Here is a 70,217-nt window from a genome sequence, read left to right as displayed (position 1 = left end):
AGAAGGCATCCTTGTTAGGAGATTAGGTGGTAGGGCTACTGCTGTATATGGGTCACTAGTGAAACATTTGAACATGTAATTGAAATAAAGGAACATTTACTCTTGGTAACAACCAGGACATTGTGATAACTGAACTGGCCAACTATCTTGTCTGTCATTACGGATGTAATGGCATCTCCTCTGGAAGTGTTGTGAAATTGCCCTCCAAGAGATTTCAAGATGGCACTGTATTGTATTGTATTAAGCTACAATTATTTAGCATCGTCCACGCTTGGCTTTTTGCGGCCCAGGGCCTTCCTTGAAAACCGAGCCCTGGCACAAATCGAGAGTAGGATTTTTCAGCTGACCTGCTCCAACGAAATGTAAGACGGGAGAAATGCACCCTCCCAGACAACATTCACAGACTGTGTTTGCGGACCCCTTAACTTTAACGGCCCATGACATTCAGTAGTGGTGTTGGTGGCAGATTGCAGATACCCAGTCAGTTGCTGGTATGTCCTGGCTTTTCAACCCTCGTGGCTGGGATTCAACCCATAGAGCAGCCAAGAGTGTTGAACAAAGCCCATTGAGTTGCCCAGAGAAATGCCTCAAAAAATGGGACAGCACGGCTGAAAACAAATACTGCACGGCCACTTTGAATGCGGTCAGGTCGCATAAAATTGCTCGGAAATATGTGAGCATTTACCCGTACATCAGACCGGGTTTTCTAGATTAAGGAACCGGAATCCTCTCTCAGATCGACTTGCTGCCTTCCTTCATTACACACCCCCCCCTTCCCCTCAGCGCCACCAGGCGCTCCCATTATTACAGCATTAGCTGTATCTAAAGGCATCAGTCAAAGAATTCCCTCCATCCAACGTGGGGGGCCAACTTCCTCCGCTGCTTAACCACACGGACAAACGGCCAGCTTGTTTATCCTGAACACTATTACTAGGTTATTTGGGTGGGAGGGCTGCAGAGTGGAGAGGAGAGGAGTGGAGTGGGGTGGAGGGGGGGCTGTTGAAGAGTTAATAAATGGGACTGACAGGCGGACTTTTGACAGGCTGGCTCTACATGGGAGTGGAGCCAAGGCATGCTGCCCTCTGAGGCAAGGTAACTGCCGAGCTGAGGGAGACTGGTGCAGCACGGGGGAGAGCAGCATTAGTCCATGTCAAGGGGATGAACCTGCAGAACGAAGCGCTCGCCTTATCAACAAACAAAGTGTAGCGCCGATAGCTCCTCCGGCTGACCAGATGGGCTTCCTGGAATATCTGTGGAGACGGTATCCTTGTTTTGGGATGCTCTGGAATTTTATCTTATACTAGTGTGAGACAGATACACTGTGTATCCTTGGAATGAGTACTCGTTTTCATCTACCTTTATTAACAGAGAGGTTTCAAAATCCTTAATAATATGTTTGACTGATTGCCGGTTTGTCCAATACTCCCTACTGCCCAGTTGATTACACACCTTATTCTGAATGGTGTCGGTCCAGAAGATGCGCTGGGTCTGGTAGTGGAAGTCCACTCCGACTGCCACCCCTCTGTTCTGGGAGGTGACCAGAGTCCTCAGGTTGTTGCCGTGGGTGTCCCCAATGAGCAGGTCTCGGCCGTTGGAGAAGACCAGATAAGGAGCTCCAGCTGCACAACAGCACCCAGCAGTCAGTCACCACAACAGAAAACCATGTCCAGCATTCAAACATTCAACAAATACTTTAGTACAAAAAGAAAATGAAGTGAATCTTGATATCACGTTGTACAGAGAGAAAATATATCTGAAATCGTAATGCATATTTCACATGAAAAACACATTTCTTTAACCTTCAAAGATAAAAATGTAACGAAAAAAGAATATCTGTTAGCATATAGATATTCTCTGGTACACCAATTGAAGAGCAGAATTCAACCCGCAGAAGAAAATAATTGAGAGATCACAGATGACACAGATGACTAATTCCATATGAGCGACTGTCGTAATTAGGGCTTTGGGGGCACCACTGACTTGGCCAGAGGGGCACAGGCGGGGGACCCGTCTCTTGGGCCTGGGCCATACTCTGCTCTGCATAAGCAAACGACTGGCTGACACAACATTCAGCCCGCAACAATGCACCAGTGGGCAGGGAGAGGAGGGGGCTGGAGCGGAGGAGGAGGAGGAGGAGTGTTTGTGTAAGCAAGGGGGTGGAGGAGGAGGTGGTGGTGGTGCGGGGGAGTGGGAGTGTTGGCTGGTGCTAATGATGAGGTGAGGGGTCTGGCAGAGCGGGCAGGCCGCTGAGTGACAGAGTGACAGGCGGGCGGGCGGGCGGGCGTTGGGCGGGCGGGCGGCTGGACTCACAGGAGGAGCTGGCTCGGCAGTGGCGGTGCTGCTCCAGCACGTAGCCCTCCTGGCAGCTGCAGCGGTGGGTGCCCGTCCTGTCCTCACACAGCTGGTCACACACACCCCACATCTTACAGTCGTCAAAGTCTGACACCCAGGAGATGGATGGAGGGACAGAGAGAGAGAGAGAGAGAGAGAGAGAGAGAAAGTGAGAGAGACTCAAAGACAAAGAGAGGCAGTGAGGGACAGAAATTTGGCCAATATGTTAAAACACATTCGTAAAAAAAACCCAGAAAGGCTTGTGATTGTTACTGCATGCACACACACACACACACACACACACACACACACACACACACACACACACACACACACACACACACACACACACACACACACACACACACACACACACACACACACACACACACACACACACACACACACACACACACACACACACACACAGTGGGCATATAATTAAACAGATAATTCTCCCAGTGTTGTGTATGTAGGTGAAATGGCCGGTGATTGATAAGGGAGCGTTACCGATGCAGGAGCGGCTGTTGTTGCTGCTGACCACGTATCCGGCGGGGCAGGAGCAGGTGCCTCCCTCAGGGGACTTGTGACAGCGGTGCTCACAGCTCAGAGAGGCGCAGCGCCAGATACCTGCAACACACTCACCAGTCAGGGCCGTCCAGCACTGCCACTCCACTCACAGGGCACAGCTCTGGCATTATGGCCGCTTTATTTTCCTAGAAGGAGCATACTGGGCTCCATGGTGATGCCACAGTAATAGCCTGCACAATATTACCATAACAAATTGCATTCCGGTTTGTATTCCTTGAATTCCGGTTTGACGTGCATTAGCAATTTAGCTGAAAGGACGACTAGACAAGTTAGAGGAAATTCCTTAAAAAGCCACACTGCGATATCACCCTGTGTGCCATGTCAAGATACACTTAAAGATACACCTGAGAAAAGGCAGGCAAGCCACTATGAGCTGCTAAACATCCTTTCATGTGGTCCACAGTGACTCCACTCCTCATTGACCTCTGGGAGAGAGACAGTTACTGGCAAGAGTACATCCCAGAAACTGCAGTCAGAGCGAGGCTTTAGTTGAATAAGGGTTACAACCCTAGGAGCTGTAACACTAACTCCCTCTAACATGTCTATTCAGGTTTTGGACTGTGAAGGAGTTTCGTCCAAAATGGTCTCTGTGTACTAAGCAAACAGCTTCAGGCAGGAGCGGACATTGAGCTACTGCGATCTACAGTACACAAATCATAAATTAGGCTTCTCCGTTCCCATCCACCATATCACACCATCCCTTTGCCAAGCCGCCTAAACACATAACCCGATCCACCGAAACTCTGAGAAAATACAATAGCTTTAATGAAGTTTAAACACCAGGACTTTCTGAGGTGATTTTGGTTTACCACCATGTGGTAATTTTATCTGCTCTTCCTGGTCAGTTGCTGCCAACACCCTTCGCTGTTCAACCCTACTGAACACGATTTTTCAGACATATTGCCATACAAATGTTTTACAGGAGACATGGCAACCATAACAATCACAATAATGAGAACAACAAAGTATTTCAGAGCTACTACTCTTCATGTCTGTTTCTCACTCACTTGAATGGTGTGTGGTTATCCCCTGGAGACAATACAGAATCTGTCTCTCTTGACTGTTAATATGTGCACTTCTAAATCTATATCAATAGTTGATGAAGAAAGCGAGAGAGAGAGAGAGAGAGAGAGAGAGAGAGAGAGCGAGAGAGAGAGAGAGAGAGAGAGAGAGAGAGAGAGCAAGAGAGATGTGAAGTGGTACTGACTGCAGTTGCGTCCGACGGTGCTGTTGGTCTCGTCCTCTCCCCCGGGGCAGTGGGGGGTGCCGTCACAGAGCTGCTGGAGGGGGATGCACACCCCTGAGGAGGGGCAGGCCCACTCGCCCGGGTAGCACTCCCGAGGGACCGCATCTGCACAGGGAGCAGAGAGCACAGCAGCAGAGCCATCAGAGGCCACAGCCACAGGGGCCATTTCTCTCACCACGTGTAGATTCTGGGGCCTTGAGCTTCACCCCCACAGCCTTCGGGCAGCATAGTGCCAGTCAGTCATTAAAATACTTCAAGTCATTTGTAAGTATGCTAAATTGAATCAGAATAACTGAAATGCACATTTCTGCAATAAATTCAATGGAGATTTCCACTGAAAAGAAAAGTCATGAACAGGAAACGGTCCGTTAAGGAATAAGCAGTAAGTAAGTGAATTTAGGCATTTGCTGATTAATCAATTGACCGTAGAAAGAGTAGAAATTTTGGATTACTAACAAATCTTATGTTTTAGAAGTGAATACTAATTAACATTTATTACATAGAGGTGATTTAACATTACATTTTTCATATATTATTTGTATGCTTTTCTATACATTCAATACTGTGCATCAACTTTTCTTTGTCTGTCGTTTGCTCTCTCCATGTCATGACTTTCTAATAAAGGTCATGCGACCCCCTTTTGTCACGAGCTAAGGGTATTCTGCTAGAGGCAGTAATATTAGGAAGACCCTGACAGAGAACATGCTACGAACAGAGAATGCTGAGGGATGTATATGTATTGTATTGACCTATTATCTTACTTACTTGGAGTGCCCACATGACTTGCGTATGGTGTGTGGATCACATGCTATGTCCAAGAAGTGTTCATGTATTGTTGTATTTTTGCATGTATGAGGAGTTTTGGGAAAGACCATTGTACCCATGTGATTTCTATTACCACAATGTAACTAACCATGTATAAGATGGGCCTTGCCCTAGAGATCTTCAAACAGTGTTATCAGAGCTATGATGTGGCTAGTGACCTGTTCCCGGTATCGTCAATAAACCTGCAGTGTTTTCTCACACCTGAGTGTGCCTGGAATTTTTGACCACAGTATCGGGTGAGTACTGGGATTGACTGTCATCCTGTAAGTACAAAAGCTTTGCCTTTCAAAATCCCCCAACAGAGCTAATAATGAAGCAGTGAAGCAGTCAATTATTGTAATCTGTTGTTGATGACTAATCCACTGTCCAGGAAAAAGGCTGGCGAACCCCCAGTGAAAGGTACCGGGAATTCTGATGAAACATTAGCATTCAGGCTTATCATCACTCCAATGTCACATCTCAGCCTTCAGCTCTTTGAGAAGAATAGAGAACCCTTGTCGCCGAAAGTTCCCGTGAAATCAAAGGTTTCATTTCAGATACTCACATCAATGCCAGTGGGTGTGATGAAGAAAAGGGAAGGCTGTGTGTGTGTGTGTGTGTGTGTGTGTGTGTGTGTGGAGGGGGGGCAGGGGGTTAGTTGGGTAATAGAATTCACTAAACTATTGTAATCTTGTTTGTAACCAGAAACAATGTGTGACGCCTTCGCATGGAAAAGGCACACACTGTTACCTAGTGCTGGAATGCAGGATGTGACAGTGAAGAGGGCTATGGGCTCCAGTTGTGGCATTGTCTGAGGGGGAAAACAACCCCACTGCACTGTCGCTTTAAATCATCGGAGGAAGCCGCTCTGAAAGGGACTCACACAGGGGGTTGAGAGGGTCTTACGGACCCGTCCTATGAAAACACACACCCTCTCCAGAGCAGCATGAGGGAATTCTAAAGCTCTCCGGAGGCCGGAGTGATCCTCTCTCAAAGAGCCGCTTGAATAGCGCACTTAAGAGGAGCACAGGCACACACTCACGCTGGAGACCAGAGCCCATGTCCATGGCTGGTGGAGGTGTGTGTGTGTGTGTACTGTATGTGTGTGTGTGTGTGTGTGGAGGGGGGTGACAGGTCAACACCACACAGATCCTCTTATTATTTTATCTCTGAGTTGGCTACATTTTATCCCTCTAGATCTCTCATCGAAATGCTTGAGACCATATCTGTGTGAAGCAGTGTGGGTATTTGCTCTGAGATGTTTGTATGAGGGATTGTATCTGAGATGTGTGTGTGAGAGATTGTACCTGAGATACATGTGTGAGGGATTGTATCTGAGATGTGTGTGTGAGGGGTTGTATCTGAGATGTGTGTGTGAGGGATTGTATCTGAGATGTGTGTGTGAGGGATTGTATCTGAGATGTGTGTGTGAGAGGGATTGTATCTGAGATGTGTGTGTGAGGGGTTGTATCTGAGGTGTGTGTGTGAGGGATTGTATGTGAGATGTGTGTGTGAGGGATTGTATGTGAGATGTGTGTGTGAAACGAGGGATCCGTACCACAGCCCACTTCATCTGCATTGTCCTCACAGTCGTCCTCGCCGTCGCACAGCCACACCTGGTGAATGCAGCGACCACTGGGGCAGGTGAAGAAGGACCCTCTACAGGTGGGGTACGCTAAACACAGAGGGACGACCATGAGAGAGACATATTACAAACAGCTCATTAGTAGGAAAACACCAGTGGTCATCACACACCATCAGACACTTCACACAACTAAGAATAGCAGAAACTGTCACTGTTTGTAGCAGTGGAGATTTCTCATGTAGGTCACCACAGACTACAGTGTTTCCAGTGAAGGACAGTGAAGGACTGTGGCTACAGCGGGTAAGGTCAGAAGCAGCTGCACGTGGAGAGCCACTTAAGCAGTCTTGCAAAGCTGGTGAGGGAGAGAGCTGGGCACGTACTGCAGTTCTGCTCGTCGCTCCGATCCCCGCAGTCGTCGTCATGGTCGCAGACATATCGCCGCGGGATACACGCTCCGTTGGCGCACTCCAACATGCCGCTGCTGCACCGTTGCGCTGCGGACAAGGAGAGAGAGAGAGCACAGAGTGCAGGGTGAGTGGGGGCTGCTGACGTGGCCCTGGCTCTCGGCCCCAGCAGACTGCACCGGTGAGTGGCGCAGGGCTCTGGGGGAGGATGGACAGAAGGACACTCACTGCAGTTGTTCTCGTCTGACCCGTCCCGGCAGTCCAGCGACTGGTCGCAGTGCTGGCTCCGATTGTAGCAGGCACCGTTGGCACATCGCAGCTCTGTACACTCAGGGTAGTCTACAAGCAACAAGCACCACAGAGTCGGTACAGTAAATTCAGAACTTTATGAATGAATTTTGTGAGACTGATCATATGGTTTTAAAAAAGTCTCATAAACACATTTCATGTTCTTCATCACATGCACATCAAACATCACAATAAAGTTTGTAAGCGGTCAACAAGTGCGTATGCAGGCAGTGTGGAGGGTGGTAGGTAGTGGTAGTGGCCCTAATATCCAGCCTCAATAATGAAGCGTCCGGCCGAACTCTGGCTAGCCCTAATCCACTAAAGAATCCGCTGCAATCAACCTCTGACAACGAGAAGCATTATGGTGGCCATTTCTGTCCGTCAGCGAGCCTCTTAATCTTACAAATTTATTAAAATGCCACAGGGGGTGGAGTTCAGGAGGGGAGGGGGGCTACGAGGGTCAGGTGGATGGATGGCGGAGGGCAGGGGAACATGGTGTAGGTGTAGGTGTAGGTGTGTGTGTGTGTGTGTGTGTGTGTGTATGTGTGTGTGTGTGTGTGGGTGGTGTGTGGTGGGTGGGTTACTCACGGCAGTCGCGCTCATCCTCGCCGTCGTGGCAGTCTAAGACGTGGTCACACCTGTACACCTCGGGCATGCACACCCCACTGGAGCACCTGATGTGGCCGCTGGGGCATGTCCGTGTAGCTGAGGAGATAGCAACAAGGCCAGCATCTTTCATTTGTACGGTGTGGGTGTTCCTCCCAACTACAAAGAGGAGCCATTCAGCTTCCACTAGCAGGGCGGGTGGGCCGTGTATGACAGGGTCTTTATATCGCCTACCCATCTCCACTTATACTGTGTAACTATCACATTTCAAATAGTTGAAGGGTAGCATAGCTCTGCAGATAACTGGGGGTTAATGGAGCGAGATGGGGGTATTAATTTATGACGAGTGGGGTGGGGTGGTGTGTGTGGGGGGGGGGGGTACATACGGCAGTTCTGTCGCTCATCTGATCCGTCCTCACAATCCTCCTCATCGTCGCACAGCCACAGGCTGGGAATACACTCTTGGTCACTCAAACACCGAAACTGACCCTGCTCACACGTCGCTTCAGCTAAGACATGCAAACAAGAAAACATATTAGACAATTACAATCCGACTACTTTGAAATGCTACATAAAATTCCAACCAGTTATGAGTATTCGAAATAACAAAGTATGGAAATAAAAGTTTGTGACAGCAATTACTAGGATAAGTTGTGTACATTGTCTTAGTTATTGCTGTCATAAGCAGTTTTTCAACATCTAAACAGTTTTTCAACAATTTGTTACACAATTATCTGAAGTTGGCTAAAATGTCTCCAAGTAGGGGAGAACTAAATTCAGTTACAATTAGCCAAAACCACACATAAATAAATATAAGGTCCAACACAATATGATTCTTAACACAGTATCAACATAAATATACATATGTCAGAATACTGTTCACCACCTACTGTTACTGTTAACAGCTTTCAAAAGTAACATGTAGCCTAGCAGAACAGTAGAGACTTGTGTGAATGATCTGTGACTGCTTTGATAACCATGTAGAGATGAACTCACGGCAGCCAGCCTCGTCCGAGTCATCTGTGCAGTCTGACGTCCCGTCACATCGCCAGTCCTGTGGTATGCAGCGTCCTATCCCACAGCGGAACTGTCCCGTCGCACATTCTGCCACAGAGCACAGTCACACACATCAGACAAAAGTCAGAGTGGGACAAGGCAACTCACATGTGGAAGGTGAAGTCACAAGACATGAACAGCAGTAACCACTTCCACTTCACTTTTTTATCCCTTGTTGATTGACATTAATCTTTTAATTGATCTTCATTCTTTCGTTATTAGGAACACAGAAGTAGGCTAAATAGCGTCTGTGAGTGACGTGGGATAAATACTGCTGCTCTCCGTCTCTATTCTCTTATCAGTCATCCCTACACATTCTCTGTGCTCTGAGGCTGAGGGGCTGGGGGATCACTGCCATTGATGGAGCACATCGTTAAGTGGATTGACAGGCCCAGGCCGGAGCTGAGCGTGCCAGCCGTCCACCGGCGGTTACGCAACCCCACCGCGCTCTCATCCCCGGCCCTGCGTTTGATGTTCCCCGCCTGAGTGGCAACCCAACCCCCCGGAGATAAGGCACCAAGCGCTCTACCTCTCCGGACGCTCCCCTGGAGATAGACGGGGGCAGCAGGGTTCAGTGGCGGAGCGCTCCGTCAGAACAGCAACACCGCCCCCCCCCCCCCCCCCCGACAACACCCCCAACCACCCACCCCCCACCCTCACCTAAATCCCAACCCCAACCCCCCCTCGGAATCGGAATGTGTGATTCTGATTGTCTCTCGCTGACACCCTGATTTATGGAGCATGCTGCTCCTTGTCAGAAATGTAATTGGGATAAATAGTGGTACCGGCTGGTACCGCAGCCAAATTCTTTGCAGTAGGGAGATGCAAGGTGGTGGTTGGTGGTGCATGTCTGGGGTTGGTGGTGGTCTAGTAGTGTCTCTCCCTTATCGGCTACCTTTAAACACACACACTAAACTAATCAACGCCCCCAGCCCAACACACACACACACCATCAGCACATGAGTTATAAATTGTAGAGCAATTATATGTGTGTGTTCCTATTTATTTCTCAATGTAAGGACACAACAAACATGATGGACAGCTTGTCATATATTGCCATAAACAAAAAGCACAAATGTGTATAGAGTTTTTAATTAAATGAGCATACTCAGCAGACAAACAAAATGAAACAGATTAGACAGATATGAACCAGCTATGACAATCTCAGATTGAAAACAAACCGTAGAATGAGCAAGATACAAAAAATACCAAAAATAGTTTTGTCACTGGATTACTGTATGTATCCCGGTGCCCTACCCGTTCCAAAGTTTCACTTCATGTAGGCTTTTTGACCATGAAACCAAAAGACTGATAAATGGAACCACACATTGTTAAACATTGATGTTGCAACCGGATCTACCTCCTGTACCAGGGCTGTTGTAAATCCCTGTTGTATGGGGACCTCATTTCCCGTTTCCTATCTAAGCATTAGGCTGCACTGCTGCTCTACTGATTCGATTAGCCTTTTTAGCCTAAAATATTCTGAAATACAAAAAACATTCAGCAAAACTCAGAAATTCTGCTATTGGACACCAGCAATGTTGAATAATCTAAAAACAATATCCCATCTGTGCATGTTTTGGAGCATGCTCATGTGTATTCCTGTCGTACATTTAAAAACAAGTGTTCAACTAGGCAGGCCTGTCGTATCTTAAAAGGAGTTAAGGGACCAGCTCTGAATATCAGGGCGGTATGATGTCAGTCTTTGATCTTGAGCTGCTTAAAAAGCAGTCCACAAAAAAGCCCTTCCAGCATACCCACGGCCGCTGAATGGACCAAATTTAAGGTACTCTAATTAAACAGCCCAATCTCGGATTCCCGGTGCTGCATTGTTTCCACTTGTTTTATTGACATGGCAACCTTTTTTTTTCGCCATGGAGAAAAGGCCAGACATCTTAAGAGCCAGCACCACGGCCGAGCCAAGAGCGCAAGCAAGCAGGCACACTGCTCTTTGCTTTAGAAAGACAAGCCTGGCTGAGACCAGACAGGAACAAAACGGCCTATCAATGGCCAAAACCTTCACGAGGTCAGAGATGTGGCCAGGCACTGAACTTAACAGACAAGCCGCGGACCGCAGCCAAACATCCCCTCACCCCGCGCGAGAGTTTATCATTTTGCGATGTCAGTAATTTATCATTAGCTTTATGTAATGGGCTCCTTTAAGATGGATCATTCCCACTTGAGAGAGTGAGTTGTGGGGTCACTGCCTGCGCTACCGCGCTAAAAGCCTGGTGTGAGGGGGGGCTTCTCATATCATAAGGTCCTGACTCAGATTAATTAGCCCACACCGAGCAGCCACTTTCAAACAACGCTGGCCAAATGCACTCCATATTTAACTCCTTCGGCGGCCAATTGGGAAGTGAGCCTCTTTCCTGCTCAGTTTACTAATGATAAAATTGCTCCTCGTGTGGCTCAAAGGCAGCCTTTGTTGGGAGGACATGATCCCGGAGGTTTCAGCATCGTCTGTAAACGCCGAGGTAAGACAAACTGCCCTGTACAGTGCTGGAAAAGCAGGGCACACTCACTGACACGACGGACAAATGAGTGGACTTACCTCTGGACCCTCCGGGGCAACACAAAGATCTCTATGAACCTGGGTGCACCTCTACACTAGAATTAGGACAGAGGTGAACTCCAGTGCAGAGAATAATATAAGGACTTATTTGTGTCTTCTAATGTGCCATTTATAGGGGCTAAATGTGAATTCCTTTTTGATCGCATCCCTTAAAGAGTGGAAACAAACACTATTGTAGTGGTGCTACTACACCAGTGATGTGGTGATTTTTACTTTGGCTCAACAGGTGGGAAATAGCAGGAGGTGCCAACACACACAAGTAGGCTATACCCAATGCACGGCAAAAGGCTTTCATGTAATGCGGACCATATTCATAATCGCTGTCAGCCTATACATTAGGTTAACAGCTTTAACCAACCTTTGCCAAATGGAAACTAATCTGCTGAGACCTTCAAATAAAGCCACTGTTTCCTGACAGTATCGGTTCTGGGAAAGGTGACAGGAGCTCTGAAGTGAGCTTTTTAAACAGTACTATCTTGTGTTAAGCTACTCCTGCACAGCACTGTGCAAACTTAACCATTTACTCAGTCATCTGAGAAGTGTAAGATTGCTTCCCAGGGTTTTTTTTTTTTATTGTCCGCTGCTTGTTTGCTTTGATCATTATTTTTATCCACTGATTTCCTTGTTTTTCCATACCTTTAGGTTCTCTGTACAACAACACATCGCCAGTCTTTGTTTTTAATCTAACCATGTTTTTTACCTGCTCTTGGAAAAGACTCAAGACCTTTCAGCATAGGCAAAATTACTATTAAGGTATGCTATGAAGTGGATCTGTTTCAGCCGCATGGCATTGCTTTGAACAATTCAAACAGGTGCCAGTCTAAAGGATGACCTTGGCAGAAACCAAGAAAAACAGCATTAAGAACACAACTTTAGGATGGAGACACCATCAAAGGGGATTTAGTGTTTTTTGGTTTGACTGTTGTGGATATGAGATATTAAGCTTGACAGCTGATCAAATCATGTTGATGTGGTGTGAGTGAAAATCATGATGATAGCTGCCAATGGACATTTTTCTTTTGACATCTCGCCTAAGGAATTCCTGATTTAGTTTTAATTCATTCTTGCAAAACTTTATTTTAGCATTCAGTTATCAGGTGCTCATTGTAGGCCTACAAAGCAGAGCCATGGCCCAAGTTTTAAAACATTTGATGGAATCCTGCTTGGTTTAAAACTGAATAACAACAATGCTAGCTACGGAGATTGTTTCATTAGCCATTGTGTGGCGAGTGGCCTGTATCATGCAAATAAAGGCTATTCCTCCTGTCCCCCCAGAGAAGGAGTTTGTACCTCTTATTTAGTTAGACCCTTTGTCTGGTCATGTTTAGTCTAATTTTAGTGCTTTTTTCCCTCTCTTCTCCTCTGCTCTCCGAGCATGTCTTTTCTAATTAGCCAACTTAAACCCTCAGCAGGCAAGAGCCCCCAGAAAAAAAACTGTCTGTGAAGAAAGATAAGGACGCCCTACCACTGCCACACAAAGAGGAGTGGTGGTGGAATTTTCATTAGAATGAAGTCTCCCAAAGCCTCGGTCCCCACTGTGAAACCACAATAGCACAATGGACAAGCCACTGGGGCAGCAGCCTCATAACTGGAGGTGTCAGCGCACCAAAAGCCCTATGGAGATGGATGGCAAAATGCAGAATACAGTACAGCTTCCTCCAACAAACAAAAGTGCAGCATAAATCCCCCACACTTCTTCATTCCACTTCTGAAACAAGACATACACACACACCTAAGTGTGTATAAACACACACACACACACACACACACACACACACACACGCACACACAAGTGCACACACACACTAAGCGCACACACAAGACACACACCCTGCAACATCTCTTTTCAAATCACGTGGAGGCCCAGGGAGAGGTACTCCCCGCTTTCATCAATACCGCCTTGTTGTGGTGCGCCCCTTGCACAGAAGAAGAAGAGGAAAAAAACGTCTGGCAACGTGGAGCGCTGGACCCGTCCACGCTGTCATTGAAAAGTGCTGTGGGGCCATTTCATATGGAAATCAAATGCAACAGAATGCAGTCAATTGCTGAACAACTGACTTTGGCTCTTCCAGCTCACAGACAAAACAGAGAAAGGGCTGCAGGCAGACTGAAGAGTTTGGCATTGGTGGGGAAACAGTAGAATGGAGGGAAATATAGAATGATGTACACCCAGGCCTCTCCGATTAAAGCCATTCTCCTCGCTCAGAATGCTCCTATTGTTTTTCTCCTCTAGCAGTCTGGGTAAGAGTCTTTTACAAAAGTATTTTATTTCATTAATTTCACAGATGTAGCAAAGTAAAAAACACCACACCTATAGAATGGTAATTATAGACCATTGGTAGGCTACAATGTGGTTGTCCAGCCACTCTGCAGGTCTTCACTCCTGCAGTCTGCATACCGAGGACAACACAGCTGAGGCGTTTTATGCCTTTGTCTGCATCACAGAGCAGGCTAATACCAATGCTAAGGGCGCTGTTTACAGTGAGAGGATTAGGAGACCTCATTTCTGCCAACTGTGTTAACTTCTGTTCCTATTTCTAATACTGCGCTACTGTTGCTCAAGGATTTACACCGGAAGGGATGGTGTGAGGTTTTAGAAGCACGTGCAGAACAGGAAAGCAAGTCCCCCCCATAACTTATGGGAAACCTTTGCGATGCTGCCTTGACTGAGATTTACTTAAAACAAGTAATCAATACCATTTCATGAGACCCTGTTTCATACATTTTAGCTAGATGTATAGGCCTAGTATAGGCCACTTTTCCATTCCATTCCTGTTCTTTCCTCGCTAACGAAGAGGTCAACAGTCAATGATTTTCAACAATTCTGCAGAAGTGACACCTTAACTACAAGATGCTTAGTCACTACAACTGTACTCTTAATAAGAAGTCCACTGCTATCTGCTCAATGTGTAGGATACATCAGATATCTGCTTCTCCTGAGTCCTGAAAAGATGAATGGGAACTAAGCCTAGCCTAAATGCTTGAAGTATCCTCTCTGGGGTCACTGAATTAAGGTATTAACCTGACAGTCCAGGTTCAGTTTCGGCAATATGTTTTCTGGCTATGATGTATCACTGGATGCCCTAAATAACAAAGGGCTCGGTTTAGGGCAAGTTACTCATATGTAGTGTTAGGAGCTAATGATTGTCAATAATTTGTCTATTTGTCATAATCTTAGTCCAAAAACATGCTCCAAACGCCTCAAATCAGCAAATTTGGTTGGGATTGTCAGCAAACCATGACAGAGATTACAGATCATTTCAGGACAGTTTAGCAGCGTAAGCAGTTCCATGGCTTGTAAGTTATTACATATTAACCACCAGTGACACAGTGTCAAATTTACAATCATAAAATAGTGCCAACACAGGCATTCTCAAGGCCTAGAGTGTGTTTTCAGACACGGTGTGTGTGGTATTTGATCACACATTAAAAATCAACAAGTTGAGGTTCAATGGCTCCCTTAAACCCGGTGTGGGGTAGTGGAAGGGAGTCCAGTCTCCTCTCTCAATACTGTGGAGGATCCTGAGGAAATGAGGCTCAGTGGATTAGAGAAAGTAACCTGTCCTCCTGCATCAAGGCTCTTTTGGTCATTTCCTCTCAAACACATGCTGAATAAATCTGGATTAAATCAACCATTCCAACTGGCTCACATTTCTGAGGAGATCAACAAGTACCACTTCGCTCAGGTCCGACACACACACACACACACACACACAGCCAAACATATAGACTCCAGTCCGTTCCAGGGGCGGCAGTCTGAAACTAGGCCTACACATTCATGCATACAAGCCCTCAGAAAATGCATCTAGGCCTAAGCCCTCGGCTACTTTCATTATGTGACCACTTCTTGAAAATATGGCATTTTACACATCAAGTCAAGTCACATTCACGTAAAAAAGTCCATCAAAATACACTTATCATGATAAGAGGAGGCTATCATTTACTCTGAGATGCAATACACTCCTTGTATTTGTGTTATTGGTGGGGTTTCTGTGATGACATGATTCTTTACTCTGTATAGGACAGACAGTTTATCAGAATCAGCCTAAAATGCCAAAAACCCTTAGTAAGATGCATGCAAGCGGTTGAAAAAGTGTTGAAACCTTCTCGTTAGAAACATTTGTTCCTAGGGCAGTAATAGTGGCTTTCAGCGGCAGCTGCAGCGTAATTAGTTGCTTGATTCACACTAAGGAGCTTACATACTAAGGGTTGAGCAAAAAGAAAGCAGATTACAATTTGAGAAGCTCGCTAGGTCTAGCTACACAACCTCTATTTGCACCCACAGAGTAGCTTGAAAATGACGAATATACAAGTTTGTTATGTATCTAACTCGAAATGATGACCACAAGCAATAGAATATCATAATTTCAGTAGGCTTGGGCATGGAAGCGCAGTTGTACAGACCGAGATTTGTACCAGTAGCTCAGAGTCCGGAGATTGTCTGCTGGTCACATGCTCGCCTCTGTTACCTAGCAACGGCAAAGCTCAGGCAAAAGTTCCTCAAGAGAACTTCAAATCTGTCTGAGGGGAGGCTTTGTGTTCAAGATTAAATAACATTTCTCAATTGTATCTGGTGATACAATGTTACGCTAAATAATATTCGCAATATTTAAGCATGCGATATTTCTGTTTATAGCTGCCTCAACTAGATGTGTTTTTCCGTTTGCGACACCAATTAAGTGAAGCCCGACTAAATTAGCCGGATCCATTCTGACGCTGTGGCTGGACCTAGCCATGTTAAGTGTTATGTTAGCTAATTGACTACGCAGGTCAACATAAACTGCCCAAACGGGCTAAAGACACGTAGAGAAATATTTATAAACAATTACAACCTCATAATTGTGCAGCAATTCCACAATGATTTTTTTGAAAATTAGCAAAATTAGTCCGCTTGCTGGTTGACATTACCACATAGAAAACCTGAAGTTATAAAATCAGATTTGCTAACCGGTTCAGTGTGCTTGCCCTAATTTCACGCGGTAGCTGCTAAGACAGACTCAAAGTGAAAATTTCGCATTTCCATTGTTAATGGCACAATGGTCTGTTTGTCTGTGGAGCAGTCATTTACAAGCAATCAAAATTAAAAGGAACGAAATCAATTTAAGACTTACCTTGTGCGTGACTTGAAAGTGAACATAAAAAAAGTAAAACTACAAGTTTGGCGAGCAGTGCTCTCCACATTCTGATGCACGGTCCCCGCTGGTCTGGCCAGCTCCTCGTGAAGCCGGACAGATGGAGGTGCACTTGGGACTGGGATGCTGTTGCTTGCCTCTCTCTCACTTGTCCCTAGCTGATGAAAAAGGGCGGATTCAGCTTAGACATGACGCTCCCCCACTCCGGCCCACTGGATCAAATCCTTTAACCGTGGCGCCCAGGAATCTGCATAAATCCACTGACCAAGAGCAAGTCAGCGACCAGCACCAGCAGTGGGCTGTCCCGTCAGAGTTATGTTTTCCTAAACTGAGTGTGTGTATTTAGCCACCAGCTAGGCCTGGGTATTTTTTTCTTCTTCTTTTCTTTTTTCAACTTGAATTTAAATTGAACTGAGCAAATGTGTCTGTTAAATGTCTCATAGAGGTGAAAAAGTTTTAGGCCTATCACTTCTTACTGGTGGGCATGTTATGAATAGTCTATTCATTTGTTGAATAAAGTATGCCTTACTATACAGTTGCGTGAGCCATAGGAATTAGAAGGAAAAAGATGAGATCGCGTTTAAAAAATATTCTTTATTTTGTTATATATTTATATATTATATATATATTTATATATAAAGACAGAATTCATTTAATGAGAATTAAAATGGCAACTTTAGGAATTCCCTGTAATATAATGGGCAACTACAGATTTCAACTACGATCCAAAATCGGCCGTCCCTGCATTCGCAGAATGTTCCAGGATTAAACCATAAATCAGTGTTATCATATCTTATTTTATACCTGGTGGTCATGCTAATTCAAATCATTTTATGTTGTTATTGACAAGCAAAATACTGTGCCACACCAAAAAGCATGTCTAATATGCTGCGTGAAGAATGCCCTTGTATGCGCACCATGTCCCATTAAAATGGTCAAGTGTTTAATGCGATGTTAATTGAAGCACAACAGCGCTATCTTGTGGCCATATAAGTGTGAGACCAAATCGATATGAAGTAAAACAATGGCCCCGGCCTACTGTAATAGATTTGGGGCTCAATTTATTACGCACAATGCACAAACAATTTGCCTCAAATCTGATTAAGGCCAGAATTCTTAGACAAAAAACAGCAAACACTGAAATGACTCCTCCAAGCGCATTATTAATCGGTTTGCAAAAAAGGTAACGATATGATGATATTTCCTAAAACAAGACACACATACTAATATGCATTCAAGCTTCGACGGTCTTTGAAAGGAAAATATGTAGCAGACATAAGGGCGGGGTATCGCTCGTGTGCAGTTCTACAATGCTAGTCTATGCCATGCCATGCTTGTTACCAATGGCAACCAGGGAAACTTTGTGACAGCTCCCACTTGGATAATATCAGTGCTGCACAGTGATTTCCCCCTCATTTCCCCCTCCTTGCAAAGACGATACGTGCAATGGCATCGCCCCAGAAACACTCAAAAGACCTCAAGATAATGATCACGGACACCAAGCAGGTAAGTTAGATATAGCGTTACCAAATAATCTTGCAAGACACCCGCGTCAACATCACCCTGAATGTCTATAGGCTCGGTAACTATCATGGCTATCATGGCTAATGTTCAAGCCGCCAGGTGGCAAACAGGCTAACCATCTGGCTAATTATTTCAGTGAATGTGATTCTAAGTGACAACAACGGCAATAGTTGGCTGAGCTATCAATATCATATGAATTAGACATGATGATTTAATATGACATGGTTGTTACATCAGCTGTTGGTTTATTACTTGGGCCAAGTTATCATAATGTTAGCGGTTATAAATGCAGTGTTGATCGAATTCTAACCACTGATCTCTTTTTTAAACGTTACTGAAAGAGTGACTTAGTTCAAATAAACATTATGTCTCAAAATATTTATAGGACATGGATGATGTGTACAAGGCACTGGAAAAACTCCGCAGTTTGTCCCAAGAGGATCGAGCAGAAACAGGCATGCTGCGATCAAGAATAGACGAGCAATCCAATTTGATTTGCATCCTGAAACAAAGAGCTGATGAGATGCTTCTCCGGTGTCAAGCTTTAGACAAAATCAATGCTGAACTTGAGACCTTACGTGATGCCGTACAAGCTGAACTTGACAATGAAAAGAAGCGGTCCTCGCTGCTAGAGCAGCGGTTCATGCACCTGGCCGCAAACCATCAAGAGCTGATCAAATTTAAAGACGAGTACAAACAACAGAATGCTGTGTTGACTGAAGAAAACAAACGTCTTCGGGAGGAAAACGAAACTCTGTTTTGTAAAGAATTGCAAGAGAAAGAGTTAATCATTTTGTCATTAACCAAGGAATTAAAGGAGCTTGCTCAGCAACACATGCGATTAGAGGCCGAGTACCAGTGAGTAGACTTAATTTAGAGTATTTATAGCACTAATGATATGACAATTGTTCTTTTTCAAGTGCTGTTCTTTGTGTAAACAGGGAAAAAACAGCTGTGTTCCAAGGGAAGTTAAAGGAGCTTATGAACCAACATCAGACCAAGGAGGCAGTTTTGCAACATGAATTACAAGACACTCAAGAGCAACTGAAGAATGCAGTTGACATGTGTGCAGGTGACTTTTTTTTGTCAATATAGCATTTAAGATCCATATAGGCTGCCCTAATATGTTCAAGTTATGAGTTCATGTTCAGGATTGTTTTTGTCTATTTTCAGAACTGGACCTTAGATTGAAACTGTCACAAGACAGAGACAACTTACATGAGGTTAAAGTGCAGGAGAAAATTGAAGCTTTAACTAAGGAGAAAGAAGAACTATTGGATTTGTCTATGCAGAGAGGAAAAATTATACAGGTAATCCGCTTTGAGCAAAATCTTTGACAGGGGCAAACTGATATGCAATCCACTTTATCAATTTATGATGCCTTTGTTGATTGCAGGACAGACAAGTTGAGATACTGGAGCTGGAAAATAAATGTTTGCAAGCAGAAAATGCCAGGATTGCGGCAGAAGACCGGTATGAAGTAGATTCATAAGGTGTATTTTGTGCAACGCTAGGCTACTGTTACCGTTACTGGACATACATGTGGATTGTCCTGTGACTCTGTAGGTTTGCGACAGAGGTGTCGTCAGTAAATGCCAATCTGAAAGTGAAGGAACTTCAGCTTGCCCTTGACGCTGCTGAGAAGGCATATGGCGATATCAAGAAGGTCTGTTGATGGAAAAACAAAAAAATGAATGGCGACTTTAACACTGTATTCTTTTCATATTTTACCACAATTTCTGAGCATTGTGTCTTTACCCATTCAAACATCTGAAATCCTCTTCCCAGGATTTTGAAGCGTATAAAAAGCACAGCTTTGATCTACTTGCAAAGGAGAGGGAGCTAAATGCCAAGCTACGCCATGTGACTGGTTGAGGGCTCCATACCATAATTCATCAACATCACACATCAGTATGTGGTTGGTTCATTTGTTTTCTCATTAAAATCAGCGTTGTATCATCTTCTTTCTTTTATTGGCTAAGGTTTTTCAAACCAGGGTTTAGTCACTTCATCGCTTTTATTCTTGCAGACAAGTTGTAATTGGGAACCTCCAAAAACCGTAATCAATTTCACAATGTAATAAAGGGCTTAGGAATGTTTTAAAACAAAGCAGGTAAAGACTAAGGCATCATATGATTTTAACAGGGGACTATAACAGTGCTTGTAATGTCACAGAGCTGTCACAGGTCAACCGTTTTCACCGTCTTAAATAGTTTTCCAGCCCTATTGACAAGAGTTATGGCACAGGCAGTAAACATACACAGACAAAGCATATTTGAAAGTGAATGAAAAACTGTATACTTAAGTCATTCCCAGACCAAATGAATCATTGATCTTGTAACAGAGTAATTTTGTTGAAACAAACTTCTGTTTGTATAAATGCAGTTGTGCTAATCTCTCTATTTTCAGGTCTAATAATGTTTGTGTTTGTAGTAAGTTGTCCTTTTGAAGTCTTACTGTGTTTTCCCTGGCTAAAGAACTAATATAAGTATATTTAAAAAAAAAAAAAAAAAAATCATGATGACTACATTTTGCCATATGCATCACAATGACTGAAGACTGTTGATTCTTCAACCCAACCAAAGTTTCTGGTTACAATGCATACATTTGCATCTCATAAGATCTTAGACTGTTAATCATTTACTAACTTTGCTTTACTTTGTCCAGTAAAAGTACATTTTATTGTGTAAATCCTAAATGTATTAGTAGACGTATATTGTTTTATATTATCTTTTATTCTTTGTGAGAAAGATTGATATGATGTTTTCTTTGGCCTAAAGTAGTGTTAGTTTATTTGTTTGTTTATTAGTACGCTATTCCTAAAATAAAAATGAATCAGTGTGACATCCTGGTTATTTGAAGAGCCTAATGGTATTTGTCCACAGGAGGGCGCTGCAATATAGACCAAATAAGATAACTGGCTCTGATGCTGACACATTCTACTAAAACTATTATGTTAACTTTTATATTAATGCCTTATATTAAGACCAGTAACACTGGCTATTAAAACATGTGGTATTCATTTCTGAACAGAGTCGGTATGAATTATTATACCTTGAATGAATTTAATATAATCGTTAAAGGAACCATTTCCTCTGTTCATGTTAAGGATATGCTACTGAAATGCTACTGGCACAACAAACTTTCAGATGATTTCTGAAGCAGTTGTTAAAGATAACTTATCAAACAATTTATTTGAACACACTTTGGACCAGATCTGTCATGAATCAACAAATGTACATTTTATTACTGACGGCCAGTCAGTCAAAATAATTTTATAGCCTTTCATTACAAATTGTGTCATAAACCCAACTATGTTATTTGACACAATGAGGCCAGTCTTGTTTATTGAAGCCAACCTGTGTCAGAGCATGCATGCAAACGCATTGGGTAGTTAACATTCCACTAGCCACGTGTGTTAACCAGATACCCCACTGAAGAGGTGCCTCAAACTGCTTGAGGTGTTCTTGCAGAAATGCATTACTAGAAAATTATCGTTTTGGTCGCTGTACCCAAGGAAGTCGATCTTTTGATCTAGGCAGACAACAATCTTGAATTTCCCCTTGGGGATCAATAAAGTATCTATCTATTTATCTATCCTTTAGCCTTTGGGACAGACACAGACATCATAATATGATGCTGACAAAGGATTGAAATGCCACATATTTCGAAAATGTTTAATGTGTTTTGGAAAGGTCCAAATCCATCTTGAGGTGACCGGAAAGCTTATACATCACAGAGAATTCACTCACTGTATTGCATTGGATGACGTTAATTTGACATGTTACTTCTGGAGGAGCCTTCACTTTCTTTTTTCTTTGTATTCTGAACCCAAGTCATTCTCCAATCCTCCTGATGAATCCAGTGTAACAACATTTTATCAGAGGATCGCTGGGTAGACCTCTACAATAGAATGTTGTACCCTCAAGGACTCAAACTCTGGAAAATATGGAGTTCAGAACTTTCAAGACTTTTCTGTGTATGACTCAACTCTGATGCTGGGACTTTGAGTTTTGTTCATCTTAATGAACAGCGGCAGAGAACTCTTATACCTTATAGTCTTATACCTAACCAAGTTTAGAAGGTTTTTACAGAGAGGTTTGTTAATATAGGCCTATTATTCTTAGCCTGATTTACATGACATTTTATTCCAAAAAACATGGCGAAAATGGATGCTTTTAAAGAGACCCTACCCTTTTTCATAGTCATAAAATCGCTTAGAAATCGTTGTTTTGCTTGACTGACCAGTTTTATCGAAAACAGTAATATTTCCTCCCCCCCCACCCCCCCAGTGTCCCTATCCGCTATTGCAACCTTGCTTGTTCAGGAGGCGATCGCTCCTTGTCTACATCTGGAAGGCTGAGACGCTAAGGAACAAGAACAACCATAATTCCCTCTCTAAAATATTTTCATCTCTTATTTCAAAACAAAAAAAAAAATTGAAACTGGCTTTATCCAATGTTCAGATTTTATCTTTTTAAGTTTATGCAAATTAGTGCATATTTAATTACATCGTACCTAATTTGCATATTTAAACATTACATTTCAGAAAACTTGTAATACATTTATTTTTCATATTGATCTAAGTAATCAACTGGTGAAGTTTCATAGTGATATCTGCTTGTTAATGTTTTTACCTGTACCATGTTTCACCTGTAGTATAATATCCGCCTTTTATACCACTGCTTGGTCAAATTTCCGATTGTGATGCGCTATTTGGAACGTGCATTATTTTTCTTTATACCGCACGGCTATGAAGTAGTTCCTTTTTTTGGGCTTATTACACTTGAATATCAATTCGCCAATGTGAATGTAACGGTATCTAAGACAGCGGCAATATAAACGAAAATGATAGTAGCAGTGGTATAAGCGGGATAATCAACTCCGCGCCATGCGTTTCTAGGAAAATAATGCACTTATCGAAGTGTAAAGTCCCCTCCGCCTGCGGCGTCGGGTCCTTATTACCACTTCGAACGTGCATTATTTTCCTAGAAACGCACGGCGCGTCATTGATTATCCCTTACATATTCATCACATTGGACAAGAAGGCTTAATATACGAAATTGTCCAAGGGATATCACCGGACACCCTCTTAAATCTTAAAGAGGTACCCCTTGTCAACTAGATTATGCAACAAAAAAAAAACTTTAACCGACAAAACCAGGTCTGGCTGACTACTGTTCTTATTGAGCAGAATGCTTTCTACAGCCCTCTCCAGTAGAGGCAGTAGAGAGCCATTGATAGTAGAGTGCTATTACTTAGAGTTAACGTTACAGAAACGTTAAAACGTTAACGTTGATGTTAAAAGTTGTGCAGAACACTGGGTGGCACTTATCTCTAGGGTGCTGAACTATTCATACTCTCGCATTCAGCATAATCCTCTCTGTGCCCCTCTCTAATTGGCGAAAGTGTAGCAGAGTGCCATTACTTATGGGAGCATTCCAGGGTGTCAGCTTGGCCCCTGATTGCTTTGTGCCTCCAGGTTGGGGCTAAAATGCCCTGTCACCCCTCACACAGCTGGAGCGCCGCTCTGTGATGCCTCAGCCAGCGTACACCGGGCCTGTCCCAGCCTGCAGCGCACTGACAGCCAGGGTCCAGGTCAGGGCTGCTCACTGACACGGGATTCAGATGGTCATCGCTCAGGTGTAGACGAAATGCCTCGGCGGTGACCCCTGACCCCGCCGGCCGGAGAAAGTGGGCATGTTGAGCGAGCTCAGCAGGGAAATCAAGACGTTTCGGGTCATCTGCATCAGCGTCGTGCACTACGTCTTGAAGACAAAGGAGAGCCTTGCGTTACAGAAGCGTTACAGAAACATGTCGCCCTCAAGGCTTTTATCGAAAGGAACTCTGAGAGCCATGACTGACCCTGACCTTTGACCTCAGTACTGGGACTGGTCTTTGTTAAGGAGATGAAATAATGATCATGGACAAAATGTCCTAGTAGATTTCTTAGTGACAGAACTTTTTCTTGAAGGAAGTTGCTTCAGCTTCGGGGGACAAATGTTTACAACAGGCAACTAGTTGACATGCAGATGGGCAAGTACTATATTCATTCACATAAAACATGTCCTCTAACAGCAAATAAATGATATATGACCAGATATGTGATATACGACCAAGAGTAAGGTGTCCCTCTCTCCACCCCCTAATTAATTTTACTGTGGTCAGTGTGACCGAACGATGACTTCACTGGTTGCCATTGTCCACATTTTCTCCTGCCTCAATGCACCCACGGCTAAAAGAGCTATCAGACTCTAGAACTAACACTAGTTTACTATAGAGCAGAAAAGAACACCTCTTGTATGAGTTGGTATAGATCATAGATCATAGACAATATGCCTAGATGCCTGTAGGGAATAGTCTTGCAATCCTGCAACTGGGGAACTGGCTTTAACTGAGCATGGGTATTATCACAGAAGTCAGCATGGCAGTACTGATCAGTGATCACATGTTTATGATGACAAAAATATTTAAATTAATCCATAAGACCAAAGTATTATAAAATGGTCAGATAAGGGTATAGCTAAATGGCTCTGAAGTAATGGTACAGATTTTTAGATTAGGTCTTATCTAGTCTTATGTCTCTTTCTAAGGAGCTCTTTGAAAATTCATTCCCTCAAGGCAATGCCATTATAGTAAAAGGATATCAGGCTACCTCTTAACCAATACTCTCCTTGGTATTCCAAGCCAATTTTCCTTCCATTGGAAGGTGTACTTTGTAATTTAAATAATTTTGTGTTTTAACTCCTTGTTTTGGAACTTCTAAAGGCATCCAAACTACACACATTGAGCATAAAGAATAACCTGATATTTCATGTATACACAACATGATACATCTCATGCTTAAACAGAAACCTGAGAGGAAGGCAGAACAATTTATTTCCTTTGGCACCAGAGTTAGAATGTCATCAATGTGGAATAGCTGTCTGTCAGACAAGGTCACATGATGGCTCATTTAACACATCACTGGGGGCATAAGTCTCATGAGCAGTGTTGCTGAAAAGAAACTGAACATTTTAGATTGATTCAATAATATCTAAAAATGCCTAAACAATGACCTCCATGCACAAAGAGAAAGGCCAGATGAGGTCACCACACCAACTTCCAATCACATGACAACCCCATAGTATGTAGTGGAATGTGGGATACGGCATTTTATTGGCCTTTAAAGACACTGCTCACTGGACCTAAATTCACCAGAGGATGCTTCGTAACTACGCAAATTGAGACACTCTATAAAATGAATTATACAACAGCCTTAGGTGAAGCAAATTATTATCACTTATTTGGGTATATATACCAACAGCAAATTCCCCACATTGGGGCATATCGGAGAATCTGCATAACTGGGCCAGCCCCCATCTTTTTTGGGGGGTGTCTGGTTTTCAGGGTCCGAGGCGGTCCCTCCTCTGTTTAAAAGGAGGTGGGAGTGAGAGGGACTCACTATAGACCAAGGATGTCTATGGTGGCTGCTGCAAACTCAGGGAGCTGACAGGCATCATCCTCATCACCTTTCACTCTCTCCGTCTCTCTCTCTGTCTCATTCACTCTGCCTGTCTGCTTGCCCCCGCACCCGCTCCTCCCGCACCACACACAAAGGACCTGCACACCTGGATCTGCAGCACACCCCTGGGGCTTTAGGAGGGGTCCACAGTGAGTCTTGTCTCGCTCCGTCTCTGGAGATTGTTATCTTTGATGCGGAACCTCAATTGGCTTTGTCAAACGGAATATTTGACTCTAGTTAAGCTTCCTCAGCACCTGTCTTGACATGTCAGCATTGCCACAGGATTGCTTGTTATTGCGGTGAATCTTTTTTTACTGCATGTAACACTGCTTAAAGTTAATTCTGCTCTTTTGTGTAAAATCATCAAATGTGATGTGTATCATTGAAAGCCATTCCTATGCATTTAAATGTGCCTCTTTCTCCACACCAGAGCAATATGATGCCCCACACTCTGACTGGGCTCCTGCTGCTGGCAGGACTGGGCGCTCTGGCTCAGGATCACTATGGGGACAGATCAGGGACCAAGAGGACCAGGACCAAATTCCTGACTGGAAACACAGTGCAGACACTCCAAAGTGGAAGAGGTAAAACATGCAGGGATGTGTGGCTTGTGGGCTTCAATGTATCTCTCATTTAATGTGTTGGTCTCATAAGGGTTATAATAAGCACCATTAATTTCTGTGTGAACATGTAGTATTGAGACTAGAGAAATCAGTCCCACTTGATTTCAGGGCAAGGCAAAGCTACAAGATGTTAAACATGATATAAGGACTGGAATCAAACACTTCACTGGGAGCACCTGACTTTCAGCTCACAGGGCTATGTGGATCTAATCTCAGAATCTGTCATATCTTTCATGTTATCTGTCCTCAAGGGCTGTCCTGAACCTTCATTTTAGCACGTCTGGGTGATTTAGACTGACCTATATACAGCAGTCACTTATTTCATGTCTTATTTCATGAAGCAATGTGTGTGGAAAACTGTAGATAAATCTGTCTGACTCTTCACACTGTTACCAGCTCTCTTATTGTGACTTAAAAAGCAAGGCAGAGTGTGTAAATATAATGGAGCAGATGTGACTGAGTTCTAATATGGCAGACTGCAGTATGCAGCTTTGTAACCAGCTCTTCAAGCACAACCTAATGAGTGTTGTAGTTACTTATTGCCCTGGAGTTACCGCATGACTGAAGTTTCTTTGAACTAACTCAAACCTCTGATGCATTTGAAAAGCAGTATACATCCTCTGATGAGGCCAATTAGAGCTCCTGTTATGTGGTATTAGTCATTCACTGCAGACTCATACAGTGTGACTGGAGTCTAGGCTGAAAGGGGGCACATCAATAGTGTTTTGTGGTCTCCTCAGAAGCCATACTGGATGAGGACTGCAGCGTGGAGCTTGCCTTCCTGGTGGACAGCTCGGAGAGCGCCAAAGAGAACCACGAGAAGGAGAAGCGCTTCGCCATTGACGTGGCCGAGAGGCTGCCCAGCATCCGGCTGAAGTCGGGCCGCAGGCTGAGCGGCAAGGTGGCCCTGCTGCAGTACAGCAGTCACGTGCTCATCGAGCAGACCTTCAGCCAGTGGCGCGGCATCGACAACTTCAGGACGCGCATCCTGCCCATCGCCTACATCGGCCATGGAACCTACACCACCTTCGCCATCACCAACATGACCAAGATGTTCGAGGCCGAGTCAGGACCCGCCGCCATCAAGGTGGCCGTGCTGCTGACCGACGGCGTGTCGCACCCACGCAACCCGGACATCTTCTCGGCCACGGCTGACGCCAAAAACCAGGGGGTGAAGTTCTTCATGGTGGGCATCACCCGCGCTGCCAATGAGCCGGCCAACGTGGCCCAGCTGCGTCTCCTGGCCAGCTCGCCCGCCTCACGCTTCCTCCTCAACCTCCAGGACCAGGACATTGTCGAGAAGATCCTGACAGAGATTGTGAGTAAAGTTTGGTTAACTTTTCTTATTTCTCTGGCCTTTCGAGGTTTAGGTCAGTCTAGGTAAATCTATAAAGTACTTTTTAAGAGCCATAAGAAATTACAACCAAAGAGCTCCACTGCTAATGGTCCTGCAAACATTCCTCAGTAATTATAAGTATTTGGTTACAAATCAGTGTGGTGGGGGTTTGTTGACATTCCCTACAAGGGTTTGCAATTATAACACAATACCTGCATGGAGCCCACTGAGAATGTTTTTTCAGCTGAAAATACCTGCCATCCATGTGTAAAGAGTCTTTCTGTTTCTGGCGGTTTTTGAATTTCTATCTCTTAAGCTGTGAGCTCCATCTCTCTGCACTTGTCATTTAGAACAAGTACTCAGGCCTTTGTGTGGTTGTCTGAGCACTGGTCTCCCTCAGAGTGTCCCCTCAGATCTCTCTTTCCTTCATTGTACTATTCCGTGCATGTCTTGAATTTGCAGACCAGTATTTTCATAACAAAGACAGAGTGAAAATTATTAAGTTCAGGACTTGACATGTCTTGGGATCACATACCTTGCAAACCCCATTGTGTAGAATTTGCCAACACAAATTGCTTAATTGGGTGTTATGTCTGAAGCAGATTCCCTGATAGTGATAAGACAGTGATAAGAGCCTAACCAAGTACATATGCATAGTTATAGTAATGTATAAATGTTTAAAGCATTAGAATTGTGATCAAAGCTATTCATTGTTAGTAATTAATCACCCAAAACTGTCAATTGTTTCTTTCCTGTACTTTTGCGTGTCTGAAAAATTATACCTTATTTTTATCCTATTTTCTTCTTTCAAACAGGCCGAATTGGCTGAAGATGGGGTACGTACTTTATTAGCACCTCAATAAAATATCTGTACTGTGATATGTTTTTAATGTTATATTAAACATCATTGCATCTCTATAATAATTTTTCATTTCCAATATTTCCAGTGTCCTTTGGCCCAGACGTGTACTTGTGAGAAGGGAGAGAGGGGACCCAGTGGTCCAGCGGTGAGTTTAACGTCCTAATGAAAGAATTCCCAATGCTTTTTAAATCATCACATTCCCACTCCTCGGAACCACTAGAGGACAGGTGATCTTTGCCCAAGGGCATGAATTCTTTGCGGAATTTCAAAGAGAGGAACTGGCTAGGGTCTTGACATTTAGAGGTAAGTGCACACTTTGTGAAAGTCGGGATAATTGCTGTCTTTGTTGAGATCCCACCATCTCCCACCCACCCCCAGCTCCGACTGTCTCCCTCTGGGTGAACGCTGCCTGAAAGGTTTAAGGCGACTTCCAGATTTATTCTTTTTCTTCACTATACAGGCTAAAAATGTCGCCTCAGATACAGGAGGAATTTGCATGTTTCACAGTTTCTCCACTTCCACATTTCTCCCAGAGCGAGAACTCCAAGCTCATTCCTCATTGGTCAGAGAGCGCTGCATTTACTCCCAGCAGAATGCGTCCCCCATGGTGACGCTGAGGGGGCACCTAGTAAAGGTCTCCTCTGCCAATAAAACAAGGCTTTGTTCCCATCATAAATAACACTGTCGGCTTCCCCTGTCTGCTCCCACAGCTACGGAGAAGAAAAGACACTAAGTAGGGTTAAAACTGACTGTGTGTGTGTGTGTGTGTGTGTGAGTGTGTGTGTGTGTGTGTGTGTGTGTGTGTGTGTGTGTGTGTGTGTGTGTGTGTGTGTGTGTGTGTGTGTGTGTGTGTGTGTGTGTGTGTGTGTGTGTGTGTGTGTGTGTGTGTGTGTGTGTGTGTTGTGTGTGTGTGTGTGTGTGTCTGTGATATGCCATCTCACAAGGCAAAGCTATAGAGGTCCTCTGATGTCGAGTAAAAAAATAGTGCAAGATGAGTTAATGTCATGATCTCTTGTGTCAATGCTCTGGAACAATCACCTCATAGTTATTGACCAGGTGCATCATTCTGCCTCGCATTCTTAGAGCTGTAACTCACTGGCTGCCACTCGGATGCTCTTATTACTTTAATGACCAGAAACCAGCCGTCCTGATGAATTACGGTGGTCATGGTCAGCCCAGGTGCCGCCCAATCCGATGACCTCTTGGTCCTGACCAGGCAGAAACATGCCTAGTCACTGGTCCTCCCCACCTATCCATGCCCCAAGTTCAAACCTACACTTACACACTCTGCTATTATTCTGACTTTCACTACATTCTTGTTTTCTTGGTCTGGAAGGGGAGAGTTATAGAGTCTGTATGGACTGCCTCTCCCTTTCCCTTTCCTTCTGACCTATAATCACAGACCATTGCATGGAAGAGTCATCAACTCAGAGATGACGGGGGTCTGGGTAAAGCCTCTACTCCCCTTCCATAGCACCTATTGACGAATGGACAAGTGAGTTAGATGAAGGAGCTTTCTCTGTCACTCTAGTGTTATTAAAGTACGGCAGCAATGTGCCTCAGAGAGAGACTTCATTCATGCGGAAATGTGAGGTCGGGTAACTTGACCTTCCGGGATTTTGTCAAACACTGAAAGATGAGGTAATGGTCTCAGGCGAATGTCAGATTTCAGTCCTCTTGTTTCTGCTCCGGTCTGCTCAAACCTCTCCTCTTACCTCCACAGGGCAAGAAGGGTCGTTCAGGTGATGATGGCGCCCCCGGACTCAAAGGACAAAAGGTCACTAATCCATCTCCGTTACAGCTGTAAATTCATCTAGAGTTGTGGAATTTCATAGCATTGCTGTCGTTTATTGTTTTGTGACACTGACCCTGTCGTGCTTCCGTTAAAAAAAAAAAGTGGCAACAAGTGGCCACCGGTGTGGCCGCACGGCTAGCCTGTCATTAAGATGGACATGACCGTGATGAATGACTGCACGTGCCTCACTCAATGCTGACTCCTCTTCCACTCAGGGTGAAGGTGGGATTCCGGGACTTTCCGGCCGAGAAGGATCAGAGGTGAGAGGTCAACATGCCTGGGGAGAAATCTACCGTGTCTCACTCATTACTGGCCAGACACAAAACAGTTATTATATTCTTCCGCTTCTTTCTTTGTCTTCTTCTTCTCCAGACTTCACAAGACTTCCTTTTCTTTTTTAAAAGCATCGAAATTAATTGTGAATTATCTGTCTGTGTCTTGTCTTGTTGTCTGTCTGTCTCTAGGGCAAACCTGGTTACAACGGAGAGAAGGTATGTACAAACTGAGCAGTTATTAGTCTTTTCCCATGTGGCTCAATATGTCAGCGTGTCGCATCATTGCGAATGCCCTGTCTCGGTGTTACGTTGTGTATCACTAAAACTGCAATTGATGGTGTTGTGCAGGGAGAGCGAGGTGAATGCGGAACTCCGGGAATCAAAGGAGACAGGGTGAGTATGCTGTTACAAGGACTGAGTTATTGTTCTCCTTCTCACATTTTGAGTGAATGTATGAGTAGTATTTCAAATTTCATCACGGTAAATTTGCTCACAGGGACCTGAGGGACCTGTTGGCACAAGGGGATCCAGAGGACTGCAGGTATGCACTGACATATCGAGGATATCAAATCCTATCTAAATCTTTGGAAGCAGAATTGTGGCTAGATTCTAGACTTCTTAAAATAACAACCCTTACAGAAATCGAGAATACAATAGCATGCAATTGTATTTATCTTAAACAGTTTTCTACTATACTGTAGAGAGAAGTAAGTCATTCTAAGTTGTGCTTTCCTGAAATTCCCACACAGGGTTTACCAGGCCCGCATGGTGACATTGGACCTGAGGGAATACAGGGAAAGAAGGTTTGTGGTTTTCGTTTTCTGTGTTTTTATCCCATATGCCACACATCAGTAATTACACATTGCATTTGGAAGAAATAGACACTGCAGCACGCTAGCTCTCCGCTGCTCGAACATAGAAACGGAAGCACCAGTGTTCTGTGGTTGCAGGGTCGTTTCCAGTCTCATGTAATTGGCACCCCTGAAATCCACTGGCTCTGGGCCAAAAATATTGGCCCAGCTGAACACCGAAAAGTAAACATGTTCATAGGTCTATGACTGATGTGTCTCCAGGCAAGGGTCCCCTCTCTGCATGTACTGTAAGTGGGAAAGGGCCTACAGCAGTTGCCTCATCTTTATAGGGTGTCACAAAAGATTGCCTGCAGTCTGTCATGGCTGTAACTTCTCCTTACAAGGAAAAAAAATATATTGTCCTGCAGAAAAAACGATACCAAACACAAATTCCACTCACAAGACTGCAAGGAATACGTAAATGCCACCTATAGGATACTTAGTCAAGAGGGTAGACCTATATAGTATGTCCTACTTAGTCAAGAGGTGGACTGTAAATTTCTTCCTCGGACAACATTAAGTGGCAAAATGGACTATTTATCTTGCCATTCATCAGGCGCGGGTCCTGTGCTGTCCCAGGCTCTCAATGCTGTTGTCAGGCATGCTAAAACTGGAATTCCACTCAGACAACAGAGCTGTGGGCGCTCCCAGCCTAGAGATCAGCTTAGAGCCCACAGTGGGAGACAGCAGCGTGTTAGCACGGCCCTGGGGGAGAAAGCCGAGACCTGTCAGGGGTTTCCAGACAGGGGTTGGCGCTTGGTAGTTAATTTAGTGTGTTTACACTACTTACAGTGGTCAGATTGTTTTTAGTTTTAGTGCTGTGATGTTTGAGTTTGATGTGGCACTTTCGATGACTTTTAGTATTTTGGCTGGAGAGATTTGAAGTCTTCACTACATGTCAGTGGGCAATGTAATCATCTTTACTTTCTGCCTTGATTGTGTACATATACACAATGGAGATGCAGGTTAAATAGCACCTGCTTTCCTCTTTGTTGTGCCGGTAAAATAATGCCTCTTCTGTCTGGCACGATTTGAGGTTTTACTCAGTGCTTTCAGATCTGGATCAGTACACTTGGCACACTCTCAAAATATTAAAGAACTGTTTGGGGACTAGATAGCATAGTATGCGTGTTAAGGTAGACAAGCACTAGTGCAGAGATACTGCAACTTTACAACTACTTGCTTTAAAAATCAGGTAATATCAGCCGTGGTGTACTGGTTAGCGCATCGGGCTTGTAATCGGAGGGTTGCCGGTTCGATCCCCGACCAGTCCACCACGGCTGAAGTGCCCTTGAGCAAGGCACCTAACCCCTCACTGCTCCCCGAGCGCCGCTGGTTGGGCAGGCAGCTCACTGCTCTGGGTTGTGTGATTCACCTCACTGTGTGTTCACTGTGTGCTGTGTGTTCACTAATTCGGTTAAATTGGGTTAAATCCAGAGAACTGAATTGCCCTCACGGGATCAAAAAAGTATATATTCTATTCTATTCTATTCTAATATGACCACCTTCACCATTTATCAGACAATAATGTTTGAAATTATCATTTAATTACATCTCAAGACTACTGCTCTGATGAGCATCTATATTACCTGCTGCTACCAGCGAGCCATACATTCATTTGATGAGGATAGGATAGAATTATATAGAATACTGAACTGTATTTCATATTCAGAGGCCTGTAGTTTTGCATATTTGGACTAAACCTGATGTCAATAGTCCAAACAACTGCAGAATGATTTACTGTTGCCATTTACATGCAAAATGACATACCTTAGAGGTCTTCTCTCAAAAGGCTGTCAAATATATCATTACCTTCACGCCTACGCGTATACCTGTAAGGCATACACATTATAATCCCCCACTGTTCAGCAACCTCTCTGAGAGCTAGAAAATCCTGTGTTGATGGATAAACATTGCAACCTCAGAAAATTGTAGAAGTATCTTAAGTTAAAATGAGATCAGATTACAGATCATGTAAGATCTCTTCTCTCCTCTTATCTCTTCTCCTCTAACTAGGTAAATGTTGTCTTACCATACTGTTCACATATACTGTATGTGCCACTGAACTTGTTATATTCAGATATATTCTGAGTTTGTGTATTATTGGCTGTCCACTCAGGGGGAGCGAGGCCCTGCTGGCCCATCTGGATTGCAGGGAGAGAGTGGGATTGGTCTACCTGGACCAAAGGTAAGTTTTCCCACCCTATTCACATATCATTTGTTTCTTTACAGCAACAGTTGTAATGTGATTAAGAGGATCGGTCACTAAACTCTTTGTCACACGCTCTTTGTTGTCCTAATAGGGTGACCTAGGTTTCCAGGGGAGACCAGGGCCTCCTGGGTCTCAGGGGATCGGCGAGTCAGGCCCACCTGTGAGTATGCCTGCTATGCCCTCTACCCCTGAACTGCTTAAGACTGATGCTGCTGTTATTGTTTATGTTAGTGCGAGTGACTTATAAAGAATTCATGTGTATGTCCTGATCCTATAGCTGTTCACACTGTGCGATGTGACTTATTCTACAGGGGCCTCAAGGGCCACAGGGTGTCCAAGGCGAAAAAGGACCTCAGGGGGAGGGCTTCCCAGGACCAAAGGTAAACAGGGCCAAAATCACAAATACAGGACACAATATCTGAATTTAGGAGCTGCATTATGAGATTTCTCAAGCACCTAGTACTGTCGGTACAAAAACAATCGATTCTACCTGGCTCGAGTTGCTGCAATCAACAGCTAGAGCTGCCAGGCATGTTTAGTGCTACACTCTAGGAGCATGAACACGGGGTCGGGGGCTCATTGGTGAAAGTTGGTAAAAACCACCTCAATTTTTCATATTACAGATAGACTACCATTGTATACTCACACGATACTTTGAGAAACGCAAATGGTTTGGCACTCAGTTAATTATTCCTCCTCGCAGTCTTCACCGCAGCACTGAAAATGAAGTGAAAAGCACAGGCAGAGGTCAAAGACTGTAAGAATTGAGTTTTTAGAATGACTTCCTTCTGTTATGTAACTATGTTATTGCCATTTACATTCATGCTGCATCTGACGAGACTTGCTCTCAATCCTCTACAAATGGCTCCCCTACCTTGTGTAGTTGCCATTTATATTGCCATGCATGCCTGGGCATGGTGGAGATAGTACACTTTTCCCTTGTCAAAACATGTGAGGTGAATTGTGATTTGAATGCCTGCAACAACAACCTACACAAATTTACAACACCAATGCACTGATGAAAGGGGTCTTATGAGGCGTTGCTATAACAAGAGCTATTTAATACCCACATCTTTCAGAAATGTCCATTATGTATGGGTAATACGCTTTCATTAACTTCAAAGAGAAAGGCAGTTTTTCAGGAATGCCTCTACACATCTATGCTTACCATAATTGTGCTTAACATTTGTTATAAGTCCCTTGTTGGAACTATAAACATCATACCAAGTCCTCAGGCAGCTCAACAGCTGTCAGGGCTGAACCCATGACTTCTGGGGAACTCCTCTTCCCCAGAACACCAAAAAGGGTCAGATTAACTCTATGGGCAAGGTCAAATCCCTCTAATTTAGCGAGCTACCATCTGTGTGTCTAGGTTTCATTGTCTCTGATCACTGTTGAGGCAGTAACCACAACCTCTAGTGGTGTTCATCTTGAACCTCCTGAAAACTTCAGCCTTGATAACACATAATGAAGTGTGGCACACAGCCTGAGGAAATAAAGAGTTTCTTACAACACTGTTACTAACAGCGGAAACGTAGACTCCACAAAACTATTTGCACTGTCAAATGATAACAGGGCTACAACAATACAATTTATGTGCACAAAAGCAAATAAAGTTCTGAAACAAGTTCATACAGTCACCAGCCAGAGATTGGAGGTGGAACGATATGGTGGCTGGGAATATGCAGGGGTTGGGGGTGTAGGGATGTAGAGTGGAGAGAAAGCTGATGACCTCTCTTTTGTCCGGCAGGGAGACCGCGGCGTGGAGGGGCCGAAGGGGCCCCGTGGACAGTCGGGCATTGGAATCAAAGGGGACAAGGTAGGCAGTAAATACATCAGCTACTGAATGCCATTCTCACCGCCATGCCATGTCTGCTCCACAAAAGGGCTAATGAAGTAATGAATAGCCCTGCAATTACACATGGGACCCTGCTAAGGAAGCCTTCTGGGAGAATGGACTGGGAGTAGCTGGGAAGGGCTGGCAAGGATCTGGTTGCTGTGGGAAAAGATGTGTTGAGGAGGGGAAAGTCTCAGCACCTGTCAGACAATCTCTTAACATCTGTCTGTTGGTTATAAGCCATTTATAATCCTTCACTCTCCTGTGTTAGACTAGTGTTTAACGTCTCAGTTTACTAAAGTTTGAGACCACAGCAGTCAACTTAAGTGACTTAAGTAAAATTGTTAAGTGGATGGAATGGGTCTCAACACCTTTGCACTCTGATAACAATAGTTTTATAATACTAGTGGTCAACTATTAAAACTAACTTTAGTGCATATCCACAGGATATCATTTGAAACCCACCGACATTTTATCATAACTACCAGGGTTAGCTAAATAACAACGCCCAGTAGAGGCCCATGCCATATCTGGGGCTATTTGTAAGGGGCTGTAATGTGACTATGAAGAATCTGCTTGCTGAAGTTTGAGAATGTATGTTTGATGTGCAGGGAGAGTTTGGACCACCTGGTTTTCCTGGCCCTTCAGGGCTTACTGGTGTTGGTATCCAAGGTGAGAAGGTGAGTGTGTACAATTTTTCAACTGATTTTTCAGACAATTGAACATGTTTATGTTCTAAACTTCGTGTTTCACTTACTATGTGTTCTTAGCAGGCTACATATAAAGTACCCTACCTGTTCCAAAACAGCAACTCGGGTACAAGCCAGTCTTATAACCTCACTAAGTTTTCATAAGTGGCTCTTTATACTCGTTTGATTACTGTAGCTGCCCTGGCATTGTGACACAAACACAAATAATTACAAGTCACTCTTGTTTGCCACCAGTAATAACTGTCTTGTAACTGAGCAGACAAACATGTACCACTTAGCATTCTGCCAAAAGAAGCTAACAAAACAGCATGGAAAGGCCTATCCTGCTGGTTTTCACAGGTTGCCATTTAACACAGGTTGCCATTTAATATGTTGCAAGTGTTTGCAGTGGTGGCTAGCCAATAGAGGGCGCTATGGGCCTTAATGTGAAAATCTTTAATGAACATCTCCATAATATTCAATATCAATCTATTAGTTTAAGTATGAGTTTCTTTAAATTCACAAAGCCATTTATATATCTATATACAAATGTAAATAATCATGCGACTGGGAAATTAGTTTCCTGGATTCCCCTCTCCAGTTTGTATGGGGTACCATCATAGCAGCAAGAAAATGGAATGGAAGTGGAATGGAACCAATAAATAATCAACTTTTGAGACTGAGAGTTGACGGACCTGTTTGTAGACATTTTCTTTGCAATCTCAAACTTTCATCAGATATGCCAATTTGAATGTTGAAATAGTTTACTGTGATATTTGAATAGCTCATGACGAGCTCAAGGTATGTAGATTCAATTTGGTACCACAAAGGCCCATAACGGATGGAGAGAAGTTTTTTCAAGCATTTTCCTGTGCTTGGCTAAGGCTTCACTTGCCTTATTCATTAGCCACCAATTTTAATAGTCCTCCCTGATTTCCTGTTTGTAGGGTGTAGAGGGTCCCAGAGGTCCACCAGGAGGTAGAGGGTCACCAGGAGAGGGCTTACCTGGGCCTAAGGTAACATATTTTATTCCAGTCTTGATATACACTTGACCACACTGAATGTGAATGTCCTGCCACACCTATTGAAGAATTACAATAATGCATGACTCCAAGCAACCTCTAGGCCTTGAAGTTGGACTCTACTCATCTCCAGCCATTTGTCATACATACAGTGCTCACATACTGTAACCCTGTTGTCTTTCTGCGTGTCTTCCACTTGATAGGGCGACCAGGGCCTGCCAGGAGAATTTGGAGCTCCCGGTGAGAGGGGAGTTGGAGAGCCTGGAGCAAAGGTAAAGCCTCTGTCTCAGTTTTAATAGATTGGCCAATCAAATTTTCATTTTCCCTGTGAATATGAGATTTCTAACCACCTACTACTCTATAGGGAGAGCCGGGCGCCGCCGGATTTGGAGGATTACCTGGGCTTCCTGGAGAGGATGGCGCTCCTGGACAGAAGGTGAGTTTTGATGCCAACTTTCATCCACCGTTTTCATCACAGTTTTCTGTCATAGGCCTACTGAAAGTCGATCAATCTGTTCTTGATGAGAACAGCTTGATCGTTTTTCCCACCTTCAGCAAATGGACATTGTTGCTGACAGTACAATATTTAAAAAAATCATGCCAACACTGCCTTCCATTTCCCATTAGCATAGGATGGTAAAATCGTATCTAACGTTATGTTTTGTAGGGCGAGCCTGGGCTTTCTGGTCTCAGAGGGCCTGAGGGAGCAGCAGGAGTTGGCATCCAGGGTGAAAAGGTATGAAGCCACTGTGATTTATCGTATTACCGTATGAGGGATGTGCCCTAAAAAGCAGGGGGTTGCATGGTGTTGATGTGCTCTGTGTTCTTTCCCAGGGAGACCAAGGGCAGCGGGGTGTCCGAGGGTTGACTGGACCACCTGGGATAAGTGGCCCCTCTGGATCAAAGGTGGGCATGAAGAAATTATTTAGAACAAAAAAAAACATCTATCTTCTAGTCTGTCCCTTGCCATAATAATAAGGGAGCAGCAGTCACATATTGTTTAGTTCTCCTGTAGCTAGAATTAAAATGTTGTGCACAACCATTCCACAGGGAGAGCCTGGTGTGCCAGGAAGACTTGGAATGCCGGGACTGCCAGGACGTGCCATTGCAGGGGTTAAGGTAACGAGCTAAAGCTGGCTTCATCCTGCTTTTGCAATACATATGTCAACGAGTACTCATTCCATAGGCCTGCTGCCAACAATCAGAACGCTTCCATGGCAGCAAGGATTGTGAAAGTCTGACATCACTTTCTCCCACTATAGGGTGACGTCGGTCCGCAAGGACCTGCTGGGCCCGTGGGTGAGACTGGGTATGGATTACCAGGTCCAAAGGTAGGAAAATCAACCATGTCAAACATGTCTGCATAGATAGACAATGATATTCACTGGAGATATCTCAGTAGAATAGATTAATTGGAAGACAGCCTTGGTGATTGGCTGACTGGCTGTGACTGACTTTCATTTTGAACACCAGGGTGATCGTGGCGGTCCTGGCCCAGCTGGTCCATATGGTGCCAAAGGAGAGGGCTACCCTGGTCCAATGGTGAGTGTACACTGCTCTTACATGAGACTTTCTAAATACACACATCCTCTCTGACATCAAACCATAATCAGAGAAGAATGCATCCAAATAAATAAGATTCTTTGTCCACAGGGTCCTCCTGGTCTTCCTGGACTTCCAGGAGAGTCTGGACCTGAGGGAATTGGCTTTCCAGGACCTAAGGTAACATCACTGTACAAAAAAGATTTGTCAACTGCTGCATTTTGACACTCGTGTATCATGTATCTGTAGAGTCTCTTTGAATTAGTGTGTATCTGTGAGGAGTTTGTGCATTGGAGAAATAATGTGTGTTATATTGTCTGTCAAAAGGGTGATGTTGGCTTCCGAGGCCTGCCAGGTCTTCCAGGTCCTTCAGGGGAGGGTCTACCAGGACCACAGGTATCACACTCAGGACTTTTATTTTGTCTTTGTTCAAAGTCTTCCATTTGTTATTGTATGATGCTAACACACATAAAATCATACGTGCTAAATGTTTGTTAAAGTAACTACCTTAATAACTTAATAACCTTCGTAACATTTGTATAAGCAACAAGCTCCTTGTGACAGAAAAATAGCAAGATAAAAGGCTCTGTCCTCTGTCATAGTAATAATGTATGGACACATCCAGCAGTGAGGAGACAGAAGGTCTCAGATGTTTCATTCTTCATCTCCATTACCATGGCAGCAGCGGAGTTCTTCTCTGTGTTCCCTCATTAATCCTGCCCACCTGCTGTTTCAGGGTTCTATTGGACGACCAGGCCCATTGGGCCCTGCTGGACCCCCAGGGGAAGGCTTGCAAGGCCCCAAGGTATGTTAATAAGGGTCTTCATCACATAGAGACGTGGCCCATGACCTATGGGTTTTATGCTCCTGGTGTAATTTAGTGGTGAACTCTGTGTAAACAGGGAGGAGAGAGTAATAATATGTTTTTTTCTTTTTTCTTTATCATTTTTAGGGTGACCTGGGAAGTCAGGGAATATCTGGACCAAGGGGGCCACCAGGAGAAGGTTTCCCAGGCCCAAAGGTGAGAACCCTCACAGGGAACCTGTTTGCAAGCTGTTTGGGAATGCTGCTTGATCTTAACCTTTGTGTAATGACCTGTGCTGTGTCTGGTCTATGCAGGGTGACAGAGGCCTGCAGGGCGAGAGGGGAAACAAAGGAGTTAAGGGAGATCTGGGCGACCCCGGACATTCTGGCGAGGCTGTGAGTTGTCAAAACAGAACCTGCCGGTGCCAACAGTTATAAAAGTTAGCAATCACAGTTCATGTTTTCTGTGTCATTGATTGACCTTTAATGTGTTCTCTTGGCATCTTAGGGAAGACCAGGAATAAAAGGAGAAGCAGGACTCACTGTAAGTTGTCTGAGCTATTAACTACAAGATGTATTAAATACCGAGATGTTGAATCCTAGAAATGTAGCTATGCTTTTCAGTGTGAATTACATTAATTTCTCTAACACCCAACTTTGTAAAACCATTCCTTTCAGCGGGAGGATATCATCAAACTGATCAAGGAGATCTGCGGTGAGGCCCATTCAGAGTTAAAGATGACATCCGTAGAAGTCTTTGCATGAAGTCTTGTCTATAATGAGATGCTTCTCTATCCCTCATGTATTCAGGATGCGGTATCAAGTGCAAGGAGAGGCCCATGGAGTTGGTGTTTGTCATCGACAGCTCAGAGAGTGTGGGCCCAGAGAACTTCGAGATCATCAAAGACTTCGTCACAGCGCTCGTCGACCGCGTCACTGTGGGAAGGAACGCAACCCGCATCGGCATGGTTCTCTACAGTCTGGACGTCCACCTGGAGTTCAACCTGGCGCGGTACACCACCAAGCAGGACGTCAAGCAGGCCATCAGGAAGATGCCCTACATGGGTGAAGGCACCTACACTGGCACTGCCATCCGTTTAGCCGCCAAGGACGCCTTCTACAGCACCCGTACTGGGGTCAGGAAAGTGGCCATTGTTATCACGGACGGACAGACCGACAAGAGAGAGCCCGTCAAGCTGGACATTGCTGTGCGGGAGGCTCATGCTGCCAACATTGAGATGTACGCCCTGGGGATTGTCAACAGCTCAGACCCGACCCAGGCTGAGTTCCTGCGTGAGCTCAATCTGATCGCCTCAGACCCAGACAGCGAACACATGTTCCTCATTGATGACTTCAACACCCTGCCAGGTAGTGGCCCTGCCAGCTACACGTTGTGAGACACTGCGTGTGTGTGTGTGTGTGTGTGTGTGTGTGTGTGTGTGTATTATTGCTGTAAAACAAAATGACTGACCAAATATAAAAGTCAAATCAAATGCACTTAAATATTTCAGTGGAAGTGCATTTGATATCCTCTATTTGAATTCATTTTCATAAACTATTTTTTTTTTTAAATGTTGTTCTCCTAGAAGTTTTAGTGAAACTGTAATTGGGTTACTGTCATTCGATTTATCTTTACTCAATCAAAACAACACAACAATGCAATTTTAATGATTTTTTCTTTTTACCTGAAATACACAATTAAATAACATGACATATTATGTATGTTTTCAACAATGGAGATACAGCATTTTAGAACCAAACTCTTCCTTTGATGACTCAATATTCAGCCTGATATTCTGTTTCTGTGTTTAGCTCTGGAATCGCAGCTTGTGAACCAATTCTGTGAGGATGAGAATGGCGCCCTCATCTACAACCGCGTCACTAACGGCTATACCAATGGCCACGGCACCAATGGAAATGGACAAAACGGGTATAATGTCTATGGGAACAATGGCTATGGGACCAACTATAACTATGAGGACGGGACAGTGGAGAAGAATCCAGTCCTCACGCCTGAGAGCTACGGCAGAGGCCGAGGAGACACCTTCTCTCTCCCCATCAACTCTGGCCCAGCCCCTGCCCAGGTACACAAAACCTTCAACTTTACCACAGTCACACGCAACGCAATCCTAATCATCATCTTTACAAATACAGGCTTCAAAAAAGCACTAGTTGCTTTAAGTGTTTCTCATTAATCAGTTTATACTGTCTATTAATGATCTGCAACAGGATCATGAAGAGGATGACTATTATGAGGGAGAAGATCTGGACCTACCACACCGTGGCACGATACCTATTGTAAACAAGACGGTTCAACCTATACAGCCAGTTGTTTCTGGGAGGGAAGATACCCTCTCCAGAGGAACAAGTTCATCATCATCTTCATCATCATCAACTGGAGTTTCGGGGTCCACCACATATATAGAGCCAGATACACCTCCTGTATTGATCTCACGTAAGTATATGCACTGAAATTTAAGGCATTCTTATCCCACACCACTTTCACTAAATGGCTCAAAGAAAATGAATCTTAACTCTGTACCATTGTTTTGACTAAATCTGTTTTCTCCCTGATCAGAGAGGCTCCCTACAGATGGTCGTTGTGACCTGGCTTTGAGTCAGGGCAGCTGCAGAGAGTATGTCATTCGCTGGTATTATGACAAACAGGCCAATGCTTGTGCACAGTTCTGGTATGGTGGTTGTGATGGCAATGACAACCGTTTTGACTCAGAGGAGGAGTGTAAGAACTTATGTGTCTATGGACGGACAGGTAAAGTATATTCCACCTAATTTTAAGTTCCTTTAGAACATGTCTGATGTTTCTTTTAAATATCACACCTGACATTTTGCCACTGTTCTCCACAGTTGGTTAAGAAGAAGGATGAAATGGGAATGCATGAATCTCTCAGTGAGTGAAGAGAGTGAAGAAGATCATCTTCTACATCACCCAAGAGGATCTTAAATATTTGCTTGGCAGCACTGTTTTGTATACGATAAATGTCTCTAACAGAGGACAAAATGACATTGTCCCCCATCAACAGAACTGCTTACTATTGTTTTCCTAGGTATCCACTCTGTTAGTGATCCAGAATCCAGGACTTAGAATTGTATTGTCACTAAAATAGACCCATACCATCACCATGACTTGTTTTGTTTTCAGTTGTGACATGTTTTCTGTCTGCAGCCTGTCTTTGCAACTCTTCAGGGAACTGACATAACTGTTGCTGTGTAATCCTGCCTTTGGACAATGGCATATGTTTGTGCTTTGTCTTAATTCAAAACTTGACTGAATACTGTGACAGACATTGTAAACCCTTGTAGGAATTTTATAATGGTCAGAATATACCATAAACGTCATGTGATTTCAACTGTTGAAAATGTAGATAACAGTAGTAGAGAAACAATAGATGTTATTTTTGTAGGCAATATTTGGAAAATGAGTGCTACATTAATTGTGTAATCTAATGTCATATGACTGGATGCAAAAAGAGCATCTCTATTCAGTGGGTGTAGTCTTAATATTGAAGACAGACAACCTGCAAAACTAGCTAACTGTTGACATTGTTTATAAAAGTGGGTGTAAGACATTGTATTAAATACATGTTTTCAAGGAATAATAACCTCTGACAAATCTGTTGGTGCGACTGAACTTGTGAATGAATTCTTTTCACAGTGATGTTTTGTACTTTTTAAAAAATAAAACATGTAATGTAAATAAATGTTGTCACTTGATGAAGAGTAAAAAGCTTTTGTAAGGTGAAAAAAATGGAAGAACCCTGAGAGTCACTCAACATGATTCAAAATGTTTGAGTCACCTTTATCATATACCTGTATAATAGTCAAACAAGATGAGTTATTGTCATTAAATCCAAACAGGGAAATAGTCCCAATGTCAGGAGAAAAATAAATGAAAAAAATAATTTAGATGAGGATTGATTATGGCCTATTAGTTTCCTTTGAATTGTAATAAGTTTAACACACACACACACACACAAACACAACAACACATTTTGATTTCCAATTCGTTCAAACTGTCTTGTACTTTCAACTTACTCTTTCCAGATATTTCATGAGACTATCTCTCATCTTGTCTGCTAAAACCTGACTAATCTACACTGCAGAAACTCCTGACCCTGGGGAAAATGCTAGATTGCATGTCAATCATTATGTACCACAGACAAGATCCTCAGGAAGTGGCTAACCACATACATCATGGGGAAAAGTGACCTGAGGGAAGAAATGGAAGCCTATTAGTCTCCTTACATTCATGGCTACAGGCAAACGCTATATGGGTGGCCATGAGTCTAATGTTCAGTGCTTGGTGATAGGACAGTGCAATGTCAACACTAGCTGAATAAATAGAAAGTACATACAGGTAGTGACTGTGTTATATGTAGGCTATATAGCACTCAACAGACAATATATATGACAAACAAAATGTCTAGGTATTTATCCTCACATCCTGTTGCATACAATGATGAAAATCCTTTCTTGTTTGTACCTAATAGCATCACTCCAACTCCATATTAAAAGCAGGGGGTCAGGATTCGGAGAGTCAGTTTCAGCCATTATAGTTTCATGGTTGGTCGCCAACACCTTAAAAATGGCATCCCATATTGCTCATTTCCAGCCACACTTTTTATAAACAACCCAATTAGTTGCCATATGGTGGACACAAGGGCATGTTATGTAGTTTCCAAGCTGGGAGAATCAGCCAGTCCAACGGAACATCATAATTTGTGGTCATCTGAAGGTGGCACCTGGTGGCAGTCATTACTAATATGTTATAGTTAATTGATTAATACAATTAGGGACTTTTTTGGCTGGAGTAGGTAGTCTAGCATGGGCCAGTAAAATGGATAGATGAAAAACTTTTTCGCTCTGTCCAGATCTATAAAAATATCTCCATGGTTAAAAACCCTGCATGCTTTTATTCAGAGCTGAATTATGTTTAGTCAGAGCTCTATTCATGGGTTTCATCAGGTTCCTTTCCACGGGTGTATACATGCAAGCACCTATATGAATGGAGACTGCATGATCCTTGATTAACACACCTTTGGAAAGGGACCTGATGAAACGCATGAATATAGAGCTTTGCCTTCACTGATGATTTACTGCCCCCTACTGCACAAGACCAGTAATGATATACATTATTAAAAAAAAAACATTTTATCAGAAAAAAGTTTGTTGACCTTAGTCACTTAGATTTAGATCATGCACCCATTGTCCATGAACAAACAAAAGTGAATGAAGAACAACCATGATTTTCAATGTCCATTAACATTTTGAATGTGCCTCCATGATGAGCCAGTGGCACCGTACCAATCATCAGCTCACCTGGTATTTGAGTTGAGATGAATTCCTCTCAAAGGCCAAATACATCTCTTCAATGGGGCCTCCCTATTGCACAGCTTCCTGTTTGCTGTAGATTTAAGAAATGCAAAGAATGCACTTCTCTAAAATGTCTGCTCCAGTGAAGAATGAGCAGAATAGAATCGAGAGATTTTGATATGTGACTCAATGTGCTGAGAGAGTGTCAAACTTCTACTGACATCACATTTTTTGATAAACAGGGAATTGGTTCTTGAATATTTTGAAACTTAATGCTATCTAGTGAACCAGACTGCATTTCCACCAGTAACATGATTGATCAACAGAGGATGTTGCGTACATAACTGAGCTGTAGAATGACACGCAAACAGGAAAAAAACAACTGTTTTTGGTGCCAGCTCTGAACCAACATTTCAGTTTCCGAACCAACCTTTTTTTGAGTCAAAATTCTCCTTACAGTTCAATATGGAGTGTGAACCAGAATGAAAAAGTCCTGGAGAAAAGTAATAAACTTTAAATCTGATGTTCATGATACTGACCTGCAAATGTCAAAACATGTCGAGATAATGTAGTTAATTGTATCCAGAAGTATGCATTTTTATCAGAACTGTTCCCTGCGTGATACGAGAAAAAAGATAAACAAATGGGATTCAGTTGTTTAATTTAAATGCTATTCTTTATTTTAAAAAACTCTCAAGTGGGGGTCCGTGTAACGCTTTGCAGTGCATTGTTCTATTTGCAGAATTCACTTGAAAAAAATAAATAAAAAATGGTTCAAAACTTACATTATCCATTTGTCAGACTACTCAGCAAATGGACAATTGATGATATTTTTAACTTTCAAGTGTGGTTTTTGAAACGGTAAATAATGAATTTGAAACAAAACTAAAATTGAGTTCATTTTCCAATTTTTCATTTCTGCATCGTGGTTGGACTGAACGAAACGGATGTACGGGTGGCGTGGACCCCTCTTGCCAGTTGTAGAGATAGGCTATAAATGATACAGATAGAGTAACAGATAGAGTAATCAAGTCAAATTCATGCGAAGTGAGCTCGTAGGCCTAGACTATATCTACCAGACCGACTGGAGGCGATTGAAGACCGCTCAAATCCTCAATCCCTGCACCCTCGATGGTTAGACTTCACAGACCTTCAGATAGCCTACAGTAGGCCTAACTTGTCACTTGCACTTGTTACAATCTCTGCTGTTGGTGCTGGTGTGTGAGTGGGGGGGGGGGGGGGGGGAGGGGGGGGAGGTGGACGACTCTCCTCGGTAACCCCCAGCATTCATGGTTCAGTCCAACACAAAGTTAGAATATTAAGTCATTGTTTGACTTTCAAACTTCTGAGGAGAGAATACCAAGTGTACTCAATGCAAAAAATAAAACATGCAACAATCATCAATTTACCGAGTAGTCTGAAAAATGGATAATGGAAATGTTAAGACATTTGTCCATTATTTTCATGTGAAATCTGCAAATAGAACAAAGCACTGCAAAGCGTTACACGGACCAAGTGGGCTATGATATGGAAATAGTCTAATAAAACAACATGTATCACAAACATTAAGCATTACTGTCAGCGATGTATATCATTAAATATGAAGCAACATGTATCAACTTATGTAATATGCAAGCAAATTGAGTGTCTACAACATTCTGCCTTTGTCAATTAAAATACTACAGTGTTACTTTAGATGTCATTAATGAAGTGCTCCGAGGATCTCTGTGACCTCATTTTGCAATTTATTGTTTGTTTGTATTACTATAATGTGATGAACTGCAGGTTCAAACACTAACACAAACCATATTTTGTGCACAAATGCACATGAAAACACAGAGCAGCAAGAGATAAAAGTCGACAGAGATGACGCGCAACAATTGTTAAAGTGATAATAATCAGGATCATACCAGTTAATTCATTGTTCTATTTGGTAGATGCAAGCCAAATAGACTTAAGTGAGATGCGTTAAACGTGGTACATGAAAAATAGTGTAAAGTACGATGAAATGTGCAAAAGTGAATGGGCCTAGCCAATACATTTAACCTGTGGGAAAATGTTGTCAATTATCCCCCAACCCCCATTAATTCATAGTGACATAAGAGACATGAGCGGATCATGATGGAAATTTCCCTCTGTGCACCCCATGTCATTTAAAGACTTACTGCAGGACGACAGATGGAATATAAGCTTTATTGCCAACACACAAAATCCACACCCAGTAGCATGGCCTACAACTTTGAAATCCCAAGGATAGCCTATGTGTCCCAATCCAATAAAAAGAGAAAATGCAGATATCACAGATACAAAAGAAAGGCTAGTGGTTACAGACAATTTAAATGTGCTATGTGGGGCAAGTCTAAAATGTGTAATAAGGGAGAAGTCTCTGTTAAAAGGCATGTCACATTCTCAGGTCAGTAACAGCAGGGTTAAATGTAGCCTTGGCCAGGCTACATCCCATTTTCAGTAGCCAATTTTACCACTTACAAGTTTGTTGTTGCTATGTTAGGCCTCAGTGAAACACTGTGTCTATGAAGAAATTACTAATGCAGGTAAAGATGCATGTTTTAACGAGTTTCAGCGTTTCAGAAATGAACTAGGCAACAATGTGTCAAGGCATAGGCCTAGTTGTAGGCTATAATCTACATGGGCCAATCTGAACATTTAAGATAGTCTTCTTAGTTTGAGGACACAGAATAGGCCAGGCCTATAGGTAGCCTACGTCTTGCTCAGGTGTTGACTAGGCTGATTTTGCTATTTGAAAGTTGTACCGTGGGTGATTTAGATAAGAAGCTCTCTCTTCACGTCTTTTGTACAGTAAACCATCTTACACTGTCTCGAGAAGGCCACAACGGAAAATAGCCTAACGTTTCATGTGGTGGTGGGGCAGGGTGTTGGTTTTTTGTATAAGGGTTGGGATTTCGGGTTAAATATTCAAAATGGCGGACGGAGGAGCAGCGAGTCAAGATGAGAGTTCAGGACCAGGTAATCATTACAGCATTTTACATATTCATATTCATATTCAAACACTCTTTCTCTCAACCCAGATAAGCATGGAGGATGAATGTAAACAAAAATATTTTATGTAATGTCTATGCACTGTAGGGTTTGAATTAACCATTGCAAGCGGATAATTCACTGTGGAGAAACTGGCAAGGCACTGCGACGGCAAATTAAATGGGAAAACTGCCTCTTTGTGTGATTAGAGGGCTAAGCGCGTTACATATTCATATCGCCGCTGAGCAAATGCGATTTAGCATATTTTATTAGTAATCGGCGAGACAACTTTTGTTTGTTACCTGGCCATATTCAGGTGATGTTGAAAACCAGTGTTGAATCATAACTAGCTAGCTTGCTAGATAAGAGGTGCCTAGCTAGCAGCTTGCTAACGCTAGGCACATCGGCTTTGTGTTTTCGTATTGTGTCATGAACCATTCCCCGATAAGGTTTGCATATTCATTCGCCTCCAATCGGATAGGGTCTTCGCAAACGTTTACCATTAAAATAAAATACAGACAACAACATAAGCCGTATAGGATTTAGCTCAGTCTGAAGATTGAGTGCAGCGTGATTTTTATGCCTATTCTGATCAGCCTTTGTGCTCGTTGCAGGCGTGTAGCCTGTTGTGTTATTCATGTGGGCCTTCTGGACCAGAGAATGCGGTGTTCAGCATATTCTATCAGAATGAATCCATTTAACGCGTCGCATAGCTGAATGCGAATCTCGTGTAGTACCTCCCTGGTTATCTTTTGTTTATAAGAATAAACTCACTTTGTTGCCGTCAGTTGGTAGCACATTTAATTCTCTCCAGAGCCATGTTGCTTCTTAGTTTAATGTAGCTAACGTTAGTCACATTGTTTTACAGTAACGTTAGCGTTAGATTAAGCTAAGTTAGTGCTGCTAGCTTGAGATCACAGGACGATAACGTTAACGTTTTGGTTGCAAACAGACTCTTGAGCGGATAAGTCAGGGACATTTTAAATTATACTGATGTTACCGATGTAATTGATTACTTTAAAACGACTAAGCTGCCTTTAGTACGCCACAACAGTGCAACGAGCTAGCTGTAACATTCAGGTCAGGGATAGACTAACATAAGCTACATTTGGGAAAGCTAGCTAGCTGGAATGTATTTGCCTGTGTATCACTTTGCTTTGATGAGGCTATTTCAGAGCAGCCCCATTTAGAAAAGCGCAACCTTACGACTGTCCCTATGTTTACGTTAACATTTCGTATACGATAGCATTGTTTGCCTGGACAATCTGGAGAATCATGTTGCTACTTGCCTAGCAGTTGTAGCGTTCAAGCTGGCTCTGACCACCCAATGTAAATTGCCTTTTTTACCTAGAACAAAGGGCCGAATAGTAGTAGCCACATTAAACACATTACGTTACAAAGCAGCTGTTATAAAAGTTGTGTGTGCAACAGAACTTTGAACCGATTAAATGTGTGTTAGTAGTCTTAACGTTGTGATTCAGTGTTTGTTTGAGCTGAATGTGGTGAATTTTTCCATCAACAATCGTTGCACCCGTGTTACGGCGGAACTTTTAAAACAGCCGAGTATAACAACAGACAAATCCCTTCAATCATATGCATTGTTTGCCATTCAAAATGATGTAGCAAAAGTTGTTATGAATTCAGGAATATAAGTTGCTAACTCGGTTCCCTCCAGAAATCACTTGTGCTGTTGTGTACCGCAGCTGTGTGTGGGTGGTGTTTGTTTACGACAAGTGAATACATTACATGAACTCATTAGAATGGGTAATTCGGAGAGGTGTTGCTTAAGATGGGACACGCACATCTGCCTGAAATGGCCTATTTAACCATGCTTTGAAATTATTGTCGTTATTTTGGCGTATTATTTTCGCACCTGTATGCGGAATGTTTACTATTGCAGATAACGTTTTTTCAGGACTGATTTTTATATATGGTCTCTCTCTCTCTCTCTCTCTCTCTCTCTCTCTCTCTCTCTCTCTCTCTCTCTCTCTCTCTCTCTCTCTCTCTCTCTCTCTCTCTCTATATATATATATATATATATATATATATATATATATATATATATATATATATATATATTTATTTATTTGCATTAACTTTGAGCAAACAGTAAGTCCACTAGGCCTATTTGTAGGCTATGTGGTTTCAGGCCTTTTCTCCAACAGGGAAATTGGGAATTGTCTGGATAATCGGCACATTATTATGTATTTTTTAGTTTGTTTATATCAAGACTTTCTTGTCCCTCGACCGGCATAGTCATTCGAGCCAAACAACCCACTGAATATTCATCAGTGCAAACAGAAAAATCATGCATTATGAATAGTGGTCACACACAAATCACCCAATGTAAAGGTAAAAGAAAATAGAAAGACATAGGCTGGCATTTCACTACTGTAATTGGAAAGGCTACATCTGGCTCAGTTGTTTTATAGTAGTATTTGGACAGTAGCTGTGACAGATGTTGTACCTCAGTTAGCCTACACATACATTTGAGTATTTAATTCTAGGTTTGATAGGGAAGGCTATTTAATCTTTCATTTAATAGGGTATGCCCCCCCCCCCCCCCCCCCCAAATAATTGAAAAGAAAAAAATACACGAATTAGTAGCTTTTATATTATAGCAAGTTACATTTTACCATGCAAGAAAGCAAGTGCCTTGCTTCTTTCTGTTTTAATGGGTGTGGAAGTTATACTTAATATTCTGTGTTCATCACTGTGGTCCCTCACATCCAAACTCTCTCAAACCACTTAATCTTCTCCTACGCTATTCAGTCACCCTTTTCAATAAAACACTGTTAATGAGTTCCCCTGTTTAAAATTCACGCAAGTAAAATATTTGCATAATACATTGTTACATGTTTAGGCTTATGAAACCGTAGCAGCGGCAAAAATGGAAATGCGCTCCACTTCACTCCTCTTCACTCCCTCTTTCCTTCCCTTCTTCTAGCTAAGGTGTCAGGCATTTCTTATCTGACTTAACCCAGTGTCCAGTTCTGTACGGTAGCACAGTCTTCCATCTCTCACTTGTTGTGGGGCTTTCTCCTTGAAACACGTTGTTTTATATACATATGGTTATCAGGCTGATAGCAGTCTTGTATGTTTTTAAAATGGCTTGTGTTCAAAAATCAGTTGGAGTGGAAACAAACTGTTTGGGCAAACGGCTCCTGACAGCAGTACGCCTAATAATTGTAAACATATCCAATCTGTTCTTTTTTGGCTCCTGTTGAGGAGGTAACGTTGGCCCAATTTTGGAATGAAATCTGTGTGCTGTTTTGACCAGACGGCAGCCTTCTGGCCACCTGGCTGTCAGTTGGTTAGAGCGACTTCAGTTGTTTTTAACATATTTATGTAAGCCAACAAGGTTGGTGAGCTCTGCAAAAAACACCCCGCAGCAGTGAAGACCAGTTTGGCATTGTTTGAATGTTAGGAGCTGAAACATTCCCCGCAGTCACTCTGGAGTTGGCTCAGGGGGGGCAAAGCTAACTTCAGAGCAAGTTAACTTTGCATTTGCTTTTGACACTTTGTCTGGTTTTCAGCTGACTGCCAAAGCTCAGTTTGCAAAGGCTGAATTAATTTCAGTGAGCGGAAAAAAAAGTTAATGGAATCTAAAGTTAATCTAAATATGCTAATCTTGCCACAGTCACACACTGTGTGTGAGTGTGTGTGTGTCAGAGCTGCCTGGTTTTGATCACTGGAGTGCTTGAGCGGTAGGGGGTCCTGTCATTATAATTCTCTCAGTGTGGATTAATGACAAGTTATTTATTAACGATGAAAAGTGAGTTGCCCTCCCCCCATTTTCCTTACTTTCACAGTGCAGTTGTAAGGCTTTTTGGTACATTTAGGGGAGCGAAATCTGCTGCCTGAAACGAGAGTGTTTACCAGTTTGGCCTAAGACTCCTGTGAGCTTTCTATCTGTGCAGTGCATGATGGGAATGTCTCTGCTTACCTGTGCTTCTAATTATAATGCCTTCACTCTTTCAGTAATTGGGCCCGTGCCACCTCCCCCACTTGCCCACTCTCTCTCTCCCTCCCCAGCTCGTTCCCTGCTCTCTTCCTTTTCCCTCCAAAGCCATCCAATTAATATGCTAATGAGCTGATAAATATTTATGGAGGCTTTAAATTATGCAGAAAGCTTTCAGAGCCCTGTGTGAAATGAATTGCTCGCAGGACTTCAAAGTGTTGCGCCGCTAACGAGGCAGGGGGAAATTTGCATACGGCTTTAATCAGCTGAATACTGATTGTGCTTCGTTATGGCTGCTGCCAGCTGCACTCTTTGTTTCTGTTTCAATCCCGAAAAAAAAGAGAGAGAGAGAGAGGGAACTTTTTTCACACTCGAGTTGCCGTGACGATCATGGCACGAAAAGACAGGGAGAGGGAGGCAGAGGAGAGAGGAGAAAAACGGTAGCGATTGAGAGAACAGCGTCGCAGTCATTAGCCCTACTGTACCACTTTAGCGTGCGCAGAAGACCCTACTGTGGACATCTTGCTGTTCGGTTTGTTTGGGACGATCGTGTTTGCATCCCGGACTGTGTCCGCATACCACTGAGGCCCATTCGCTTGTCGGAGCTTTTCCCACCCCTTATCTTGAGTTTGAGATCTGCTGGAAGAGACTTGCGCTGCCACTTGCCATCTTTGAAAGCCATGCTGGAAAGTGCAGGTGCAGCTTTGGCGGGTGAGTTGTAAAAAAGGGTGTGGGTGTGCTTAGGCATTTAAATCTACGCAGGCTCTGCCCTCCAGAGATTCAGCCTCGGCTTGTCTATTCAAGTTTGCATACAGTGATTTCCCTGTTTTTTTTCCTTTCCTTATTTTGTTTTCTTTTTCTCTCTGTGCGTGAATAGTCTGCCTGTGTTTCTTGAAATGGTCAGTTTGATTGAATTGCCAGTGTCCAGTTTGTTCTACACGCCTTGGTGAGGTTGCTGGTGCATGAGATGGTATTGCTGCCGATTGTGACAGTTTGAATAGAAGAATGTCTGTGATCCAAATCAGTCATTGGAGTGAAGTGGTCCATGCAGCAGGGGAGTGAGCGCTAACATGGGCCAGATTAGAGCAGTCCGGAGGCTCCGTTTCGGGGTGTGGGGACGTGCCACACGTGGGTGGGCTGGGTCGGCTCAATGGCTGCTATACGCATGGAAATGAACTGGGGTTTCATTTTTTATTTTATTTATTTATTTTTTTTATTCTTTTTGGTGCGCACTCGGCTGAAGTGTATGCCCTGTCTCCTTCATTTCAGATTCTAAAATGAGTAATCCGTCTGAATCGAGTAAATGTGCAATGGAGAGTGGCGACGGAAACACAGGTGAGTTCACCTGCCGTGCCCCACCTCATCACCACTACCACTCCAGCTCGCTGCCACACCTCTGAATTTCACCTGCCCCAGGGCTTTTTTGTTTGCCTTTCTTTTTTCTTTTTTTTTTTTATGTGTTGCGTTGTGTGTCCAGTAATCGGGGTTTGCACATCTTCAAAATCGACTTTTATTCCTTTGTTAACGGACAATGGAAATCTTTTTTTTCCAAAAAATCCTTATTACATTTGGAACGTTTCATGTAATGAACGAGATAATCATTTCTCCAAAAAGCTGTGTGTCTTGTGTCTGTCTATCCGTGTGTGTTTGTGTGTTTATGAGGGCATGCAAGAGTGAGAATGTTTTCAGTGGATGAGGGGTTTGTATTTGCAGGTTAATGTTAATGTGGGGGTCTGAGTGAGTGGATCTTAACCCCTCTTCTCTCTCTCCCTCTCCAGGTGCCCAAACAAATGGACTGGACTTTCAGAGACAGACAGTGCAGACAACAAACGCAATCACCAACGCACACGCACAAGCTCTGCTCCAACAGGTAGAGCGCACATACACACATGCAAAAATCATGCTCTGACATGTAATATGTTCGCACACAAAAAAAACCTGTGCCAACAAGAAATGTTTGCTCACTTACACTAAAAGCCCTTCTTTGGCAGGTAGTACACACACAGACCCACACACAAAAGCTTTGTTCAAACGCCTGTAGGAATGTGCAGATGTCTCCAGGGGTCATTGTTCTTCCCTGACATGACGCGTCCTGTCCACACAGCTCAACAACTGCCATGTTATTATCATACCTCTACAAGGCTCCCAGCTGCCTGCTGTGCCTATGGACGAGTGTGTGTCTGTCTGTGCACACATGCATATTATTGGTTTTCTATGGACATGTGTATTAGAAAAGAAGCCTCGGTTGTAAGTATGTAGGGATGCGTGCATCTGAGCGTGTCTGTGTGGGTGACTGCACACGCGTGCATATGTATTTTCCTATTTCATATTTATGACCATGCAGCCTATATTTAAGAAGCAAAAGACTCTTTGTTTGCCAGTCTATAGGGGATGTGTGAGTGTGTGTTTGCTTGGACTGGTCTGAAGGGGATGGGAGCTGTTCAGACAGTTAGACTGAGCGGAATCAGGCTGAGTTCTGCCAGAGAGAGAGAGAGAGCTGTAGTGGTGCCTGCCATCACCCAGCAACAAGGGAAATTAATCAGCCCTGTATGCTAATTAGCTGCTCCGCAGTTGCTCGGAAACAGATGGTGGAGAATATGCAAATCTATGCAGAATTATTACATGCACAGCATTACCGCCTTTTTTCCCTTTCGTTTTTTCCCTCCTTTAATTAACATAGCCTGCCTCCCCTTTTCCTCCTTCAAGTCTCAGTTGGCTGCGTGATGTTCCTAACCAGCACCATCCTCTTCAAACACTCTTTATGTAAGGCCCCACATTTCACTGTGTCGATGAATATGGGCGAGGCAGTATTTCGAGTGTCTTCCTCAAATATTTCCTGCCTGAAGTGAACGGAAATGTGGAGCCCTGCGTAGCAGTGTATGGCAACCTAATTAACCCTCAGTCCGAGTCTTAATCCGAACAAGATTTTCTTCCCCATCAAAAGCAGTCAGTGTGCACAAGCCCCAGTGATGTGAGTCGGGTCAAAGAGGACTCGCTAAATCCCCTCAAAGCGTCGCGCCTCAGTGTCACAGGGCAGCGAGTAGCATTCCACCCCCCGCAACCCCCCAGTCCCCACCCCACCGTGCTCCAGGGTGATCAGTTGTACATCCAGAAGAATTTATGCAAACGGAGCAGCTTTTCTAGTCAAAATGAGAGAACTTGTAGAGCATCAGAAGGGCGCTATGGTTGGCTGCGTTTCATTTGCATTGAGCAGAATGCCAGGAAGTGAGACTACATGACCAAAGTCAGGAAACCACTTTTCTCAAATTACATTTTTGTTTCAACGTTCAAATACCGGTAAATAAAATGTTTGTGTATATATAGAAATAAAGCTTTCCGGTGATTTTATGGGAGCTTTGTAATGGGTGGGTTACAGCCCTCTACATACTGTCTATGTAGTTGCCATCTTAATCTAAAAGACAAACAGGATGGTTGAACGCACAGTGATCATAGAGTAAGAGAGGGCTCTTTTTCATGGTCATTTAGAATTTAGAACTCCTGACCCTGACTAGATCTCACCCCACTGAGATTGACCGCTTGACCCTTTGCTCTGCCCTGTGACAAGCGACCTTTGACCTCTGCGCTGTGTTCCACTCCTAGTGTAAGACGGAGGAGGTTGACGAGCCAGTGGCCTCAAGCCAGACGGGGCCGCTGCCTCAAACCCAGCTCATGCTGGCCGGGGGACAGATCGCTGGAGTAAGTGGCATGCTGTCCCATGCTGTCTGCTCATGGGTCAGGAAGGAAGTGTGTGTGTGTGTGTGTGTGTGTGGGGGGGGACATGTATGGCATCACTGCATTGGCATCACCCAGGGCTGATGGTCAAGGTCCTTCAGGAGATCTTCCAACCTGTTTCACTTGGTGGTGGGAATTGGTATGGGTGAGTCACCCAACATTTAGACTAGGCTCCACGTGGAGGAATGGAGATCTCTGGGGAAACTCCCCTCAACAACTGCAGTGCTTGGGGGATCTCCTGCGTTCAACTGCTCCCAGCTCAGCAGTTTAGTGGGACACATTAAAGCCTTACCTCATTCTCGCGGTCTTGCGGCTCTCAAAGGCCCACTTTTGTGACGTATTAGAAGGTCGGACAATACGACTTATTTTCTTCCTCACTCTTCCAGCGTCCACTCACATCTCTGTTGTCCACCCTTCCAGTACTTCACAAAAAGTGGACCTTCGAGGTGGAGTAATGGGATTAGCCCCTAGCTGTGACCATGACTTCTATGTGTGTTGCTCTTCAATTCACTGACCGCTGGGACTTGAAAAGGGCCACTCATCCAAGCCACTCCACCAGGTGCTTTCCCTGGGGGCGCCTGCAGGATTAGCAGCCTTCACACTTAGTTGCTCCCCGGAAGGCTGCTTAACATGTGTTAATAGCCTAATATAAATGACCAAATATTAGCATTAAGTTGGCTTAATGGGGTTCATCTGGTTACAGTAAACACGCCCCGGCCTCTTGCGTGTGGTGTGTACGGTTCAGCGCAGGCAAAGCCGGCTCACGTGGCGGTGCCGCCGGCCTTGTTGGGTTACGGCTGGAGACGGGGCAAGAGGATGAGCGAGGAGAGAGGCCTGCTTTTGTCTCCATCTGTCACCAGAGTGCCATGTGCTCGGCGTGCCCCTGCCAGTCATGCGTTCAGCCAGCGCGCGGCCTATATAAGGCCGGAGTGTGCCTCTGGGCCGCTGCAGCAGCAGCAGCAGCCTCCCCGCTGTCACCGGTCACCAGTCGCTCTGTCTGTCACTAGTGCATGATGGTGTTTTTGTGTGTGTCTGACCAAAGTGATCACTGTACTACTGCGGAGGCGGTGCCACCCATCACATGCACGCTTAGTGTATCAGCACATGGGGATCTCACACGCGTGTCATCCACACATTGGACATGACGTTCACCTGGTGTATTGTGTTTTTTCAGTTATTGTCTGCTTTGTACATCAGTAGATGAGCCATCTGTGTAAAATGAATGTGTATTTGCCCATAATATATCTCTGTCTCTCTCTCTCTCTGTCTCTCTCTCTCTCTGTCTCTCTCTCTCTCCCTCTCCTCCTCTTTCTCTTTTTCTCTGTCCCCCCAGTTGACCCTGACTCCGGCGCAGCAGCAGATATTGCTGCAGCAGGCCCAGGCTCAGTTGCTGGCGGCGGCCGTGCAGCACTCAGCCAGCCAGCAGAGCAGCACCAGCGGGGCCAACATCTCTGCCTCCGCAGCCACACCCATCACCCAGATCCCCCTGTCCCAGCCCATCCAGATCACGCCTGTAAGAGAGACACGCTGCCCCCCCCCCCCCCTCCCTTTTTTTTAAACCCTTCCTCCCATCATTGGGTTTTTTTTTGGGGGGGGGGGGGGGGTGGTTAGATATTGTGGGTTTAGTCAGGGGTGAAATCATGTTTAGGGGCAAATAGTGGCTGTGCACGGGGCATAATGACTGCAGGTTTTCAGTTACAGTATTAGGTGTCCTTTTATGATTGGGTAGTGGGAGGACTGGCCTGTTCCTGTGTTGTGCTCCCGTTGTGCATTGCTCTGCTCTGGGAAAGGCAAACAAACAAAGAGCACGTGCTGCTGTGGAATTCCCCTGCCCTCCCACTGGCGCTGCACTTGCAACACTCGAGTGCTTTGTGTCCGTATTGATTTGCTTAACTGAACCTGTAAACGAGGAAATGGCATGAATGAGTGAAATCATTCGCTCAGTGGGCTAAAAAAAAAACGCAGCAGCTGCTTTCATTTGCGGTGCCTGAAACTGAGCCTGAAACGCTTCTGCGGCTCTACAGAACAACGCAGGCTAGCCGAGTTCAGAACTTAATGTGTCTGTCTGGCTGGAGATTTTTTATTCTAAATGACCCAGATTGTCTCAGGCATATAATGAGGGTTTATTCATTTAACATGAGATGATTTCATAATGTCAAGGATAATAACGGGGATGTGATAAGTTTAGCTATAATTAGGACGGGGAAGATGAGTAGCCATGCTGTGTAAAGTGACAGAATAAGGCAGCTGCTGTAAAACTTCAAAAAGGCAGATATGGGCATTTCTCATGCTGGGATCCAGAAAGAGTTCCAATGTTGAACAGTAATTAAAGTTGATATCTTCGTCTCCTCTGAAATGTGCTTGTAATATATAACCGTTAGTCTTGACACTTCTTTTTCTTTAGAAACTTCATTCCTTTGAACTCTCTGAGTTGTGTTCCGATGCTAATGTTTGCGTATGTGTGTGTTTGTGTGTGTTGGGATGGGATATGCAGCAGCTGCAGCAGCTGCAGCAGCAGAACCCCAACCTGCAGCAGTTTGTGCTGGTGCAGCCGGGCCTGCCCATCGCCACCCAGCTGCAGCCGGCGCAGTTCATCATCTCCCAGACGCCGCAGGGCCAGCAAAGTATGCACCGCAGCACGCACCCAATCACGCTACACTACACTGCCGCACTCCGCCACGCATCCAATCACAGCACTCTACTCCGCCACACACCCAATCACACAACTCTACACCGCAGAGTTTAAAATGCACAGAAACACGCATACATCTGACTTCTATGTGAAAGATCTGCACAAGCATTACAAACTCAAATGAAGCACACTTTAAAGACGCTGCTCCACTCAGAAGCCCAAGTGTGCATACTTCTATGTTACTCACTTGTGTTTTCTGTTATTGGGTTCTTTATAAGCTCCCTTCTTCCCCAATCATCAATTAGGTCTCCTGCAGGCCTCCAACCTACTAACACAACTACCTCAAAGCCAAGCCAACCTCCTGCAGACCCAACCCAGCATCACCCTCGCCACCCAGGTAAGGACACTACAAACCCCACAATCCTCTTCTCTCCGTTTCTCAAATTGTCCTTAGCTTGATTGGAATACCTTAGTCTAGTGCTTTTTCATGGCTTGTAAAATGTTTTGCTTGCGTTCTTCTCATCCTGCTGTGGTGTTGTGTTCTAGCCCGCCACCCCGACTCGCACGATAGCAGCTACCCCCATCCAGCCCCTGCCCCTCACCCAGAGTACACCAAAGCGCATGGACACACCCAGTCTGGAGGAGCCCAGTGACCTGGAGGAGCTTGAGCAGTTTGCCAAGACCTTCAAGCAGAGGAGAATCAAACTGGGCTTCACTCAGGTACACACACACACACACACACTCTGAAATACAGTGCATTCCCACCCCCCTCGTTGTCTACTCATTAATATAACATGTGTTGTGTGTATCTGCGTGTTTTCAGGGGGACGTTGGCCTTGCCATGGGAAAGCTTTATGGCAATGACTTCAGCCAAACCACCATCTCTCGATTTGAGGCCTTGAACCTGAGCTTTAAAAACATGTGCAAGTTGAAGCCTCTGCTGGAGAAGTGGCTCAACGATGCAGGTATGTCTCTCCTCTGGCTATGCTTCACACGAGAGAACAAACAGACCAGGATATTAGATGGAAGAACCATCTGTGTAGCGTGTGTGTGTGTATGTGTGTGTGTGTGTGTGTGTGTGTGTGTGTGTGTCTCCCCGTGACTGCAGGTGCATCTTTAGATTTGACAGATGTTTGTCAGATGTGAGAATATGTTGCATGAGTGTCAATATTTGTGTGCATGATGAGTTTCCTGTGGCTCTACTTTAATCCGCTTGGTTCAACAATATCAACCTACTGTGCTTCAAGCATCTTCCATACTGCCTCTTTTTACAGATAATAAATAAGCCTATGGGTGCCTCTCATTCGTCTTTTTATATATCCTCCCTTCCATCCTCGGTCCTCTTTCCTACTAATCTAGATAAAGAATGATGGGCCAGCAACAATGGGATGGTATATCTAGTGCTAGTTATAGATCAGTGGGAACAAGCCTGGAGGATCAAAGAGCGAGGTTGAGAATGGGCCTATATGTCTGTTCAGAGTAGAAGTAAGCATGTTCCCCCATCATGGCTGTTGCTGTGCTGTGGTCGAACCATGATCCTTACCTCCATCCCTGTGCCCTTGTCTGCGTGCTGTGTGTGCAGAGAACCTGACGTCTGACCAGGCCCTGTCCAGCCCCAGCTCCCTGGGCTCCCCAGGCCTGGGCATGGAGGGGCTGAACCGCCGGCGCAAGAAGAGGACCAGTATCGAGACCAACATCCGCGTGGCCTTAGAGAAGAGCTTTCTAGAGGTGAGCGATCAAGGACCTCCAGAGCCTCCACTTTGAGCGGGCATAAGATTTGTAGGGTACTGTTTGTAACTGGGGGCACTTGTTCATTTAGCAAAATATCCGTTTTAAAGTTGAAGAGGTGTAAGGATCTGCATGAGGGAAATACAGCAATTACTGAGAGTAGTTTTAGAGAGCTAATCTTAAATTAGGGCTTGAGGGGTTGACATTGATTTAGTAGCATTAGGCATATGGCATAAGAGTGTGTTGGCTGTATTCTATGGTTCTTGATTCTAGGACGTTACTGCATTTTAATGCTTTTCACTTGGTTATTAATGTATTTTATGTTTGGAAGAATGTGGACTGAATCACTGAAATATATATATATTCAGTAAAACTGTTCAACATCCATTCTGCCAGAGAAGCTATCAGAGCAAACCATTGTTTTTTTGTCAGTCAGAGGAACATGAGAATATATTTTCGGAGCTGTGTGCCTCATGGACCGTTGGCTCCTTCATGGACTACAGTGCAGCTTTCCCATTCTCAGTGCTCCCCGTACTGAAAGGGCGTTTGTGCCCGACGCGTTTTGTCCTCTTCAAGCAGAACCAAAAACCTACCTCTGAGGAGATCACCATGATCGCCGACCAGCTCAACATGGAGAAGGAGGTGATCCGCGTGTGGTTCTGCAACCGCCGGCAGAAGGAGAAGAGGATCAACCCCCCCAGCAGCGGCAGCAGCGGCACCACCCCCATCAAAGCAATCTTCTCCCCCTCCAATCCCCTGGTACGGCCGCCTCCACCGTACTTTTCTAATGGAAAAATGTACTTCACTATTAATGTGTAATGATATAAATATATGGAAAAAAGCTACGGGCAGGGAATTACAGCTTGGAGTGGGTGGGATTGCTCATTATTTTATATTGATGTTTATGAACACGTTTATGCTGATGGTCAGTAGAAAGAGCAAAGGATTATTTGAAATGAATGAAGGCTTTGTTGTTGTTCGACGTACAATCGCATAGCTGTAACTGCTCATTAGTGTAAGGTGTGAAGGCCTGTGATCTGTCCTGTCCTGATTGTGTGTGTGCATGTTTGCCTTGTGCGTTTCAGGTGTCCAGCACGGCGAGCCTTGTGAGCAGTAACACACCGACCACACTGACTGTAAACCCAGCTTTGCCTCTCACCAGCACGAGTGTCTCTGGCCTCACCTTCACTGGTAAGATGCCATTCAACTTCACTGGTAAGAAGCCAATCGCACACTGCCTCAAGTTTGCTTAGAAGACTTATGTCGGCTTAAGTAGAAAACCTAATTTTAGCTAAAATGAGCTTCAGCTCCCTGTATATCCCTTTTTAGTGTGTTTCCATAGACCTACGTTGTTAACTGTTTCCTACACTGATGACGTACTGGTTTTGCTGAATGTAAAAAACGGTCCCCCCTTTCGTTAGGCACAACCATCACTGCGGCCCCTACCAACACAGCCTCTGTCATCTCTGCTACACCAACCCTGGTCACTACAGCAGCCGCTGCCAGCTCGCCATCACTAAGCCCGTCCCCGACCGGGGCATCACTGCAGACGTCTGTCGGAGACTCGGGCGGCGGGCCGCATGAGGGTTCTGGCGGGAGCGTGGTGTCCCACGTCCCGACCCCGGCCTGCACGCTGGCGTCGGCTCTGAGCTCGGGCCAGGTGATGGTGGCGGCGCCAGGGCTCTCGGCCGCTCTGCAGGGCGCGCAACTCCCCACCAGCGCCAGTCTCGCCGCCATGGCCGCCGCCGCAGGCCTCAACCCCGGGCTCATGGCCTCCTCACAGTTCACTCCTGGGTAGGCGTGTGTGTGTGTGTGAACTGTTGCCTAAATTCTGCAAAATGTAATTGTTCATGTATTTTGCTAATATTTGGTTAATTCAACTGATTTATTATTGAGATGTTTCTGTATGTATATGTTTTTGTGGAGGTATGTAGTTTGTGGCTTTTTCCAAGCATGCCAAGACTTTTTAACATGCTTGTTAAATGCAAAATGCAAAAATGTAGAGTTGTGTTTTTGCCAGTGTTTAAGCTTAAAAAAACAAACTATTTTTTACGTCTGTGTTCAATGGTGCCTCTAACACATGTTGTTGTCTCATATCATTCATTCTTGTGTTGGTTTTGGTGCGTGTTCTGTGCAGGGGGGCCCTGTTGAGTTTGGCACCAGGTAGTTTGGGCAGCGCCCTGAGTCCTGCACTGATGAGCAACAGCACCTTGGCCACTATCCAAGGTGTGTGGAGCGGCAAGTACAACAACCTTTCAGCATTAACACAAACACTAGCCACACCTACACGTGCCCCATACCCCCTCTGGGAAACCCATCTCCACGGTGGTGTTTAAGCCCTTCACTTTTTACTTTTTGATGAATCGGGTTCTTGTTGTGCTCTCTGAGGGTAACTGCACAGCATCATACCCACTGACTCAAAGAAATTCTGTCTATTTTGGAGACCAATGTTTACTTGCTTTTTGTTTGGTCCTCTCTCCCTACAGCGTTGGCCTCTAGTGGAACTCTGCCGATCACTTCTCTGGATGGCAGTGGGAACCTGCTGTTTGCCAATGCCAGCGCGGGCAGCACGCCCAACCTGGTGACGGCGCCACTCTTCCTCAATCCGCAGAACCTGTCGCTGCTCGCCAGCAATCCTGTCAGCCTGGTATCTGCCGGCGGTGCCAACCTGCAGCTCACAGCCGACGCCCACCAGAGCGTGGTTACCACGGCCGCTATGCCCGCCTCCACCATAAGCACCGCCTCCAAGGCACAGTAAAAAGTCGTGGGGAGTTGACGGAGCCCTTGTGCTCTGCACCTTTCCTCTCCATCACCTTCATCATCATCATCATCATCATCTCTCCTCTTGCTTCCTTCCCTGTCCTCTTCTGCTTCTCTTCTGCATCCTGAGCTGTCTCGAGAGACTCTCATTATTTAATCTCTCTGCTGCCATCCAAAAAAGACACTAAAAAAGAAAGGATTTTTAAGAAGTGTTCTCCTAGCATTAACTCCAGAATGTTGGGTGGGGTGGGGGGGGTTGTTTGCTAATATTTTTTGTTTTTGGGAGGGGTGTGTCCTACGGGTTACTGACATCATGTCTGAGTGGAGAATATCTCTGACTCTGCGGTGCAACCCCACTGGATGCCCTGCAGAAGGTGTTCTTAGATAAACGAAGACCGCCTTTCCCCATCATCACGTCCTTTTCATCTTCCCTGAACTGAATCTATCCTCCACTTCTGTTTCAGAGCTGCTTTGAAGACTCTTCTAACCAAAAAAATGTGGGATCTTAACCTTTTATTTTTCTCTTCCTTTAAACAACTGAACGATCACTTCCTATCCTAGTGTAAGGTCCACTATCATTTCCCAGTGAAAGGTACTATCACTGGCCTTTTACGTCATTCATATCTAATTTTTCTTCTTTGGTTCTCTATCCACAAGTCAGCGTCAAGTTGTACATCACACAATTGTGGTTACAAGGCTTTAAAAGTAATAAGTGGCAGATATGTGGTTTCATCACTTTAAGGAAATGTGCAACTGTCTGTCTGAGAACACTTTATTTTTTTTTTATATATATATAGCCCATGGTGTAAAACCTCTTGCAGGATGAGCAGACTAATAGTACGTAATCCTGCTTAGAGGTCCTCTGCTGTGTCTCATAGCTTTATGTGTGATGAACAGATGAGCTTTGAGACCTCGGCAAATGATATGTTGGGCAAAAGAGGTTTTTTTTTTTTCTTTTTTTATTATTATTTCTACATGAATGTTAGTCTCTTTGGTCTTCTTAAACACAGCCAATACTGTAACCTGGTCTGCTCTGAAATCGGCCAAGGCCAGGTGGTGGGCTTTTTCCTTTCTTTAATTGTGGGGTAGTCAGCAGGAGTTATAAAGGCTGATGTCAAAGCAGCCTCAACTTTTATGGTGAAGTCGGTGGGATGTTAAGGAAAGGAATGCTTGTTTCAAATTCTTTTTAGGGGTTTATGTTTGTTTTTCTACTTGTGCACAGTGTCTGTACCAAAAAACTGGACTAGAGAACTGCAGTCTGCCTACTCTGGAGGAGAAAATTCTTCTGTCGCACGTTGAGGTCGTTCTTTTCAAGGTCTTCAACTGGCCTTTTTTCCAAGATATACCAAAAATATTTGTTAAACTATTGCTGTATATTGTCATTGTAGTGTGTAGCTTAAGCCTAAATATTTATGAGTCAAGGCTCTGGGTAGACAGCAGGAGATTTTTAAAAATGCAATATTTTGAAGATCCATGTCCAAAGACAAACTTATTTTTTAATTTGTAAGAAAGGTTTTCCCTGCTCTTCTCTGTAGCGACAACGCAGATAACCAAAAATAAAAGATTGCGGGGGTGGGTGTTTTGGAGCTTTAGGGCTCTGGTTTGGGGGGGTGGGGTGGGTTTAGGGTGAGCAGGACACTTCCGCTGTAGCAGAGCGAGTGTGAAACAGCTGTGTGTGGTGGTTTGGGATCCCATAGGTCACTGAGTCAAGGCCCGAGGCCTCACTCTCGGTCTCTGGTGCTGGGGCTGATGAGGTGTTTTATGAGTGCAAGAGGAGAGGTGGTGGTGCGTTTGCCCCACCCTCTCCCTAAAAAAAAGAAATATTAATATATTTGGGTTGTGTGTTTGTGTGTGGACGCAAGCAGATGGGTTTCAAGAGAACTCCAGGACGTTGCTACCAGTTACAGGGCAAGGGGTGTCCTTGGTGGTCTTTCACAAATATTGTGCTAGTTTGAATTTGAATCCCTAGTCCCCGTCCCCCCCTTGCCCTTTCCATTTTGGCATACTGAGAGTTGTGATCCTCTGCAGAACAGCGATAATCCAGTACTGGAGGCATTAAGGACCGTAGTTAGTGCGATTTTAAAGGGGCTGTCCTGTTTTTCTCTCCTTGTTAAGTTCCCAACCGATATTCAGCCATGATGTAAAGCTTTAACCAAAGTCGTTTTCTCACTAGCTGCTGTGCCTGTGTCGAACAGCCGAGGCTGTTCACACGCTCACTAGTCTACACACTACTGACTGAAAACCCAGTTTTTGTTTTTCACTTACAACTAATTCAGCTTTACAGCAAGAATTTTAAAAAGTTGATGACAAGAGCTTTAGCAGTATCATGGATATCGAAAAATAAGTAAAGCAATGCTAACTACTTTGAGCTTTTGTAAAATGAGTACATCCAAAGAATCTCGGAGCCTTCTTAGAGTGCTGTTGAGTGTTTTTTGGGGTAAATGTGGGTCGGGTCACGTCTCATCATCTGCCATCTCCCTTTTGCTCATACCATCGCCATCTTGTTGTCAGTAAGGCAGCCACCTAAATAATATTATTGATAATAATAATAATAATAATAATGATGATAAAACACAAACTGTCCTCTCCCAGAAGGACCCTGAGCTCCTGTGGTCTTGTAAAAATGGAGAACCCTTTTGGAGCCTAATATATGAAATAAGATGCCAACGTTTTGCTTTTTGTTACTGTGCCTATGTAGAGCTTAATAGTGCTTCTAACGTTTCTCTTCTCTCTATCTCAGTTCATCCTCCCTTACATTCTAACAGCAGCTTCACTGCCTCCTGCCTCTAAAGCAACTCTGCAGTGCTCATCTCTACTTCTCATTATTTGTCATTTTTGTATGTTGTCACATTTTTATTAAATACCTCAGCAGCACTTAGAAGAAAGGTTCACTTTAAACAACATTAACACCCACCAATCAAATATTAACCTCTTTTCTATAATGAAAAACACCACCAAAAATATCCTCCACTAGAAGAAACTAATGTCAAGACAAACTACTACTGCTAGTTCAAGTACTACTACTTTTAGGGTGATTCCAGGTTAACCAGTAAAGATTATTTTATCCTACTTGCCAAAGTAAAAAAAAAAGCCTTTGTCTCTGTGGCTGGGTTGATGTCGTTGCTGCTCACTCCGCTGGTTCTGTCCTGAGGTCGCAGCTAGGCCTCATGGGATTTGTAGTTTTGTTTGTGGTTGTGTTATCTAAGTTTTAGTGCAGTAGCATGGTCATCTGGGTCAGCACAGGGGCCATGGGAAGTTACTGAAATATTTATCTGAGGAACGACTTAACGATTAGAGAGGAAAAAAAACCTTTTTTTTTTCTAAATTCTATATATATACACACACATATGTAAGATATTCATATTTTATATTTGAACTATTATCAAGATTGAATGTAGTGTTTTTGTCATGCTTATTCACAAAGAAAAAAAAAACAAAACAAAAAAAGACTTCTTGTAATAATGATAGCAATTCTCAAATCTTTGTCAAGACCAAAAATGAAACCACACCCCCTTGGGTGAGTTGCTGTCGTCAGTGGCCCTCCTGTTGAGAGGGGTGGTAGCTCTGGTGCTCCTGATAGACGGCACCCCTGCTTTTGCTGTTGCTGGGGTAACAGACTCTAAAGCACCTGATCTTAATCTCTTTTTTTGTTGTTATTGTGTGTGGTTTTTCTTTTTTTTCTCCTTTTTTTTTCATGATTACAGACTTGATTTTTGCCGTGTTTTTAACAATCATTTTTATTTTACTTGATTTTGTTTTGCCTTTAATTGTTTGTATAGCATGAGGGAGCAACATCACTGGCTTTCTTAGTTTGACAAAGCAAACATAACAATTTCCCTTATCATTTATGCCTTATTGTTATTTTTTTAGGAAGATGGAAGCATTGTAGCAAAGTGTGTGTGAGTGGACGAATATGTGTGGGAGGAACCAGGCATCCCTGCATGCATGTATGTGTGACTCACTCGGATCATGCAGAATAAGGCTGAAATGATGCTGTGAGGTGTTGTTTTTGTGTGTTTTTTTTTCTTTCTTTTTTAATGGTGTTTTCAGGTTTTGTTGCTACCTATGGTTGAAATGGTGTGACATGGGACGGGTGCAACACCTGCAGATTGAAAAAGCTTTATTAATAACGTGTGTGTGGCCGAGCTGACCCTAGTCTGTGGCCATGGTGCATTTGCGTCGTAATGGAGCCGGTAGAATTTCCAGTTGGAGCACTAGGACGGTGAAAGAAAATTAGGTTGAAAAAGGTGAGAATCTCTGTGCATTGAAGATTCTTTTCTCTTTCGAAGAGAAATAAAAGACGTTCAGAGATTAAATACCACAGTGACCACTCTTGCTTTTTTTTTTTTTTAAACCTATGTGCTCCTGCTAGTGTCCCCGCTACAGTGCTTGGTCTAGGACATAGAAGCTTAGAGCTGAATGCTCTAGTCTGTGATTGGTTAGGCGTAGAGCTGCTGGTGTTCTTGATGGGGTAATGTCGGATCATGTGATCATGTTGTTGGCCAGAAGCGGACGGCGGCCTGCGTTGTGGTGGCTCCGTCTGGTTCTGGTGGTGGGTGAATGGACGCAGGTGGCGCACCAGAAAAGTGGGGTAGCTGGTCTGGGAAAAGCAGCTGTTGTATACCTCATTTCTAACTCAAGGCTGAGTCCAATTTGCTTTAATCTACTTTAAACAAAAAAAGGAATAATAAAAAAAAAAGATACGAAAATTAGTTGTCTTGTGAGAGAAGTCTGCCCATGTCTATTTAGTCTCTGGAGTGTGTGTGTGTGTGACCTGGAGGAGGCCAAGGAGAGACAGACGTGCCTGTACACACACAACCACACATGCTCATACTGATGAATGTCAGCAAGGACTCAGTAGTGCTGAATTTTTGTTTCCTGTATTTAAAAGATACCATTTTTTCTGTTTCTCTGAGTTGTTAATCATCTGGTTAGAAATCAGTATTGTTTTTTTTTATGTAAATTGTTTTTTATATATATTTTATCTTTTATTGAATATCTTTCCCCATTTCATCCTTTATGATTTGACAATCATGTATTTGATTTCCCATCTCTCATACATCTGAATGTAGTTGCGAATGTGTTGAGTGGTGTGTTGGAACAGTAGGGGTGTCTGACTACTTCTCCTTGGCTTGACTTGCAAGTCTCTCACTTCTTCTCCATGGTAACCAAAGACTTACTGAAGTGATTGTATGGACTAAACCATCTCTCAGCACAACCCTGAATCAACTTACACCATCCAATAGCTGAACATTGTACACAAGCTTGTATGCTCACAGAGACATACACAGTCACAAAGACTCAGGGTTGTGTGGAGATGGCTAGGACTGGGCTGGTTTCTCTAACAGACATGTTGAACCCTTGCTGGGCTGGGTGAAGGTCTCGTAACACACACACAGAGGAGGGCCTGCATGTCTGGCATGGTATGACGGTCCATGTTTGCATCATAACCACAGAATGTGGTTCCCACAGCCATCGCCCTACACTCAAAGACTGTAGTACATTTGGCTCTGTGGACGCCATGGACGTCTCTCGGACATGCAGTCTCTCCTCCCTCCCGTCTATGTGCCGTTGGACTCCTTGTGTCTGTCTCGTCTCCGTTCAGTCTCTGTCGCAGTCCTCTGCCGTTTGTGGGTTCGTTTTTTTGGTTAGACTCATCAGCTGTGCAACTATGCATTATAGTCCTCCACTCAGTCTTGACGACACGGCTTCACCAAATGGATCCCTAACCGACCCTCTCCCTCTTGCTTAATGGCTGTACACGTTAGCGGAGAGGGTTGTGGGAATTTACAAGCTCTATCCCAAAGCAAAAATCCAAATATTACATGTATGACAAACACAGATACCAAAGACTTTTTTTCCTCTGTCTCTTTTCTCTTTTTCCGAAGCGTGAGTGTGTTATGAGACCTAGCCCAAACCCAGGTGATTTAGCTCTAACCTCAGTAATTCCAAAGCTTAGATGTATATTTTGGTATTTTTCTGAGATACTTAACGTGAAAGACGGAAAAAAAGAAACAAAAAAGTGTGTCGTTTTCAATTTCTTGTTTGTTGGGTGTATTGCTCTTTTTTCTGTCACCGCATGGAGTTACTTACAGAACTGTCTTACTCTTGGTAGGTAAATGAAATAGTATTTTTGTATGTTTTTTGGGTGTGTCCATGTGTGTGATATCAGTTTCACTGCCCAAGTTACCAAAACAAGGAAAAAAAGGAAAAAAAATGTTGGAAAAAAAAAACATGTACATAACACATCAGTGGAACTCCTCAAAAGATAGAAATGCGTCATATAAGCATTTGTTATTCTCATCTCCTGCAACTATGGCTCAAGGAATGTGTGCCCCTTTCTCTTCTAAAATTGTTATTCTTGACTCTGTAGAACTCACTGTTGTCATAGTGACGCTTTTTTGTGGGGCCCCGGATGTCACTGCACTGGGATACCCACCCCGCTCTTGGTTACCATGGGGACACACATCAGTGACCAGACTGTAAATGGGCTGCAACATGGTGGTGTAGTACTGAATGACTGTGTAGAAATGTGGAAGTATGTGAATCAGAATACATGGTAGATTGATGCATTTTTTTGTTCTGCTGTATTGTTTTCCTTTTTTTATATATTATATATATATATAAAGATAATCTTTTACTGTAGATGTACAGGTTTTTTTTCTTTTGTTGTAAACATCATTAAACCATTTTCCAAGTGTTTTAATACTGTATCTCAGCACTGTCTTTATGTCTCAAATTTTACTGACTCACATGTGCTTCCACATAAACTCCTTGAGATTTGATCATGTCAAGTGTGTTGACCTAGATATGTTTGGCAGTTTACTGAATAGCTGTAGGTATAGCACTCATATCTTTATTATTCTTTCATAGAATTAACTCATTTGCATCAATAACATCAACAATCTGTATTCATACAAGAAGGTCAATTAATTACAAAAACTTCATAATAATTTATAAATTCTGAATTAAGAAGGAAAAAGAACTCTCAAAGGCTTTATTGGAAACGGCAGCGTACATTAATTTGTGCCAAGTAGAGCCTTCAGTGCCTCAAAACATCACACAGATATCGCATGAAATGGCACAACCAGAGCTATCAAATGGTGCTAGTCACTGTGATAAGCAGTTTGCGAGAAAACTAACGTTGAATTTACATCAAATGTACATATTTACATTCTGCCTATAGCTCCATCCATTCTTCCCTGTTGAGTAACTCTTCACTCATTACATGACAAACCATATCAGACATACCAATCAGCCAAATATTTTAGAACTTACAAAATCCAAATGGTATATTGCGTTTATCTATACAGCTAGGCACTCTCGATTTAATCAAATTTTGTCATTGTCTCCAAAATTGGGTGATGTTACAATATATCATGCCAAAAGATGGTTTATTTGCGTTCCATATCAATACCTCAAATGTTGGTCAAAGCATGCACAGATCAACCATGGGCTACATGACATCTGCACATATGCAAACACAGGTAATATACTTTATTCAACGGTTCAGTAACTGGTCTTCAGTGAATAAAACAATGCCAGATGGAAGCCTAGATTGACCTGAAAATGCATGCATAGA

General features: G+C 43.8%; 5 protein-coding genes across 13 annotated transcripts in view; 3 read left to right on the top strand and 2 right to left on the bottom strand.

Annotated features, from left to right (window-relative positions):
• The window catches only part of lrp2a (low density lipoprotein receptor-related protein 2a), a 68,622-nt gene extending 51,896 nt beyond the window's left edge, over positions 1–16,726 (bottom strand). The window contains exons 1-11 of the mRNA XM_062533970.1: positions 16,598–16,726; positions 8,852–8,959; positions 8,242–8,364; positions 7,838–7,954; positions 7,190–7,300; positions 6,938–7,051; positions 6,531–6,647; positions 4,130–4,273; positions 2,842–2,961; positions 2,311–2,439; positions 1,450–1,619 (exon numbers count right to left, since the gene is read on the bottom strand). Coding sequence (XP_062389954.1) covers positions 1,450–1,619; positions 2,311–2,439; positions 2,842–2,961; positions 4,130–4,273; positions 6,531–6,647; positions 6,938–7,051; positions 7,190–7,300; positions 7,838–7,954; positions 8,242–8,364; positions 8,852–8,959; positions 16,598–16,667 — 1,323 coding nt within the window. The 5' untranslated portion in view covers positions 16,668–16,726. The remainder of the gene's footprint in view (positions 1–1,449; positions 1,620–2,310; positions 2,440–2,841; positions 2,962–4,129; positions 4,274–6,530; positions 6,648–6,937; positions 7,052–7,189; positions 7,301–7,837; positions 7,955–8,241; positions 8,365–8,851; positions 8,960–16,597) is intronic.
• A 1,257-nt stretch (positions 16,727–17,983) lies between these two features.
• zgc:172182 (coiled-coil domain-containing protein 89) lies at positions 17,984–20,099 on the top strand. The gene is made up of 7 exons (XM_062533393.1): positions 17,984–18,124; positions 18,528–19,000; positions 19,084–19,214; positions 19,316–19,452; positions 19,539–19,615; positions 19,709–19,808; positions 19,931–20,099. Exons 1-7 carry the CDS (start codon positions 18,065–18,067, stop codon positions 20,015–20,017), a joined length of 1,065 nt encoding a protein of 354 aa, XP_062389377.1. The 5' UTR covers positions 17,984–18,064; the 3' UTR covers positions 20,018–20,099.
• A 5,983-nt stretch (positions 20,100–26,082) lies between these two features.
• On the top strand, positions 26,083–42,727 carry col28a2a (collagen, type XXVIII, alpha 2a). Its single transcript, XM_062533611.1, has 35 exons — positions 26,083–26,230; positions 27,010–27,587; positions 28,421–28,441; positions 28,553–28,612; positions 30,191–30,244; positions 30,478–30,522; positions 30,727–30,753; positions 30,886–30,930; positions 31,034–31,078; positions 31,287–31,340; positions 33,508–33,576; positions 33,692–33,760; positions 33,912–33,980; positions 35,351–35,419; positions 36,049–36,117; positions 37,074–37,142; positions 37,352–37,420; positions 37,513–37,584; positions 37,816–37,884; positions 37,983–38,054; positions 38,199–38,267; positions 38,411–38,479; positions 38,622–38,690; positions 38,802–38,870; positions 39,018–39,086; positions 39,427–39,495; positions 39,643–39,711; positions 39,810–39,890; positions 40,003–40,038; positions 40,173–40,209; positions 40,305–40,862; positions 41,307–41,605; positions 41,751–41,949; positions 42,073–42,264; positions 42,360–42,727. Exons 1-35 carry the CDS (start codon positions 26,083–26,085, stop codon positions 42,365–42,367), a joined length of 3,666 nt encoding a protein of 1,221 aa, XP_062389595.1. The 3' UTR covers positions 42,368–42,727.
• Positions 42,728–47,764: 5,037 nt separating this feature from the next.
• On the top strand, positions 47,765–62,862 carry pou2f1b (POU class 2 homeobox 1b). 6 transcript variants are annotated; one of them, XM_062533965.1, is made up of 15 exons: positions 47,765–47,810; positions 53,053–53,118; positions 53,562–53,653; positions 55,384–55,479; positions 56,849–57,028; positions 58,010–58,139; positions 58,453–58,544; positions 58,694–58,867; positions 58,971–59,112; positions 59,730–59,875; positions 60,455–60,634; positions 60,961–61,066; positions 61,297–61,669; positions 62,013–62,101; positions 62,362–62,862. In XM_062533965.1, exons 1-15 carry the CDS (start codon positions 47,765–47,767, stop codon positions 62,631–62,633), a joined length of 2,184 nt encoding a protein of 727 aa, XP_062389949.1. In that variant the 3' UTR covers positions 62,634–62,862. The 6 variants fall into 6 exon arrangements, with proteins under 6 accessions (XP_062389949.1, XP_062389953.1, XP_062389948.1 ...); XM_062533969.1 differs by having other exon boundaries at positions 60,452–60,634; positions 60,961–61,090; XM_062533964.1 differs by having other exon boundaries at positions 60,452–60,634; positions 60,961–61,090; positions 62,013–62,113.
• A 6,613-nt stretch (positions 62,863–69,475) lies between these two features.
• Positions 69,476–70,217, bottom strand: part of LOC134078210 (high affinity immunoglobulin epsilon receptor subunit gamma-like) — a 15,652-nt gene continuing 14,910 nt past the window's right edge. For all 4 annotated transcript variants that reach the window (XM_062533959.1, XM_062533961.1, XM_062533960.1 and 1 more), the window contains exon 8: positions 69,476–70,217. This exon is cut by the window's right edge and continues 490 nt beyond it. The gene's annotated coding sequence lies outside the window, so the exon portion shown is untranslated.

The sequence above is a fragment of the Sardina pilchardus genome, chromosome 4 (assembly GCF_963854185.1).
Source record: "Sardina pilchardus chromosome 4, fSarPil1.1, whole genome shotgun sequence".
In the NCBI taxonomy this organism is placed as follows: domain Eukaryota; kingdom Metazoa; phylum Chordata; class Actinopteri; order Clupeiformes; family Clupeidae; genus Sardina; species Sardina pilchardus.
Note: the sequence above shows the minus strand (reverse complement) of the source record. Positions and strands in the feature narration are given on the sequence as shown.

What these genes read in the sequence shown, in the direction of transcription:
- col28a2a (XM_062533611.1), top strand. Translation starts at nt 26,083, where the DNA reads ATGATGCCCCACACTCTGACTGGGCTCCTGCTGCTGGCAGGACTGGGC. An exon ending in CTGGTTACAACGGAGAGAAG is followed by an intron (nt 30,754 to 30,885) that starts GTATGTACAAAC and finishes GGTGTTGTGCAG; the next exon opens with GGAGAGCGAGGTGAATGCGG. An exon ending in GTGGCCCCTCTGGATCAAAG is followed by an intron (nt 38,055 to 38,198) that starts GTGGGCATGAAG and finishes ACCATTCCACAG; the next exon opens with GGAGAGCCTGGTGTGCCAGG.
- zgc:172182 (XM_062533393.1), top strand. Translation starts at nt 18,065, where the DNA reads ATGGCATCGCCCCAGAAACACTCAAAAGACCTCAAGATAATGATCACG. An exon ending in TGATCACGGACACCAAGCAG is followed by an intron (nt 18,125 to 18,527) that starts GTAAGTTAGATA and finishes AAATATTTATAG; the next exon opens with GACATGGATGATGTGTACAA. An exon ending in CGATTAGAGGCCGAGTACCA is followed by an intron (nt 19,001 to 19,083) that starts GTGAGTAGACTT and finishes TTGTGTAAACAG; the next exon opens with GGAAAAAACAGCTGTGTTCC.
- pou2f1b (XM_062533963.1), top strand. Translation starts at nt 47,765, where the DNA reads ATGGCGGACGGAGGAGCAGCGAGTCAAGATGAGAGTTCAGGACCAG. An exon ending in TAGAGAAGAGCTTTCTAGAG is followed by an intron (nt 59,876 to 60,451) that starts GTGAGCGATCAA and finishes GTCCTCTTCAAG; the next exon opens with CAGAACCAAAAACCTACCTC. An exon ending in TCTCCCCCTCCAATCCCCTG is followed by an intron (nt 60,635 to 60,960) that starts GTACGGCCGCCT and finishes TGTGCGTTTCAG; the next exon opens with GTGTCCAGCACGGCGAGCCT.